This window comes from Antedon bifida, chromosome 9 (assembly GCF_963402885.1).
Source record: "Antedon bifida chromosome 9, ecAntBifi1.1, whole genome shotgun sequence".
NCBI classification, from domain to species: Eukaryota; Metazoa; Echinodermata; class Crinoidea; order Comatulida; family Antedonidae; genus Antedon; species Antedon bifida.
In genome coordinates, this window is record NC_136234.1 from 12,592,971 (window position 1) to 12,652,596 (window position 59,626).

The window sequence follows — 59,626 nt, forward strand, 5'->3', positions numbered from 1 at the left end:
CGCGTGCGCGCGTAACTTCTTGTCAAACATGCCATTTTTAATCCGTAGAAAGTTTGCCCCTGATATGACTTAAATTTTGTCAAAGTGTCAATACTAAATGACTTTTGGTTTTTAATCTATGATCAATCATTGAAATTCATAAAATTGCGCATAAGTCACGTTGCGCAACTATGACGTCATTCAAAAATAGGAGGTGCACAACTTCACGTAAATGCCCATATGTTGTCAAAGTTATGAAATGTTATGTTTACACATTTTAGAGGAACACGACTCACAAAAAGGAAGGAAGGAAAGAAGAATAATACAGAAAACTAGATTTGAACTCGTCACTTTGACGAGTTCGGGTTATCCGCGCAAACGCAACATGCACATACTTTAAACTATATGAACCTCGACAATTGTTATGCCATCCTATGACATGAAATAAATATGTTTACAGTGCTGAATTGTACCTATTTTGTAGCATACATCATATTACAGTATTTACAGAATACACTGTATATGTTATATACAGTGTAGCATAGACGGAATTACGAGACCCATCTTTTAAATCCAATTATTAACACGATGACATCATCAAATTAACATATAAAATAACAATTTTAGAAGATAATTATCTAATTAATTACATTAATACAAATTTGAAAAAATTTTGGGCACGTAAAAGTGAGATGCGCTCTCGTTTAAACGCAATGAACTTTTACGCAAGAGATGAAAATATGACTTTTTGAATTCAACTGGCCTTATGACGTCGTCATGACATCTGATTGGTAAAATATTCACATGAATTCGTATCTACAATCCAATAGCTTTCAGAAAACGTTTTAATCATGATTATCACTTTTTATTCTGACGAGCTATAACAGATTGAAATTTACTGTAAAGATGAAATTAAGTGACCCACGTTATTTACATTTTTAGACATGATGACGTTATAAAAATTAAAATATTTTTAACTCATACAAAAGATAGTTGATTGACCTAGACAGTATTAAAATATCGGAGGAAATGGAATACGTATAAGCGAGATGCGCTCTATTTAATGTGATGAGCAATAACAAAAGAGTAAAAAATCCTATATTTTACATTCGTGTGGCCATACGATGACGTCATAACATCCGAGGGGTAAAGATTCTGCATGAATTCATATCTACAACATATCTGCTTACATATTAAATTAAAAAAATTGGGGGTCATGGATGATCCTGAAGAGCTATAATAGATTCAAAATAGACATAATTTTGACAATATTTTGTCACTTTTTCAACTAAAATGCGCGCAAATGGTCTAAATCAACGTGTTCGTATGACGTCATTTTAATTTGAAATGATGTCAATCTTTTTTAAAATGACTAGGTAAGGCTGTAAAATCATAATTCAAGAGAAAAACACATGATTTTCATGCTCCGTGCGCACCTTACGCGTAATTTTTTTCGCGTGCGTGGGAATTTTTGACATGCTCAAAATGTCATGATCAGCGTAGAAAGTTGATTAGAAATTAATTTTGCGCATTTTTAATTTTTAAATGCGCGTGCGCGCGTAACTTTTTGTGAAACATGTCACTTTTAATCCATAGAAAGTTTGCCCTTAATTTAACTTAAATTTTCACCAAGTGTCAATATAAAATGACTTTTGGTTTATAATCTATGACCAATCATTGAAATTCATAAAATCGCGCGTAACTTACGCTGCGCGACTCTAAAGTCATATAACGAAGTTTCTTGCACATCTACAGCTACAGGTCAATCTTATGACAAAGTTATACAATCTTATGTTAACAAGGATGAGAGATATGCGACGCACAAAAATCCGGGAAAGAAAGAAGAATAAAGATGAAGAAAAAAGATATTTACAATAACAAGGGTTATCCGCAACTTACTAGTTGCGGATAACCAACTAGATTTGAACTCGTCACTTTGACGAGTTCGGGTTATCCGCGCAAACGCAACATGCACATACTTTAAACTATGAACCTCGACAATTATTATGCCATCCTATGACATGAAATAAATATGTTGAAAGTGCTGAAGTGTACCTAATATGTAGCATACAGCATATTACAGTATTTACAGAATACACTGTATATGTTATATACAGTGTAGCATAGACGAAATTACGAGACCCATCTTTTAAATCCAATTATTAACACGATGACGTCATCAAATTGACATATAAAATAACAATTTTAGAAGATAATTATCTAATTAATTACATTGATACAAATTTGAAAAATGTTGGGCACGTAAAAGTGAGATGCGCTCTCGTTTAAACGCAATGAACTTTTACGCAAGAGATGTAAATGTGACTTTTTGAATTCAACTGGCCATATGATGACGTCACAACATCTAATTGGCAAAATATTCACATGAATTTGTATCTACAATCCAATAGCTTCCAGAAAATGTTTTAATCATGATTATCACTTTTTATTCTGACGAGCTATAACAGATTGAAATTTACTGTAAAGATGACTTTAGGTGACCCACGTTATTTACATTTTTAGACATGATGACGTCATAAAAATTAAAATATTTTTAACTCATGCGAAAGATAGTTGATTGACCTAGACAGTATTAAAATATCTGAGGAAATGGAATACGTATAAGCGAGATGCGCTCTGTTGAATGTGATGAGCAATAACTAAAGAGACAAAAATCCTATATTTTACATGCGTGTGGTCATACGATGACGTCATAACATCCGAGAGGTGAAAATTCTGCATGAAATCATTTCTACAATTTATCTTCTTGCATAATAAGTTAAAAAAATTGGGGGTCACCTTCGATCCTGAAGAGCTATAATAGATTCAAAATAGGCATTATTTTGACAATATTTTGTAACTTTTTAAACAAAAACGCGCGCAAATGGTCTAAATCAACATGTTCGTATGACGTCATTTTAATTTGAAATGATGTAAATCTTTTTTAAAATGACTAAGAAAGGCTGTAAAATCATAATTCAAGAAAAAAACACATGATTTTCTTGCTCCGTGCGCACCTTACGCGTAAATTTTTTCGCGCGCGTGGGAATTTTTGACATGCTCAAAATGTCATGATCAGCGTAGAAAGTTGATTAGAAATTAATTTTGCGCATTTTGAAATTTTAAATGCGCGTGCGCGCGTAACTTCTTGTGAAACATGCCATTTTTAATCCATAGAAAGTTTGCCCTTGATATGACTTAAATTTTCACCAAGTGTCAATACAAAATGACTTTTGGTTTATAATCTATGATCAATCATTGAAATTCATAAAATCGCGCGTAACTTACGCTGTGCGACTCTAACGTCATATAACGAAGTTTCTTGCACATCTACAGCTACAGGTCAATCTTTTGACAAAGTTATACAAAGTTACGTTCACAAGCAATAGAGATATGCTGGTCACAAAAATCCGGGAAAGAAAGAAGAATAACAAAGAAGATGAAAAAGATATTTACAATCACAAGGGTTATCCGCAACTTTACAAGTTGCGGATAACCAAAAAATATTGATCTCATACAATTACAAGGAGTTATCCGCTTGGTATACCAAGCGGATAACTAATAACAATATTAAAATCAATGAAATAGTTAAAATATATATGTCCTAAGCTAATAAATAAATAAAACATTACAAATCTAGCAATAAAAAGGTAAATTTATATTTGATGACTTGCATTATAAATATTTTAAAATGTTTAAAACCTATGGGTATTAATAAACCCCGCAAACCTCCAAGTGATTGAATCAATCAGTGTACAAATCACTACTTGGTATGTCATTGATAGTCCAAGAAGTTCCACTGGGACATTTACTGGCGATCCTTTAACCAGATGATCTCTGTATTTACTACTCTCAGCTGGGTACTACATGTTAGCAAGGTGTTAATCACAGACGGTTCCTTTGTTGCTCAGTGTTTTTAGTCGCGTGCAACGCGACTCTACAGCTCATTATGTCGGTCGGTCGGTCGGTCGGTTGGTCGGTTGGTCGGTTGGTCGGTCGGTCGGTCGGTAAACACTAATTTGTATATGGCCTTGTATTGATATCAATTTCATCTAGCTAAGTCAATTTTTTACAGTATATTCCTTATGGCCAAGAATCGATGTATGTTTTCACGGTGCGCAATCAAAAATTACGCGGTCTACGCACGATTTAACGAAATCACGTTTGTAATCATCTTCACAAGCATGAATCACAATTAAATAACATTTGGTACTCATAAATTTCAGGTCATATTATTTTCATTCATTCATTCCAGGCAATAGTGCCTGCCTTTATTTTATCTGTAGGCCACGGGCCCATAGATTCACAATATATTACACTAAGGTTGACTCTCTCCTTTTTAACGATAGAAATAAATACTTTGATAGATTAACATAAGCATTTACATCAGTAACTTATATAACTTTGGATAAGAGGGATTACGCCAATAATAAGGACTCAGTAAGGTTTCCCTTTCTGCTTTATAAGCCGGACATACAAGACAAAAGTGATACTCGTCTTCTATGTGTTGCCGGTCGCACATATGACATAGCTTCAATGAATTATCATTTACTCTAATATTGACATTTAAGTTGTGTGATGAGGTCCTTATCTACGAAATGCATCTTCTATGCCTAAATACTTTTACTTGTTCTATGTATTTTTCTAACTTTCATTCATTCATTCATTCATTCATTTTATTTACACAAAGCAAAATTCAAAGTATGTTGACAAAATATGAATCAAATTAATAGTTTTAATGCCTTGTATCTGGAGAAACTCAAATAAGCTCAAAGAGCTTTAAGACATGTTCCACCAGGAAAAATGTTGTTATAACAAAAATTTGGATCAATGTTCATAGACAGAGAGAGACAGGGGTTACAGACGGTACATACACTACGCAAGAGACAAAGTATGGACGAAGACAAGACAAACAAATAAATAAGGGTAAAAGAGGTGTTTCAAATAGGTCAAAATTTTGGGTGAAATATTAAGTTGGTTTGTATTTTGATATTAGGTATTTTTTGTATTTTGATTTAAATGTGATGAAACTATAATCAAATAAAGACTTGTTAAGGGAGTTCCATAGTAAGGGGCCTGTGTGGATGATTGAATTTCGGGTATTATATTTGTGAAGCTCGTTATTTTTTAGAAAAAACCTTTTTAAGGTATTAGGAAGTGTGTTATTGGAAAGTCGATACATGAAAAGGGCTATCTGTAATTTGTTTATGTCAAAGATATTTAGGGTGTTTAGATCATGGAAAAGCGGTTTAGTATGATAAGATAATTTGATTGGGTACATATACGGACTGCCTCCTTTTGGAGTTTGAATAGTCTGTCAAGTTTAGTTGTTTCAGTACTAAGCCATGGACAAAAAGTTTGATGCTTTGAATCTGTTGCTGCCCAGACAGTGTTGCAATAGAAGAGGTGAGGCAAGATGAGTGTATTGTACAAAGAAGTGATGATTTTAGGTGGTAATGTAGATTTCAGTTTATTTAGTACACCAATGGTTTTGGAGATATTATTGGAGATTTTAGCTATATGAAGCTTCCAGTTTAATTTGTTGTCTATTTGAAAACCAAGAAATGATGTGCTTTCAACTTGTTTGATAGGAGTGTGATCGATGTATATATTTGCATTCGGATTGTTATTAGTTTTTTTGTTAGTGGAGAAGTGAATGTAGTTTGTTTTACTGATGTTAAGGGATAACTTATTTAGTTTGAACCAGTTTGAAACATTGCTGATTTCATTGTTGAAGGTTCTTGTTAGAGTGGTGAAATCAGGATGGGAAAGGAAGATATTGGTATCATCAGCAAATTGAACATATGAAAATGAGTTTGAAGCATGGAGTAAGTCATTAACATAGGTTAAGAAGAGAAGGGGCCAAGAATGGATCCTTGAGGAACGCCGCATGTAACAGGAAGAAGTTCAGAAAAGTGGGAGTTATAGGAAGTAAATTGCGTTCTATTATTCAGGTAGTTCGTAAGAAGGGAAAGTGGTATGCCCCGGATGCCATAATATTTAAGTTTTGATAGGATAGGATTGTATGGTCAAATTTAATTGACTGTTTAATATTGAGATAAAAAAAGTCATGAATTTCGTATCTACAATCCAATAGCTTCCAGAAAACGTTTTAATCATGATTATCACTTTTTATTCTGACGAGCTATAACAGATTGAAATTTACTGTAAAGATGAAATAAGTGATCCAAAATTATTTTCGATGAAATTAGAGTACGTTTCAAGCAATTTTAAGCGTTTAAAAAATTGCCATGAGTGCGCAGATTTTTGCACGCGCACTGCGCGTTAAACCTTAATATGCACTCTTGTTGCGCGATTTCTGTTTTACAACCTTTCTTTAATAATATCATCAAGAATCTCCATGTAGGGCTTTCTCTTTCCATCCCTTGGTTTTCTCCTCTTGCCACCTTTTCTGATAATCTATAAGAGTTCCTTTTTCATCTAACACCTTCTCCTTTAAAGCAAATTGCAGCATCCACTGTAGTATTTTTACTCTACTCTACAGCTCACTATGTCGGTCGGATGGTTGGTCGGTCGGTTGGTCGGTAAACACTGACTAAAATTTGAGCACGCGACTGCAGCCATGTATATGGCCTTGTTCTATCACGGATCATTGGTTTTGACCAACAAATATGTGCACAAATTGTGCACATATCAGCGATTGTGCCACAATCGCTGAATTGTTGCTATTTGCATAACATTGAATGCTACCCTACCTTAAACTGAAACTAGTTTACACATTTTTCATTCAGTGTATCTATGTTATTGAGTCCAACGAGAAATAAATTAGACTGATTTAATAGTTAATTATTTTAACATCTTTTGATACACTATCAGTCACTGCTATCTTTCGTGGTCTGTTTGAGATTACACATATGCTTGGATATAGTGTAGGCTGGTATGTCGTTTATATGAATGTCGTGTATATTTTTTGTTAAAAGCAAACTTTGACTTTATTTCATATCTTGATAATATAAGGAATGAAAACAAATATGTTGCCATTTTTTCAAAAGACATTTAAAGGACCAAATTCAAGATGGCCGCCAGCATTCAAATAACCCTATTAAAAATCTAAATATTACCAATAATACAAATTATGAATGTGGAAGAAGTCCGTTTTGATGGTATTACTGTACCCATTATACAATCTTAACTATGTAAAGCGATAATCTGTCGGCCATCTTGGATTTCAAAATGGCCGCCACTAAAAATTAAATTCTTTAAATAATTTTTTTTAAATATGTGTGCATTAATTGTTGTTGGTACACAATGTTCTAAAATTGTCACTTCTCACAGGATTGTCTAAATATAAGGCTGTCTATGTTCTCTATATAACAGATATATAATACCCCACTATGACTCTTAAATTAACTAATCGTTCAAAGTTGGAGTTGCAAAAGTATGGAACAACTTACCAATTTATATCAATATTCAACAACAATTACGTCTAACTAGATGGTGGGCTAGGAGTGTAAACGATTGTTCTCGGAATGATAATGACTCGGGTAAAAAGGTTTTAGAAGGACGTTCTTTTTGTACGTTTTCTGTCGGTCACCATTATTGAAAATGCTTGACATTCGAAAAACTAAACCTACTCTGTATCACAGTGTCTTAGATGATTAATAGCATTTTAAAGTATAGTGTTTATTGTTTTGTAGGGCCCTTATAGGGCGGAGGCAGAGTTCATTTGAGGGAGATGCTTATTCGAGGGATTTTTTAGTTTTAATAATATCGTAACATTTATAATCAAATAAAATCTTCTAATATAATTATATGAAAAGTGGTAAAAAATAATAACAAATGCTTGAAATTGTAGTTAACAGTGTGATGAATTCTATTACAAATGGTATAATTGTGTAGTTGCAAGGTGAACCTGTGAACTCATCGTGAACCCGGAAATTACTTTGACCGCGTACAATTGAAATTGAGTTGAAAATCTACCGATGAAATTTTGTTTTAAAACTCCTAATAATATATTCCTAAGATAGATATCGTAATAGTGAAAACTGTTGTCAAATTTACATTTCGCGGTACATCTAAGATAGTTCAGGTAAGTATCCAAGGCAGAGATTTGTTCCAAAGTTTTTCCATTGTGCTCGCAATGTCAGAATTAACCATAATTTATATATAGATTCTAAATTACAGATCTCATTTCTTTTCATGAAACTGAAACTTGACAGGAGACAGGACCACAATATAAAACAAGTGCATCTATACCTTATTGTGAAATCCTGTACAAATATGATGTTAAATAATAAATGCGTTATTGCTATGTAATTCAATGTCCTTCAGGGCCATAGTCACCAGTATGGTTGGTAAGTTTTCAACCTGTCAACTTTTGGCAGAAGCTTGAAGGAAATAAAGATACAGCTCATTAGTAAGGTTATTCATAGGCAGCATTAACTCCTACTTCTCATCTTCTACAATCTCAACCGATTTCATTAGATATATACTCCTACAGATAGACCACCATTATACACTGGTTTGATGAGTGCACATGGTTGTGGTATAAAAACTCATGTGCTAGGGAAAGACAAAAATGCCTAGTGATGACTCTTGCCCGAGATGAGTGGAGGTGGACAGAGATGACATCAAGAAGCAATTATTATGTCGACCCGGTGAACTACATGACTTTTGGACTGTAGCATTGTGAAAATAGTGTTGAGGCCAGTGCTTTTGTTGAAACTGAACTTGTATTACCTATACAACCAGTGACACAAATATCTTAGATGGAAAACATCTTAGAGATGATATCCCGATTAATGAAGAATGCTGCAATTCGCACAAAGGTGTTTGTTGGCCATGGCATGATGAAATTGGACAGAAAATGTTTGAGGCATTAGTAAAAGTCTTGTAAAAGGCAAACTGTCTATATGGGATCCCAAGAAAAAGATGAATATTGGCAAAAAATATATATGACTGTGAATACAGGTGACAAACTTATCAAAGTAAAAGAGGACTCCTATAGAGATTATTTGGCGGTGAAATGAGGTATTGCAGTACTTTTGTCAATTTGTTTCTGAACAAGCTTGTTGGGATCGCAGATCAGTCTGTGGAAGTTTGATGGATACAGTAGTAGAAAACGAAGGAAAGACAGAAGCACACTAATTCTGCTTTCTCTCTACAACTTGCTTCTACAAATGCAGACAGAGAAATAGATTCTAAGTGAAGTATCATTTTGTTTGAAAGAGGCTGATCATAAAGATATTAACTTGAATACAGAGAGTCGACGAAATCTAAATGATGTGGTTAACCTATATTCCTATATATGTCTGAGACACAAGAAAACAATATCTGCACACATGGAAAGTACACATGCTTTTATCAAATATTTCTTCGCTCATGACCACCTGAACTACGACCGGTTACTTCCGCTGTATCAATTTCAACAGATTACTGAAACAAATTACAGATATTGGAGTTTATGGAAGGACATGTATGTGTGGGACTTGCTGGATTTACATCAATTGATCAGGGTCATTGAGCGTGGTATCATTGGAATAACACAAATTAATGATTTCATTAGAGCTGGCAAATCTAGTTGATGAGTTTGAAAGTCAACATTTAAAGAGAGATGATATCCCGATTAATGAAGAATGCTGTAATTCGCACAAAAGTGTTTGTTGGCCATGGCATGATGAAATTGGACAGAAAATGTTTGAGGCATTAGTAAAAGTCTTGTAGAAGGCAAACTGTCTATATGGGATCCTAAGAAGAAGATGAATATTGGCAAAAAATATATGACGGTGAATACAGGTGACAAACTTATCAAAATAAAAGAGACTCCTATAGAGATTATTTGGCGGTGAAATGAGGTATTTCAGTACTTTTGCCAATTTGTTTCTGAACAAGCTTGTTGGGATCGCAGATCAGTCTGTGGAAGTTTGATGTATACAGTAGTAGAAAACGAAAGAAGGTCAACTTACTGTATCTCATTCAAGATTAGAAATATGTCATTGAAGGACTTTGGCAGAGTTAGTTGTCATTTAACTGAGTTTATGAGATGTTTTAATATGATGAAAGTGTACTGTCAGTACTATAGACCTCCTGATGGTCAACATTTTGTGTTAATAATAATAATAATAATAATATTTCAATCTAATTTTAACTTACACACGTTTTAAGAAATTTAACCCATTTAAAAAAAATGGCGGCAATTTTGAAATTCAAAATGGCCGCCATTTTGTGTTAATCACCAATGTTGTTGTCATAGGACTATCATTTTATGTGATTTCAATCAACGTCATAACTTGCACATGTTTTAATAAGACATTTAATCCGTTTTTAAAAAGTGGCGGCCATTTTGAAATTCAAAATGTCAGAATACTAATGAATATAGATTTATAATAATTCTTATATATCAGAGAACCCATATGAACTTAAAATATTATTCATAAAGGGTGTTACTTTGTCCAATATGTTACATTTATTGGATATTTTACGTATTGGCGGCCATCTTGGATTTGACACCCTTAAGCTTTTTAAAAAAAATGGCAACATATTTTTTTCATTACTTTACATCCTAAAGACACTAAATCAGCTGGAATTTTGCTTTTAACAAAAAAATGACACGAAATTACATAGTGGCCTACATTAATAAGCTTGTTTACAAGTTAACCTTCTAATGTAGATGTCCTTCTTAAAGCAACCATTTTTATCAAACAAGTTTATAACTTCAGCATTTGATATTATTATGTTCTCCTCTTTATCCACTGCCACACCAAAAGGTCCTATGATTGTAAGTGTTCCTTTGATTTTTCTTGCTATTTTTTCATTTTCATCAAAAATTAATACTCTGTTATTGTACCAGGAACAAACAATGAGATTGCCATCTTTAGTCAAAGTTATATGACGTGGTTCTTTCATTTTAATTTCTTCTGAACCAAACTTCCCTAACAGATCACCATTACTGATATTGAACTTATAAACACAATTAGCTCCACAATCGGATACATACAAGACTTCATTTTCCTTGTTAACTGCCAAGCCAAATGGATATGTTAATGCTCCATGACCAAATTTTCGAATTTCTTGAAAATTGTCATCACATAATGTAACACAAGTTGTATCATCAGTAAATACCATTCTACCATCACTCATTTGATGCATTGTCTTTACATTTTGCCTCATCTCTTTTTTGGCTTTATATGAACCCGATTGCTCAAATGTTAACAACTCTTTGCTCTCACTTGATACTAATATACATCCATCCATGTCTACTGCAACATCAATGATTTTGTATTCATTTTTATGGTCTTTATACTGTCCAATGTTATCAATGGTATTCACAAGTCCAAGAGGTTCCACCTTAATATTCACTGGCGATCCTTTAACCTGATAACCTCCAGCACTGAACTTCATCTGCCAATCACCTTCACCAGTACAACTAAATGTTATCATTTGCTCTCCATTTCCATTGTGTTTGATCTTGGAGACATATTCTTTACCAGATTTAGAAATCAACACAGCTGTGATCACGCCCTCTTTGAAACTTGATACTTTAACTTCAAATGTACAACTCTTTATGACAGTAAATGGTTTGCCTGATTCTGCAATTGTGTAATTTGTATTAACAATTGAAACTTTACCGATGCCATCTTGCTTTATCAAATCATTTATATGTGTAGATGGAATAAAATTAGGTGCAACACATCTTTCATGAAGTAATTGATGAATACCACAAACCTTATCTTTAACATCAATGATATTTGTCTTATAGATTGCAAGAGTGTTAGCTTCATCTGGTTTGTTTAGTATCAATTTGACTGATTTAATTTTATCATTTACCTGATCTCTCTTTGCATCAAGATCTTCAAATTGACCAGTGGTGCCCTCCTCCATTTTTTTCTCCTTTTCTTCAAGTTCCAAAATTAATCTCTTACTTTTTTCTTGAACTGCTTGGAGAAGTTTATTCACCTGAACCTCAATAGCTTTTCTGCATAACTCTGCTTGATCTTTAAAGTGAGATGAACGTTCAGTAATCAAATAAAAGGTTTCATCCAAATCCTTTTTTACTTCTTCAGCTAATTTAAGTACTTCAGTTGCCTCTTGGTTAAAATTATCAATAGCATACTTCATTTTAATCATTTCATGTTTTTGCTGACAATCCAGAAAATGTTCACATTCCGTGCAAGCAGCTTTCTTGCAAGTTGAACAGAAGAAGTCTAATTCTAGATTATGAGTAGAACACATCTGTACCACCATGTTATAAGCCATCTAGAAAATCAAAATGACTACTGTTTATGCCTTGATTATCAAACCACACATTAAATTTGTGTACTTAACTACACTGATATCTAATTACACCAAAACAATTTTATCAGTTGTTACCAGAATTGCAATGTGCATGCACTAGTATTATGGCCAAATGTATTCCAATAAAAATGCATCTGAACTTTTGGAAACTAAATTTTGTGCATCACATTTTAATAAATATAATAAAAATGTGAAGGTTCATGTCTTCCAATACAAGTAGGAAGTCCTTTTGTTTGAACAAATCTTTCTCTCTAACTCCCCCTCCCCTCAAGATGGATGCTAGCCTAGTTATGAAAATCGTTTACTTACTTTTTTTGAATACTTTACACTCCAAATGTTGACAGAGATCTAAATGTTTATAGACACAACCTTGGCTATAACATTACAAATTGAGATAACTGCTAAAGTAAAAGGAAGTACAATAATTCTTGGTTTTAAACAATATCCTTTTTGTTCATTGTGACTAAACCATATTTGAATTGGTTAAATTGTATGTGAATAGAAAAATCAGTAACATAATTGTAAGGTATATATACTAGCATATGAGAGGCATTGGTTTGAGACCTGTCTGTGCATATTGATTCCTTTAGCAAAATACTGTTAATCTAATTGCCTTATCTATTTAAATGGGATGAAAACCATTTGTAACAATGAATTTTGTACACTATTTCAATATCTTTATTATCCATAAAAAATACAAAGTCTGAGATAACTTTGTCTCAGAAAATGAAGTTTAAAAAATATAAAAATATGAATATATATTAGAAATAAAAATTTATATTAAAAAAAATAATATATTTTAATAATACTACTTACGTCGTTCCTTGTTAAAAGTCAGTTATAATTTAATTTTAATTTGACAAGTAACATGTTTCCGTGGTTTCAATTGCCTTCAGTAGACAAAACCTCATGGAATAAAGTTTGTTTTATATGTTTTTAAGCTTTTTCGACTTTACATTTCACCTAGATGAATATTTCCATGTTGTTTTCTGGTTTTATGATACTTTGCGGAACTTAAACAAATAATTGTTTTGGGGTAAACGTATAAAGCTTTTATTATGTTAAAGTTCTTTCATTGTTTGGTTACTGTTTTACACGTTGTGAACTATAATGTATGACACGCCATATTTGCCCAAATATTTTTATTTTAAAAAAATATCTAGATTAATATCTATTAACCACACTTCCATTAATTCGCAGCTTACAACAACATCACATAAAAGTAATCCAATGCTTTTTCCTATTAAATCTGACAACATAATTATCTATTGACCATTATTACTAACATTATGACCAAAACATATCAAAGGCCAATTCAAATATTTTCATGCTTTCGGTGATTTTATTTAATCTAAATATCAATGGATATTATTTACAAAGACATACATAATTAATGCATAGGCAGTCTGCAGTCTGCCCGTGTCGCAAACATTTTATCACTGGATGTCTACGGCAGAAATCATGAATAATGCATGAGATTAAGTACTTACTACTTTCCTAATTACAACTGAACCTAACCCTCTAAATAATCTCTCTCAACTATCTATCTTTGATCAAGATGTTGATGTTCTTCGAACCCAGACAACCTAAAGTCCAGACATTCAATATGTTTGAAAAAGCACATTTCATCCTGGAAATGAAAATGATACTTATGACAATGTTATAATTTAAAAAATAGACACATTTTGTAAATCATTATGTAAAACGCTATTGAAAAAACGATCATATTTATTGATTGATGACTCTATGCCATAAGTAATTTTTGTGTTATGTTCTTTATAAGTTTAATCTTACAGTACATAATTAGTTTTTTGATTTATTTTTATTATTTTTTAGTTACTTTTATATATTTATTGTCGTTTTAAAGTTTTGTTTTGATCTCTTCGACACGTGTGCCACCATCATAAAGATATCGTTATTCAAATAAAGATTATTATATTATATTATTATACCATAATTAATCTCCTGAATTATTCATGATTTCTGCCTGAGTTTTTGTTTGTTTATTGCATATCATCATCGCAGCTGAAGCTTAATTACAAGACATTTACATTAAAATAAATAAAATCCGAGGATAAATGTACAAAAAAAAATTGCCAAAAATTAAACCACAAAGAAACATAATACATTTAGGTAAATAAAGTACAAATACAAAGTTAGACAAGTTTAAAAATGTTTATAGTAGCACCTGGGTCCACACACAATTTTGGAAATGTAGTGGAGCTGTAGCTTGGTGGTTAACATGCTTGCCTTCCAATTTCAAGGTCCAGGGTTCAATCCTGACCTAGTGCCAGAGTTGTAACTCATGACTCTTTCAACTCCACTCCCTAACCCTCAAATGAGACTTGGTTTATAAGCAAGATAAATTAAAAATTGTTTTGACGGTTTCTGAATCATTTGTTTGATATAAAGAATTTTATATACATTGTTAACTACAAACCAGACGAACAATAACAATCAAATTATAGAATAGTTTATCCATCCTGTAATTGGCAAGTTACTTGTTGGATGTGTATGAAATAAAACATTTAAAAAATAAGATAGGAAATAGGTTAGCACTTCATACTTTTATACCCTTATCCCTGACCCCTCCAAACCACAATTTCAAAATCTTAGATGAAATGAAAATCAATAAATTTCAGACTCGTGGCTTAACGGTATCTGTGTCTGCGCATAAAGTCAAAGGTCAGAGTACAAATATCTTCTTTGAATCTATCAGTAATTTTGACCAATAATTTTGACTTTTGTGAGTCTAAACGACCGTAGCCTTACTTGATTGTCATATTTTACGCTATTTGTCTTTGGTAGACATTGCGTTCTCTAATCGTTTCCATGCTTTTGGTGTATATACTTTATTTTTAGTTGCTGATGGTTCCTATCCAGTTTGACTTTACGCGTAGACACAGATACCGTTAACCACGAGTCTGAACATTTGGTTAGTTTTTGGAAAGCCAACTGCTCTTTTAACTTTCCATGGAAATGTTTTTTTAAATAATTAAATAATAATAATAATGGTCTAATATAGCACCTAATACAATGTTTCTATGTGCTTTACACACAAAAATTATACATAAAATATCCTAAAATAACCAAAAAAGGAAGAAAAGCAGAGAAACCATTTACACCGCTCCATTGTCGATCACTTAAAGCCTTACAAGGACTCCAAAATATCTGTTGCATAGTTAAAAAACATATACAGTATCTCTGTGAAAACATGGTGAATTAAAATATACTTTCCACATCTAACTGACCCATTTTAATAGACGTTTGCCGTCTCCTTTTCACACGTATTCGATCAAGGCATTGAACAAAGATGCTTGCACAGACATGGGTGCTGCCAGCAAAGTAAAAAGACACATCATAGTTGTTGGTATAATCATACAGCCAACCTTTGAAAAATAATACAATTGATTAATAACATTACAATAATTCAATTACATCCAATTATATTACAGTAATTTATATTCACATGAATTTTTAAGAAAATCTATATATGGCCTATGATGTGTAGATTTAATTCAAGTGAAAATGTTTTTATTCTAAAATAAAAGATTGAATGAATGAATGAATTAGCAATTTCATCACAAAATTTAGATCTATTATAGATTATATTATAACAGATATTACAACACACCAAAATAGATGCTTGTCATTTGATTGCGGATCACATTGTAGACGTACTATTAATTGATGATAGTATGTTTTAGCTTTGTACAGTATACATACTGTACATGCATGAATGTATTGTATAATTTGTTAACAGCCACGGTTAGTTTATTTAAAAAGCTCTTTCACACTGGACATTTCTTTGGTCAAAATAATGAGAGGCTGGTCAGTTTTCTAGAGTACAACTCTAACAACTTCTTCTCTGTTAACTTGAGCTAACAGTAGTTTACAGCGTAATTCACTCAGGAAGAATGACCAAGTAACTTCAATGAGTTGGGTATCGAATGCAACCGTGCAGATCGGTTAAATTTAGCCACGAAGTAGTCACAACACTATCTATAGTTGATTTTACAACTCTTGGTTAGTTTGACGGTGTCTTTTCATTGGTAAAACTAATCAAATGCGTATGACTGGAAAATTTAAATAGTCTGAACGGTTTTATACGCTATTGTTTAAAATTTAATTTTCTCAGTTAACATAGCTATACAGTTAGGTTTATAAAGTCCAGTGTGAATAAAGATCTTGTCAGGAAATAATACTCACCACTAAATATGCCAGCTATGGTAGCTGCTATACCTAATAAGGGAAAAGTGATACCAAGTGTGGCTGATAACATCTGATTGCCGACACATTCTCTTTCAAATGGAATAATGAGAGGGTTGTAGATTCCGCTTGCTAATCCAAATAGTATTGCAACAACTAAGAGCCATGAAAAAGAGTTTGATACAGGACATAGAAGAGCGATAATGCCTCCTGAAAACAATGCAAAAGTCATTAAAGTATTTACGGAGAAGAACTTATCCACAAAAAATCCATGACAAATCCTTGAGAATAGACTTGCCATTCCTAATGTGGACATCAACAAAGCTGTTTTCTTTTCTGTTATTCCTGAAACTGTGGCCATATAAGGAAAGTGGACAACCACTGGCAAACTTCCAAAGGCCATGAATACTTTCACCATGACAACCAGGATGCAGCAACTGTCAGTAAAAACGTACCAGAAGGTAGACTTCTTGATGTATTCTTTCAATAATGAACAATAATTTGTTTTTTTATACTCAAAATTCTGTTTTTTCTGTTCCACGCTCATTAAAGATAAACTTATATCTTCTGCTTCATTCTTGATTTCACTGTCATATTTTCTATTGTCGACTTTTTCATTAATTTCCTCATCTTTTTCAATTTCATTTTTATCTTTTAACTTAAGGGGGCGCATTAATCGGGCCACAACAGACATATTCAATGAAATCCCTCCTAGTATGAGAAACGTTCCTCGCCAAGTGTAGTTATCGATTAAGACACGCAATAGCAGCGGTAAAACCACCATTCCGACTCCAGCACCAGAGAAAACAAGTCCATTTGCGACTGCATAACGTTTTTTGAAATAGTAAGTTGGCATGACAACAGTTGGCTGGAAGGCAAGTCCATATCCAATACCTGAAATTGTAAAAAAAAAATCCGTTCATCATTTTCAAGTTTAACTTCAATTTATGTACAGCGCATTGAGAGTCTGCTTATGCTATGCTATATAAAGGTGGTTCCCACTAGAACGCAACGTAATGCAGCGATGTATCAACGCAAAGTGTTGTATTGCGTAATCACAAGTGGAAAGCGACGACATAACAGTGCTGCAAACATCGCTACGAGAAATCAAATCAGTTTGATTTCACGCAACAACGAAAGGCAAAAGAACACTATAAAATATAGTAAAGCGCATACTTAAAGCTATGCGGGGTGAACCAGGTCAAAGTCTATGGCACGCTAACGTTGACGTGCAACAAGCAGGTTTGATTTCACACATGTGGGGGCAAACACAATTATTGGAAGGGCATTTGCTTATGTTGCATAGGTTGCGTTACGTTGCGTCGCTAGTGGCAACCAAGCTTTAGACGGAACTACTGAATTCTGGTAAATTGACAACCTCAAAAATGCATAGAAGGATGGCATATCAAGACTACTGAATTAAGTTATAAAGTTGAGAACTCAGCATAAATAGGAATTAATATTCAATTCAGACGATGGCTATCCCATGACTCACCTGTAAGTAAACTGAACGAAAGATACAAATGGTAAATTTGTGTTGAAAAAGATGTTAATATACATCCAGCTGACGCAATTAATCCACCGACAAACATTACAATACGCTCTCCATATCGTCTGCTTAAATATGATGCCAAAAAATCTAAAATTAAAATAAACTCTTATAACTTCATTTCATTAAATTGTAATATGTGTGTCAGTATATTATATAGAAATTACAGTCACTGTGATTTAGAAAGCTTTTGATTTGCAACAACTGACGACATAGGAAAAAGTTATGTCAATTTATGTGTCATTGTTCATTGCACGGACCTAGAAGCCACCAAAATTGGAAAAGCGAGAAAGCATGTTCCCCACATGTACAATGAATTAAAATTAATTATGTTGTTGGTTATAGCAATACTCCATAAAATGAACTAGCTTATGAACAGTTATACTAGATTTCTAATTCCTTATTTACCCATCACTTGACTAGATTGACTGTATATATACACAGATATAAACTTTAATTATCTTTTTTATGGCTAGTATAGAATAATAATAAAAGTAATTAGTAATTGAAATAAAACTGTAACTTACTTGTCATCAACACTATGGTGGGAAATAGAGAGATAGCACCTGCGACTACGGACGTACTCTGCCCTAGGTCATTCTTCCAGTTTGCCAGATAAATACCTGAACCATTCATGAGCCCAACTATCAGTATCATATTAAAGAAGGCGCCCATGACTACAATCCACCCCCATCCTCCATCAAGATTCTTAGAGGATGAGCCATCTTTTTCTTGACCTTCGACCTTCATTCCTATGCTGTGTATATGATACAATAAACCAAGACAAGGTATAGTTATTTTGCCGTTTATTTATCTGAAAATATTTGTTTCAAAACTATCACAGGAAAAGAGAAACAGAAAAGTAATACTTTAAATGAAATGCTCATTATTTTATAGCCAAGGATTAAGCAATAATCATATCGTGAGAATATCTAATTATTAATTAATTCAAAATTAATTAATTAATTAATCAAATAATTTGTTCAAAAAACAATACAATAATTGGAATAATTATGTATGCAAATAACTTATTAATAATTTAATACTTGGTTTAACATTTAGACTTGTCTGTCTGTAATTCATAATTATTTTGCTGTTTTGCATATTTAGAATAATATATGCACATTTCAACAATGGTTATCAAAATTCATTATTGTACCTGCATATAAAAAGGATAATTTTATTGTAAATAACAAAGAGTACAGACAAATATGGATTATTAAAATGCTGTTAATAATTATACAGGTACAATACAAACAATAAGGGGAAACCTTTGAGACCCAACGAAATGTCCCCTTATTAGAGGTGTCTCCTGAATAGGGGATTGTTGTACTGTTAAAACATACATTTATATATTCATTCTTGTTCTTTTCATAGGAAAGTGACCCCTGAATAGAGGTGTCCCAAATAAGTGGCTTCTACTGTATTAGCCTAATGGAACACAGGTTTGACTTAAATGAACAGACTTTCTACTAAATGAACTAGACTTTTCTGTCTTCAACATCTTTCCATTACCTGATAATATGGACTTCAACTCTGAGTTTCTTCTTTTTTCCATCTCACCGTACTGTAACCATTACTGTACTTGATTTTCTTGATTGTAGAAAAGTAAGCTTACAACATTTCAGGTCAGGTTATTTGTATTTCAAGTCTATGAACACAGACAATTAAATATTATTGCTAGTTATTTATTAATGTTAGGAAGTTATGTCTTGCTCATAGTTCATAGGTCAAAGTTCATTCTCTTTCTCTTTTATAACCTTCATAAAGTATTGAGCAATATGTCAACAATTAATTTCCTCTTGCAGGAGAAACTAATTATTCAGTTTTACTTCTCACCAAAAGTAAAAAAAGAAACAAGAATTATAATGGACAAAGATCAGGAAGAAAACGTACCCAGGTTTGTGGGAAAATGACTAATAATTTCAATATCAGTTGGAGAGTTCAAAAGTTAATAATTTAATTTTCATTCTTTGTTTAAAAGTTGGCAAAAAGGAAATTGTATTTGTACTGCTCCATCAACCATAGTGATATTTTTCTGACATAAACTGCAATAAGAAAAATAAATAATTAAGAATTAAAAGTTGGACAAAGAAAAAGGAATGTTTAATAATTATAAATATAGCAGAGTTTAAATCTCTTCTGATGGTGAAAAAAACAATATAGACTAAAGCTCTGTCTACACTATCAAACAAGTTTGATAAAAAAAAGTGTGAAAGTGTGCCCAAATGTGGTAGTGACATCATGTCCATGTGCACATCATATTTTTGTTTTTGTCACATAAAGTTTGATAGTGTAGACAAAGCTTTAGACTTTATGCTGAGTAGTCTTCTGGGCTACTTTGGTTTTGGATGAGACCTTTCCACAAAAACAATATAGAAAAAGATAAAAAATTTAACTTTTATTTTTAAACTAAAGACATAATCTTACAGGGCTTTTTTTTTTACTAAGGCCTGCAAAAATGTATTAATTTGTACATTTAACCCAATTGTCATACCTTTTGCATTGCAATTTGCGAAAGATGCGTGTAGTTTGGAAATTTGAACAGCTATTCAGTTTGTAGTACTGCATTAAGCTCTGTCTACACTATCAAAATAGTTTGACAAAAAAAGTGTGATGTGCCCAAATGGTAGTGATATGCCCAAATATGGTGGTGATATGACATCATCATTTCCATATCATCATTTCCATATATGGGCAGAGAGCTTTAAAAATACATGCTCATCAGCATTATTATTTCAAGGTGCCTTTTGCTGTTCTTTATAAACGCCCTTCAATTCAATCAGGAAGGCTGAATCGCTCGCCACATTCAAACAACTCCTCAAATCCCACCTTTTTAATTTACACTTTCTTCATTAATCTTTTGCTTTAAAAAAAAATGGTTTCTGTTGATTGTTCAGCGCTTAGAAGCGCCCTACATTTTGAGCTTTGTAAGATAATAGAATGAGAAAAGACTATGGGACAGTAATTTCATGTTGTTTTGTGGGTTTTTTTGCTGCTGGTGGTATCTACACTATCTAAGGTAGGCTATACTTGGGGTAAATGGGGTCTCTAGTCGAACTTTAGAGGGGTCTGCCAGGGCCAAGGCCAGGGCACATAACATTCTCATGCAGCATGCTACCATTGAACAAAACGATCGTACTTTTTATCATTGTTGAATGTTTTGATATTAGCCTAATTGTTAAAACGACCTTCACAACCAAAATATTTTTTTGTAATAACATTTATTTTAAATGGAACGCTATAAAAATAATCCTCTGCTTCATCAGAGCATGAATACCTAATAACCAGACAAGAACGTATCTTTATTACGTTTTACTATCAATCCATTTTCATATCACGCAATCCATTTTTCAACAATATAGTAGTATAACAATAACATTTTGATTGAATAGTGAGGGATTAGTTACAGTTTGACTTTGAATAAACCATTGGTAATTTACTGAAAATCCAAAATAAACTTGTGTTATAATACAAACAGTATTATTCAATCAAAGAAACGCTCTACTACACATGAGAAATAGATGTCGGTCGATAAACTTCTGACGACGACTAAAACAACGACAATCAGCTAAATGTTAGTGATTTTATTTCATCTCTGGCTTGTTACATTTTTCATGACACATTACCGGACTTCCCCCTTCTCTCGCAATGAACTACAGTACAGATCTTCCCTATCTAGGCTTGTGTATGTAGCATACTACGCTATTCACAAATTACCCACGCATAGCAGTGTTACTAGAGCCATCACAGATTACCTCTAATGGATCAATCATTCACACATGAATTCAAAAATTCATCGACAAACGAAATATAGCCTATATTCATTCCTTTTAAATATTAGGCATATTGCCAAGGCTAATAATCGATTTGTCCATAATTATTGCGGTTTGCCGGGGGTTTTTCATAATCTAAGGCCAATTTTTAGGCCAAATCATAATTGTGAGTATAGTTTTGTATTTCCGATGCGTGTAGTACCCTATTTATCTTCATTTCCGTACGTTCGTAAATATTAGGCCGAATTTCCGTAGTAGGCCTAATTTATAGACGTTCCGAAGTTACCGTGTTATACCGGTAGCAGAGCAAAGTTTGCTTCTTTCTGCAAATGTCCTATCATTATTTTCTTTGTTTTATTTGGAGTGTGGTTTAAAACAACACTTTTGTAAAGTTTATAGTGGATAAATAAAAATGAATTTTTGGAAATTGTGGTTTTAACATCTGAATTCCAAATTATACAATTTAACCTTTTGCTCAATATATTTATAGCAACAGCTTCATATTTTTTGTATAACTTTTTAAAATTATTAATTGATAATTAATTTACATTAATTGAGTACAGTTATTAGAATGCATTACCGTACCAAAAGTACCTTCATCGGGGACTTCCATGTGACGTTCGCATTGAACGAAAACAAATTTATCATGAATTTTACGTGCGAGAGTACCATTTGCGGCCGTCTAGGGGTGTCATTTAACAATTTGCTTGCTCAAATACTCAGTGTCTACAGCCCTGGAGTCTTTGAGCAACCCTCTTAAAATAGTCCTGCGACTGCCCCTGATAGCTCTATCTATATTTATTTACAGCAATTTGTTGAGGAAACTAAATATATCAATGTAAATAGGTGGTATTGATACAGTTGAGTAGGCCTACATATCGGCTGGTGGTCTAGAAAAAAATAATCGAATGCTATAGGCCTAATGTAAACTACAGTACATGATACCATAGATATTATAGTGTAATATATTAAATTCACTATAATCCTCTATGATGATGATACACTATACTTCATAGTCACACATAAATATTGTAGGTAACCGCAGCGTTCCATTTTTTGATGTACGTCGGAAGGCTATATACTTTAAGCATGCTGACTGCCAGTGATAAACAATAGGTACGCGTTTGTCTAGACGGTATGAGTTATTCACAACGAGTTTACAAATTTTTCAATTTACAAATAACCTTTTGTATTGTGGGGCACGCATTTGGAGGATTTTCAGAGATGAGGGTGATGAGGTATTGGGGATGTCGGGGATGGGGGTTCGCAGTCGGTTGGGGGGGGGGGGGGGGGGGTTCACTGTAAAGGGGGGTTCGCCCGAACCATAACCCCCCCCCTGACTACGGGCCTGAAGGCAGTGTACAGATAGTCTGTAATAGGTCATTTGGTATTGCTTACAATGTGCTAAATCATATAACATTGGTTGCTGGTAGTATCTACAATATCTAAGCTGGGCTAGTTGGGGGAAGGGGGGTCTCTAGTCTAACTTTAGGGTGTCTAGTACTTGCGGTGCAGCAGACAATTAGTCTGTTGTTATCCATTTAGTATTGTATGAACACAACTTGTTCATTTGGCATTAATTTTGAGTGGTACCTCACTCATCTATGCTAGCCCCATTTTAGGCCCTCCCTCGGGGGGTCTGGCGGGCCTATTGCAGCAGACAAAAAGTCTGTCGTTTGTGATACTGGTATAAGGATGCCAATGGGCATCCCATGGTGGTAAAATTAGGTGGTATCTCTCTCATCTAACCGGTGCCGGTACCCGGCAGACTCCCATTTTCATTGACTTCAAGTGACCCCCAACACACTTAAATAGTCAGATATTGGTACCTAGCTCATCTAACCAAATGTCTCTGGGCTGCCTGTCTACTAGTCTACTAGGTACTGAGACTGGTGGCATGTAATTGTAAGCACTCACTCACATATTGGCTTATAATCTTACTTAGCTTAGTCAAAGAAGTAACATGTCAAGTGTGATATTAAAATTAATCTCTCCACTCAAATATTCATTAACAGATTATTAATTAATAAATAATAATAAATAAACGGGATCCAAATAAACTAACCATTTTTAAGTACAAAAACAGAAACCTACCATTTTAATACCGATATGGATGGATGATGATGATGGCCGTTTGTTTCATCATGTTACATGTTTTGATATTGTAATACTAAAAGTTAGGCCAGGCTGTAACGCCAAATGAAGTGACATTGCCAAATGAGGTGCGCGTGGTCTGTATCGCACAAGGCTAGGTTACTTAATTTGGCAGCACGTTTCTGGCGAGCTAATCGTGTTATTAAATATTGATATTATTTATTTCCAAATAAACACAAACTGAAAATTAATAACCTGAGTATTTCTAACCTAATAATCTTTATTCATTGTATGAAATTAAACCATTATAACTGAAACATACGACGAAAATTTACGATTTTAGTGTAAAAAAACGAAAGGTACTGCCATCGGAAAATATAGAAAACTCGACATGCATGATGGGAAGCCTACCGACCCCTTTCTAAGCAGCTGGAAAAGAAGACTACTCGTTTTAGCGCCAAAGGGAAGTGTCTGAAGTCACGTCTGCATGTTATGCGGACATGGTCTGGGACAATTTGCCTTTAGCGCTAAAACGTTGATTGTTTGAGTTATGGGACGCCATTTCTGCATTATTTCCTAGTAATATTTTGATTTGACGTTCCTTTCGTCGGTACATTATTCCCGTTACTATTTTGTTCGTTTTTATGAATTTCTATGTTTATGTTTTCAAATTAAAATGATTATTCGTTGAATATGAATGTATCCCGTTATTCTATTGATTATATTGTATATATTTTTTTGTTTAACATTGCTTAACTATACAGTTTCCTAACCTTTTAGTTTCATTTTTAATCAATTCCGTTTTTTTAAAATGTATAATGTTATTTATGTTTTTTATTTATAAGTTCTTTAAGAATATGAGTTACATGATCACATTTATTTCACTTATTATACCTACAGTATAACACTATATTTACTTTGATGTCTGAAAAATTAAAACATAAATTCGGAATAATGGCGAACCTAAGTCGCAAATTGTTAGTTAGATATTTGTTATAATTTCATCATCTCATTTGTTACACGTGTGTGTGTGTGTGACCTATAATAAATAAATAAGGGATGGCAGGCTACAGGTAGGCCTACTTCGAGGGGAAATTCATCAAATTGTTTCATCAAAACAATAACTCATAAGGTCGGAAACATTTAGAACATAAATAGATAATGAAACCAAATTTTGAGATATTGCGTTGTTCTCTTTTGTTATCAATCTTTTCATGTCACGTACCGTAATAGAAGGTAACAGTTGAACATGCATATCACAATAAATAAATAATGGTAATTAACTAATTAATTCACCAATCCTAATGGCATTTTCATCAAGTTTTAACAATCTTTGATGTCGGAAACATTCCCAATAATAGAGACTAATTTTGCAATATGTTAGATATTTTATTCAGCTGGTACTTTTTACCTTGATATCGGGAACATTTGAACATAAATTCGCAATAATGGATCATAATTGTGCAATGAAGTCGTGTCATCTTGTTCATATGATGGGAAAAAACTTTGGATGAGATATGGGGTGAGCGAAATTCTAAGCAAGCTAAATACATGATACTTATTTTGAGGTTGGAAAAAAGCACGTGAATTCGCAAATAATTGAACCTAATTTTGCAATGAAGTCGTCATCTCATTTGTTCATATCGATGTGAGAAAATGTTTGGACGGGAATGTGGTGAGCGAAATTCTAAGCAAGCTAAATACATGAGTTATTTTAAGGTTGGGAACACAACGTGAATTCGCAAACAATTGAACGTAATTTTGCAATAAAGTCGTTTGTTCAGATCATATTACAATGTGGGAAAAAAGTTTGGATGGGAATGGGGCGTTGAGCGAAATTCTAAGCAAGTATTACTTCGAAGTCGGGGGAACAACCTTAAATTCGCAATAATGCAATGGAACCTAATTTTGCAATGAAGTCTGGTCACCTTGTTTGATACGATGTTGGAAACACGTTTGGAGGGGTGGACGAAATTCTAGGAAGCTAAATACAGTTAGTTATAACACTAATTATTTTGAGGTCGGGAATATTAGAATTTATACTTAAATGGAACCTAATTTTGCAATGGAGATTGCATGCGTTATTTTCATCTCGGTTGTTCGTTCCATCAATTATACGTCGTACATAATGTGGAACATGCATGCACTGTTATACTTTGTGGGGTGATGAGAGTGGGATGCTACTGTAATCAAGTTAATATATTATTTATTGACATACAGTAATTTAATTAGCTATATCGATGGAATAGTAGATTAGGCCGATATTTACACATTTGCAGCCTTCACTATTTATAGAATAAATCAGCATTAAATAAGCCAGTGGGTAAATTGTTATGGAATTCATTTAAAAGCAATATGCTATATAACATTGAATCACGGTGAAACATATAACAATAAAGAAACAAGTATAGAAAAATGGGTAGATTTAAGAAATACTATTATGCTAATATAATTTCTAATTTGCTACGATTATCAGAAAAGGAATTCACTGTGATACGAGTTACAGGTGGTACTGATCTGATTTTATTTCGTTTCATCTTGTATATAAATTACATTGTATAATCCGGGTTGTAAAATGAAAACAAACAAATGAAAATCTCACAAATTCTTTATGTGTAAAATATTTTAAAACGAGATATAGATGATAATGATGATCATTGTCAAGTGTATAGAAAAATATGAACATTAATGAAATAGGAGGTAATACGGAATTGATAAATGTAAAAATGTTACTGATGAATTGTAACGACATTGGGAATTAACAAATGTGTTAAATAATATGTTTGCGCCACAAAAGAGAGAAAAAAAGCTATCGATGGAATGGTGGGTACGAAATCCATGATAATTTAGCTATTTAGCTGAAATAAATTCGACGGGAACCTGATTTCACAAGAGGACCTCTTATATGAGTTTGTGAGGACTCCGTTTATAGAGGACATCTTAATATCTGTTCTAAAAACTCCTTAATATCAGTTCCAGAATTAACCTTAATATCAGTTCTTTTCTAATGAAGAATCTGGGCAATTTACAATCAAGCAACAACACCACATAATTCTACGTGAATTCTACTGTACGTGAACTAGCCTTAATACCGTCTGATTACGGTATATAGGCCTACAGTATTAATATTAGCTTCAGAATAAATGACGACGCATTCTACAGATATTAAAAAAAATGAAAATATTAAATTGGCTTCGTCGAAATGTTGTACCTTGATAGACAGACCCCCAAGCACAGGTAAATCCTCAGATTCTGCTTGATCACAGACAATCTGCACTGCAGCACAACTAAAAAGCAGTAAAGGGGGGTCAAGCTTAAAGGGGGTCAAGCTTAAAGTATCATACTTATTTGACCTCCTTTCACACTTCTTTGTTGTACAAGTTTCTCTATATATTTTGTTTAAATTAGTTTGATTACCTTAATGTTTCACATAACTTGTATTATTTTTGAAGTGTGAAAAATTGAATAAAAGAAAAAGAAAGAAGAAAGTAAAAAGATTTTGGCACACAAGGCGTATCATATAATTTGCGGACCATGACCGAAGCACTTCCGCTTCGATCTATTCGACGAAAATCAAAAAAGGATAACTATTTTCTGCTTTATATTTAATTTAATGTAATGGTGATCTAATAACAGGCGTAACAACACATAATACATATTGTAGTTTAATACTGGCTTAAATATGATTGTTTTATATAAACTGTATTTTAAAAAATGACAATAGAACTTCATTTTGCAATAGTACCTAATTTGGCGCCTTAGACGCCAAATTAAGTGCGGTACCTCATTTGGCAGCGGTACCTCATTTGGCGTGACACAGGCACGTATTCATCCAAGCAGATCTGTTTACGTAAAATCAAGTTGAGGGGGTAATTTCATTTTCTATTTTTGTCTTTTTGACACACTGCTTTCCAACATCTGTGCTGCCAACAGAGCAGTATAAAAAAGGCAGGAAGTCCCTGAGTGAGCCTAGCATTATAGCTGGGGATAAAAAGTTACAAAATGTTTCTATTTGTGACTGGTATAGGCCTAGTAGAACTGTAGTTTTATTGGTTATTAATACTTGGTTTTTTTTACTAACAGATTTTGTAATTGTGGATAGAAAAACAGCGAATTTTCGAAGGAAGGTGGTGTAGCCTACTGTATGTAGTTAGTTGAGTACAGTACTGTGTGTAGTATAGCCTAGGCTAGGCCTAGTAGATAGAGTAGGCTTGGCAAACAAACCAGAGAGAGGGGCCTAACTTAAGTGAGTACTGTAGCCTAAGTAGTAGTAGGTAGGTACTACTGCTGAACTCATACTGCACAGATGAAACGGCGTACTGCAGGAGATCATTTGTCGGCTGTCGTCCCTGTAGGCTCTGGTCGGCGAACTGAAAACAGACCTGACGTGAGGCCTACCATTGAGAACGAAACTACAAATCATTGGAGAACGTGTGAGATATGTTCGATTCAATGGAAATCGCCTTCAGAATTTGCCCTCCATTTGCGCGAGAAACATTGTACGAAAGAGGGAGGGTCATTTGTTTGTCGCTACGGTACACATGGAATATGTCCCAGTCTCCCGTTAGAAGGTGTCAGCGATAAAGACTACGAATTTCATGTTGCTAGGGATCACATAGCAGATGATGGTAAGCAAACTTTTATTTATTTTTTTTTCATTTTCTTAATGATTTTATTTTTGTTTTAGGTATTCTCGGCATAAGATTTTTGGATTCATTTTTTTGTTATACATTATATTATAACTTTTTCATCTTTCAGTACTTTTCATTGTTTACACATTTTTTGTAAAATTTATTATGTTCATTTTAACATGTATTCTGATAATATGTAATTTTGTTTATTTTCCATACTTTCCTTTTGTACTTTGCATATTTTATATAGTATAAATAATTGCATATCGGCCTACAGTAAGTGCAGATCTGAAAAAAAATTATTTGGTTCACTTTGTGAAAAATTTGACTAAAAAAACTAATATTTACTGATAAAACCAAAAAAAATAGTCAACCGAAAACTCATTGTCTGAAAGTCAATGGGTTTTTGTTGAATTTTAAACTTGATTAAAGCTACCTACATTGCCTATTCAAAGTTGTTTGATGTATGTAAACAGTAATCATAAAATATACTGTATCCCAATAAATTGTCTGGATAAAGTGCTTAACTTGCAAAGAGCTTAATGTGAATAGAATTGAAACCATAGAGTATTTTATTATCTCTTTATGAACTTTGTTTTGAATTCACAATTTATTTTGTATTGTCACAAAGCCTCAATAATGTATGTAAAGTAAAACATATTAACATAACTATTGTACCAAGGTTTTTCATTTATTCTTAAGCTCTGTCTACACTATCAAACTTTATGTGAACAAAAATTGATGTGCCCAATATGGACATGATGATGTTTATCACTACCATATTTGTGCATATCACCACCATATTTGGGCATATTACATTTTTTGTCAAACTAGTTTGATAGTGTAGATAGAGCTTTAGACCTATTATTTGAGGATTATACAATGTACATTGGGACCATGTCAACATTATTCTACTGCATTTACTGCAGTAACTACAGTACGTTTAAATACTGTAAGATTTTTATGCAATTATTTAACAAGCTTTTTGGGGTAATTATACACATTTTTTATTGCAGCGAAAGCCTCATAAACTTCAACATTGAAAACATATAACTTTCATTTCGTTTATTTTCTACTCATTTAATATGAGAGTGCATAACATATGAACATTAAAACTAAAATGATATGTTATGGCAATAACCTGCAGTAACTGCAGTAGAACAATGCTGTCATGATCCATAAAATAAATACCACTGCAATATTAAAGTCTTTAAAATCTCTTTAAATCTTCTCTAGGATATACAAACAAAATCAATCCTTTACTGGCCAAGCAGACACGATTGACCAATCAGGCCCCATCGATAGTCAGTGACCAACACAAGTGGACTGTGTATTCATCGAGTGTTAATCTACCAGCAGTTTTGAACGATCCTAGAAAATCACGACGTGAACACGATTTCTTTACAAAGACCTGGGGAGAAGGTTTTATTGAGAACACTGTTATTCCACCTTCCCCTCATCTGCAGATAATAACCAAAGCAAACTTTGAAAAGTATTTGAACAAAACAGCAAGTGTAAGTATTGTAGGCCTAATAAAATTTGTATTGACATTTTATTGTTGTTGTTTTATATTCCTTAATTGTTTTATAGTAGGACATCTACTGTAAATAGCTGCTAAGGCAGTTTATCAGGCCATTATATATGACACGCTGGTATGTATAATTTGGCCCAGCATAAAAGAAGTTCATTTTTGTTTTAAGAAATAAATTTTGTTTTCTCTGTCTTAAAAAAAAATGTTCATGCACATCCAACACTGAGTAGCTCACCAATAAACTATTTTATCATTTTTCCTGCTTATAAACTAAGTCTCATTTGAGGCTTAGGGAGTAGAGTTGAAAGAGTTGTTACTGTACAACATTGGAATGGCACTAGGTCAGGATTGAACCTTGGACCTTGGGATTGGAAGGCAAGCATGCCACCAAGCTTTCAAAAACATATCTTGTTGTAATGTTAATCTGAAAGAGCTGACTCTAGACTTAGCTTAGCTAGCTTGCCATACACTTTATTACTTAAAATGTAGCTAGCTTGCCATACACTTTATTACTTAAAATGTTTAGTTGATTTGGTGGTCTAGTGTTTGCGCATGCGATTAAAATCTGGTGATCATTTTTGTGCTGACCTAGAAATATATATAATATTTCACCTGTCTATCATTTAGAAGGTGATTTTAATTTTGGGCACAATATCAAAACTCCAATATTTTGTAAAGTATGAATTTTTTAGAAGCAAATTATTATTATGACAGTATTTAATATTTCAACATTAATTATGTCATCATCATTGGTTTTTGATCATTCTTCTTTTTTTGTTTCCATAGAAATTAAAATGCCACAAGGTTCAATCTTCTCAGAAACAAGCACCTAGATTGCCTGCTGTGACTGGTAGGTTTGCAAGTTTATATTTTGTACCAAATTAAATATTAGAACCAGGTTGTGGAGGATGACATGGAACTGCAAATTTGTAGCTGTTATAATTTAAATTACATTTACAGCATTTGTACAATATATTTACAACTACATTTGATTTATTTTCTAACTGATAACTGTGAGTCAATTTTTTACTATGGATTTGGAAATAAAGTTTATTGTAGTGTACGTGTGACAGGTTGCTACGATTATTATAAGGTAGTACTGTACAAACATCCATTATATTAAACTACTCTTCGCTACTCAATGCTAATGTATTTGTATAGCACATTCCACAAACAATGTCCTCTCAATGCACTGCTGACGTCATGTCGGTGCTGCCAAGTGTGTGAGAACTATACACTGGGGCAACCCCCTACTCGTCTTGAAAGATGTACTAGGTTCTTTAAAGTGAACCAAGCATTTGTGTACACTGGACCTATGGTTTATAGTCCTTATCTGAGAAGACTCGTTCTACCACCAGAACCATGGAGAGAGTGACCTTCAAACCCTTGAAAAAAAATGCTCTTGTTTCACCAACATTTATAATGAGCTAAATATTTATAAAAAGGTCAGAGGTCAGTCTTTTGGTTTAAAAAATATCCATGAATTTCTCATTTTTCATTTGATTTCATATTTTTTAGATAAAAGTCAAGCAGAGTTACAGCAAATTCCAAAGGTAATTGTACTTTTTTTAGTGCTTTTTTCTGTGAATTTTGAGTTAAGCACAAATTATACTTTACGGTTGTATCAAATGTGAACAAAAAAAGGAAGTTTATTTGGTTCATCTGGAATTATTTGAGATGGGCATATGCTATACTTGTCAAGAGAACATCTGTTTATAATTGTACCATTTCCACAGAAACAGTCAACATTTATTTATGTACTCTCTAAATTTCTGTTTGACTATTTATTCAAATAAACACCTGCTTTGAATAAATGCCTTCCTTGAATAAACGCCCATTGATTGACATAATCTACAATTTACCAAGAGTTTTAATACAATTTTGACTGTATTTTATCACTTTATTAATTGTGTTGTATTTTTCCATATCTATGGAGTATTTATTTGATTATATTTACATATTACACCCAAGAAAATAAACGCCTCCCTCAAATAAACACCTCCCTCGAACAAACTCCCCTGCTTCCGGGGCGTTTATACGACATTGAATTTTATTTTATGGAAGTTAAATGATGTCTTTTGTTTTTTATTTGATTTGGCAATACTTAAATAAACAAATAATTTTAAATCTTAATTAAAAGTTTTAAAATAAATTCTTTTTTTGTAGATGTTTTTTAGAGGTGATTTTGCACTTGAGAATCCAGAAACATTTCAAGCTGTTTTACCATGGTCACAGTTTAAAAGTCGAGGAGTTGGCCAATCTTCAAAACTCCTTCAAGAAAAAGTAAGGATAAACAGTTTCTTTTGTCCTTTTATTTATAATTTGATAGTAAAGCTGATTGGATTAAAATATGGATATTTGATATTATTTACTAAAGGTCAATAGTTTTGTCGTTCAAATCAGGTTGTAAAAGAGTTATGAACACCAAATGACATGGTTCGAGTCCTACCTGATAAATACTTGTTCTCAAAATGTACTTAGCATAAAGTATGTCAGAGTAAAGGACAATACTAGCATGTTTAAATTATACAATTAATAAATTTAAATAGAAAAATAAGATTAACATATTTATTCAATTTTCTAAACCATTGCATTCTTATATTTTTATGCATCTGACAGTGAGAAACATGGCAAAATACAGGATGGATAAACTATAATTTAATAATGTATCGTGCTTAAAACTCAGTCTCATTTGAGTAGAATAGAAAGAGTTATGAGTTACAACCCTAGCACTAGGTCAGGATCGAACCTGCCCCTTAGGATTGGAAGGCAAGCAGATTAGCCACCAATACCTCTCCCTACTTCAACCAATACATACAGTACATTTTACAGTACAGTATACCTTACTACATTTTTTATCATCTTAGTTGAGTCATTACTTGGATTCAGTTGAGGTTGAACTTGCTCGTCAAATCTCACAAAGGTCAACGGCGTTCTTCACGGCTATGGCGTCACATGACAAATTACAGGACAACCTTATTTCCACCTGCTCAGCTATTAAAGACTTACGGTAATGATGGTTATCAAAACATCAAATATGTTAGGGTCCCTAATGTTCAGCTTCGGCTGGATGGACCACCTGCATTAAATATTGTTGAAATAAATAATTGATTGGTTTGGGGAGGGGAGGCTTGGTGTTATGGGTGTGCTCTGGCCACTTTATAGAAGTTTTGTATAAAGAATTACAGTACGTGTCTATAGCTAAAGAATAAAGATGTTACCATTATAACATTTAATGACTCTTTTTTAAATTGATGTTTAATAACCTAGTCCTAATGGATTGTTCCACCTGGGCTGACAAAAAGATAACCTCTACAAGAAAGGGGAAACAAACAGGTGTGAACAAACAACCTCCTTGACAGATGTAATAAATATTTTTATGTTATTTAATGATGACAAACTTTGACAAACATGTTGTTTGATATCTATAGGGAACGGATAACAGCAGTAGATGATGTGCTAGCTAAAAGATCGTTAGAAACATTAGGTTACAAAATCTCAAGAGTGAACCATGCAAAAGTCTTTAATAAGGTAAGTCTGCTTAACAATTAAGCTTTGTCTACACTATCAAACTTTATGTGACAAAAAAGTGTGATGTGCCCAAATATGGTAGTGATATGCCAAAATATGGTAGTGATATGACATCATCATGTCCATATATGGGCACATCATATTTTTTTCTCACATAAAGTTTGATAGTGTAGACTGAGCATTATATAAGGAAGGTCACATAGTTTGTTTTGAGACACCGGTGTTTTACATAGATATATTATAAGCACTAAATGGCCAACTATGCAACAGCATAGGGACCACTTTCTCTGAAAAAAATGACCATTTTATCAGATCAAAATTGTCATTTAGTTAATAGTATAGTATATAAAAATATTTTTTAAAAATCAACATGTATGTATTGTCTTAAATTGACTATACTGTAGTTAATCAAAATAAGATGATTGATTTCTTTATAAAATTGTTAGCAAATTAGAGGCTGCATAAGAATTATATGTTCTCGCGGTTGAATTATAAGAAACAATTCGAAACAAAATAACTGTATATCACTTTTTAATATTTATTTTGGGGTCAGCATAGTTAGGAAAGAAATAATGAGATGTATACAGGTCATACGTTGTCATGACACCATTTGACTGAAAATAAGATGAATAATTTCTTGGCAAAATTGTTAGCAAGTGAGAGGCCACATAAGAATGATATGTTCCCGCATTTGAATCATAAGAAACAAAAAAATAAATGTACTTACTTTCTAATATTTATTTTGGGGTCAGCATACTTGGGAAAGAAATAATGAGATGTACCTGTATACAGGTCGTACGTTGTCATGTGTTTTTCGACCTTGTCATGTTTTGTCGTGACACCATCTGACCGAAAATGGTTAACATCCAATCAGTTGTAAAGTCTAAATGAAACCATCAAATATTCTTTCTTGTCATTCTAGTTAAAACTGATGGCAACTGTTCATCAAACCCAGCCTACCATCCAGCTGTTGTTGTCAACTTCAGAGTTTGTTGGCGCGCTTGACCTAATCTCAACAACACAAGAGGTTCTGACACAGGAACTGTCTGGCATACAAAGTTTCAGGTAATATTACTATATTATTATGGATGCCATGAAAAAGTAAAGACCCCATTGTTACTAATTACTATTACCTTTTGTATATATTAACCTACTACTACTACTCTACTACTACTGACTAATTTGTGTAATTTATTGCAATGTCTGTGGTATGTCACTCTCAAAAAACAAAACAACAAAACAAAATATTGTGTACACTTAAACTTTATGTCAATGGCTACCAGATGTCTCTATGTAGATGGTTACCAGTACCAATAGACAGTTAACGAAAGGCCAACTCAGACACTGTCACAAGGCGCAACCCGATGACGTAAAAACTACGCCCGACGCTATCTCAAGACGACTCGAAGAGTCAATTCCAGGATAGGTTTTTTGTCAGGCCTTGTCGTATGACACTGACTGCGTTTGCCTTTAGCAGCCATGAAGGACAGGAAAACACAAAATGGCCAGCATATTAAAAAATGTTGTTTAAATAAATTTAAACAACATTTTTGAATACATAAAGTATTATGAAAAACAAGCAAATTAGAATATTTGTATGTTTTATTACAGAATAAACTCTATGTAACTCATCATCATGACAATAAAATTAATAATTTCTTGGTAAAAGTCTTAAATATCAAATAATAATAATATGTTGTTGTCTGAAAACGCTGCAATGTAGGCAAAGTTATGCGTATTGTACCTTTAAATAATCATATGTCATTGGCCGATATGATGCAGCCGTTTCGATGCTGGAACACTTTGTGAGCTGTGATTATGTTGAATTGACTATTTAGAAATAGATATGTAATATATATATTATTATTTTCCTTGCTGCTATTATATTCATTTTACAACTCCCTTTCTTTAGGCATCTTGGCTCTCAGCTTATTGAGTTGGAAAAACTGATTGATAAAATGATGCATGAAGAGTTTGTTCGTTTTGCAAGTTCAGATTTGAACAGGCCAATCGACGACGACACAGGGCCAGACGAGGTGTGTTTCAGTTTTACTTCTATTTATTTTCTAAATCTATAGATACTTGCTTTAAAATTGTATTACTTCTGAGTATTCTCAGTATGAGTAAGGCAAAAAACTTCTGGCAACAGTACATACAGTATGCACAATAGTAATATGCACAGATTTTATAACAAATAATAACAAACATAACTTTAATTTTCATCTATTTACAGGAAAAGCTGTCCAGTATAATTCTCGGACTTCTTCGGCAACATAAATTTAGCTTTTTAGAAGACTACAAAAATGAAAGTACAACGTCTATAAAAACAATGGTTAAACAAGTAAGATTTGGGAAATTCCTTTTTTTTTTGGATCCTAGAAATCATGTTGTTAATTTCAACATTCATTGACTGATGTAATAGTTGATTTTAATGTTAATATATTTATATACAGTAGTGCATTCCATTAACAATGTCATCATCTATAGACTATAGTAGTTATAAATTTGATGTTACACTTTTCAATTACATGCTTCTCGGCTAAGGGTCAAGCGAGTGAGTTGCCATAAGGCTATTGATCACGATTCCACTGTCTTAATCACTTGGTCATTCATTTTGTCTTCTAGACGGTGGTTGCTGCTGTCTCTGAAGCTGACAGTATCGATGTAGAGGGCAATTTGGGCAGGTAAATAGTTATTTCTTTGCAGTGCAATTGCTAAATTTCAAGACACGCACAACAATATTAGATGCTTATGTCGAAGATTATGTAATGATCTAGCCCCATGACATTTCGTTGAAAAGATATTTCCAACCACTTCTGCAGCATGCTGTACTCCAACTTTTACCAGGGAGTAGCTAATAAACAGTTACGTAATCGACTCCTCATAGAATATTGACACTTTTTTCCGAATAATTTCCACGGAAACTATGTGTTAAGCTCTCTCTACACAAATGTGATGTGCACATATATGGACATAATGATGTTATATCACTATCATATTTGGGCACATCAGACTTTTTTTGTCAAACTAGTTTGATAGTGTAGATAGTGCATGAGAGTAGATGTTTTTTGGAGGGTACTGTACAATACCTTCATTATTGTTCTATTTTAGTAGGTATATATTTGATTTCTTTATTTACATGACGGTGATTGTATAAATGTCTTTTAGTCTAGCAGACCAGATGAGGCTGTTAAACTTTACCGAATGGCTTCAGATGTTCAAGATTGTTTTCATTAATTTAGCAAAGCTTCTTCATCGAGTTAAGGTAGGAAATCCTATTTTTACTATTTATCCCATTTTTCTTTAAAGCTCTGTCTACACTATCAAACTTTATTTGACAAAAAAATGTGTTGTGCCCATATATGGACATGATGATTTCATAGCACTACCATATTTGTGCATATCACTTCCATATTTGGGCACATCAAACTTTTTTTGTCAAGCTAGTGTGATAGAGTAGACAGAGCTTAACTCTTAAGTAAATAGGCTCTGTATTGACTAGACGTGCGTTAATTTCCAAGTCTAAAAAATGAATGCTTACATCCTGTGGCATTAGTGCTTCCTTTTCCAATAGTACATTGTCAATCTATATTAACTGCTGAAGGAATGTATGAAAACATACCTCACAATACATTGACTTTGCCTTTTATTCTATCTTTTCAAGTGCAATATATTTATAAAAGTTCCCCGACAAAAACTTAGAAATGTCTCAATACACAATATGCCTGATATTACAGATCTGTTTTGCTCTGCATACTACATCTGTTTTTCTCTCTTCAAGTGAGCTATTCTATTAATAGTCCCTTGATAAACCTAATGTTTTATTTCTTCTCAGATGACATGGATAATAATGTATAGACTGATTGACGTTGCCGTAGGAAAGAGCACATCATCTGCAGGTGACCTGGTGGAAGAAGAAGAATCAGAAAACAATGCAGAAAACTCACAAAGTGATACACAGCTAGATCCTCAGAAAGAGATAGCGTAAATATCGTATTTATTCAAATAAACACCCAAGGGAGATCATTTTTTTGTTCAAATAAACTCCCGCCACCTGCATATACAAAAAATACTGTATATATATATATATATATATATATATATATATAAATCCAAAGGCAAATTACTGAAAAAAATGACAATGCTGTGGGTATCAGTGGCTGGATCTCAATGGAGATACAAATAAAAAAGCGAAAAGCTAAATCAAAACGATAAAGTAAACAGCCAGAAAAGTTAGCAGAGCTTTCGGGCAACACTAGCCCTTCATCAGTGCAAGTGTATATATATATATATATATACTTGCACTGATGAAGGGCTAGTGTTGCCCGAAAGCTCTGCTAACTTTTCTGGCTGTTTTACTTATCGTTTTGATTTAGCTTTTCGCTTTTTTTTTTTGTATCTCCATTGAGATCCAGCCACTGATAGCTTCCAAGCATTTTGATAACATTTTTACATATTTACTGCACTTTTTGATACTAATTGTTTTATATTTTTTCATATCTTTCATATATGTTACCACATTACACCCAAAAAATAAATGCCTACCTCGAATAAAAACCACCTCCCTTGAATAAACATCCCTAAAAGCCCTACCAAACAATAAAATGCCCTGGTGCGTTTATTTGAATAATTACGGTAGTTTTCAATTTGTGTTTCATCTCATACAAACAAAACTGGTGTTTGCTTTGTAGATTGTTTGGTGTCTTAAAGTAACAAGTCCACTCAGTCTAATGATTACTTTAGGGCTTCCACAAAGCTTAATGCCTACTTGTTTCCAGCCCCCAAGCCTATAGCCAAAGAGGTCTGATTCAGAGTCAGCTGAAGTGATAGTAAATAGGCCTGAACAGCCTAGCTCATGACAATGTTTACCCCTTTTATATAAAAATCCAGTAGCCATATTCACCAATCGCATTTAACCCATAAGTGAAATATTTCCCTTATATATTAAGTGTTTCACTTAAATATTTAAATATTTCCCTTAAATTGTATTCATTTATATAGGAGATACTTTAATTGTAACCTATCATAACTCTATTAAATACTTGTATAAAATGTTATTATTTTGACTTGATAGATCTGATGCAGATATCTTGATTGCACCAGTGGAACATCAGCGGCTGAGTACTGGTTTGAAAGAGATGCTGGTAATGTTGTGCAACTATGCTCACGACCGAAGTCTTAAGCTTCTTATTGCAAGGGGAAAGGTAGAGTTATTGTAGTTATTGATAACATTATAATAAAATGAATATAAAGAGTAAAGAACCAAATTTCCCTACTATGACGTAACTGTACTGAATGCTTAATATATTAGAGTTTACATATTATTATTGTTAATAATAATAATAATAATAATAATTCAACATTTATTAATTTCTATCAATTTGTCTTAATATGCTGAAAATTGAGTACAAGTACGTCAGATTAGGGCTAAGCATTGACTTACTTATCTCCATAATGCAAAGCTAATTTATAGTGATTAGTGGTAATATAGTTGTACTATATAAGTGTGTCGCACAGTTAAATGGAATAGTGGTGATTTTAAAGGTTTGTATTATAAGTTATGTTCAGATGGCCTTGCATGTAACAGGTAAAGATACATCAAACCTGAAATTATATGCACACATTACTTCCGATGAGCGTCCACACAATGCTTAATACAAGTTGCATTTTACTTACTAGCTTTGAAGTAATTGCATATAGTTTACACATGTATCATTATATTCTTTAATTATATTCATTATATTCTTTATGTACGCTGAAGTAACAACTAGTAAATTGTCTGTAGTAAGGTTGTGAGTTAAGTAAATCAATACACAGAGTGTCTTCATAGGCTTACAACAAGCTACTTACTCGTCTGTTCCTATAGCTATAGTGGTAAAAAATATTGTTTTTGTTAAAATAGTGATAATGCTGTGGGTGTTACAAAATAGTGATAAACTAAATGCTGTGCATGTCACAATATAGTGATCAATGCTGTGGTTTTCACAAAGTAATATGTATGGTGGTTTTTCACAAAATGATAACTACTATTTGTAAGCCAGCTAAAACTATGTCACTACTGTCTGTGTGATGTGTAATTGAATCAATTATGATTGCTATTTAAACAGCTGCTGCATTTGTGTTGCTTTATCTTGCTATCTTCATTCAATGAAACATATTTGTAAATGACCTATCTAATAGTACACGGTAGTTAATCAAAATTATATTTTGTCTAGTCATTGTCCATATCATTATTATGATTTTCAGCAGTGTGTTTAGAGTGAAGAAACTAAAACCTAATGTTGACATTTAGATTGAAAAGTGGATCACTAGTATCATCACAGCACACCAACCCCCCAACACACACACTCCCCTATCCTCCCACAACACACACACTCCCGTACCCAACCCCCCCCCCCCCCCCCACCCTGTTCCTATTCAATCTATTTTAAAATTGAGATATTATTACTAATTTGTTTTAATTATTAACAACTTTAGCCAATCGAAATGTTATATAAAAAAAAAGTTTATAATAAATTTTGTTTTCTTTTTTTAGGATGGTTTTCTAGAGAAATTAAGCTCCAGTGAATTTGTGTCTTTATCTCGATCAATAGAGTCCTTTGTGACGCAGTGTGAAACCGTTTGTGGAAAAAGAAGTAGCTCTTTAAGAGGAGGGCTACAAAACCAGGTAAATAACTTGCCATAAACACTCTAAGATGTTTTTGTTTTTTTGTTTATTCAGAGGTGGGGGTGATTAATAGAGGTGTTAATTTAAATGGGGCGAAGAGAAAATTTAAACCATCCTGTAAAAATACTCAAAGAAAAAATTTCGAAATAGTAGAGTTTTAAACTCTTTTTCTTGATATACAGATGCTCCACCATTTTGATCACTGAGCCTGTACTTTTTCTGGCTTAAGAAAATAAAATCAAACCCTAATGTTTCATTTTCACAACACTCCACCCAGCTATTCACCAATCAATATGCGCGTAACATGAAAACAAACATTAAAGTTTGATTTTATTTTCCGGATCTGGACTGGAGCAAGTGTGAAAGATGCTTTACTCTTATCACTTGTTGTGTACAGTATGGAGAGTGTAACGGCAATCTAAAGCCCGGCGCACACTAGAGCTTCCGGCTGAGCCAACTGGCACGAGTAACACTTGCCTCACAGTGTGCGCCGGGGATTTCGTGAGGAATCGGCCACGCGTGCCGCTGAGGAAAATATCTATCGTGTTTAATATTTTTTGGCACGCGTGCCATTTTCCTCAAGTGTGCGCTGAACGTGAGCTTCCTGCTCACTAAAAAATTCCACTGCGCATGCCATGTTCTGATTTATTATGATATTTCAGCGCATGCCGTATAGCGTAGTAAGTAATTATCCAATCAGAAAATCGCGTACTGGAGGCGTTTAGTGTGCGTCCGATAGAACGCGATCACAGTTTGCGGCAATTTTTTTAGTGAGCCAAGTGTTACTCGTGCCAGTTGGCTCAGCCGAAAGCTCTAGTGTGCACCGGGCTTAAAGGTGTAATTCCAAATAAATAAATAAATTCTACATCTGACTGAAAAATAATCCTAATCTATTACAAGGTTTTCCAGAAATATCTGTTTCCATTAAATTTCCTTGTATTTATTTTTAACCCAGGCAAACAAGTTTGTAAATAGATTTCATGAGGAAAGAAAAACCAAAATGAGGTTAGTATATAGACAGATGTCCAATTGTTTTTTGTTTGTTTGTTTTTTTTTCAGCAGGAAATTTCTTCTTGTTAACATTTTAAATAATCTGACTTCAATTTTACAGTTTACTATTGGATAATGAGAGATGGAAACAGGCAGAGGTTCCAGCTAGTTTCCAAGATTTACTTAGTGCAATGGCTAAAGGTAATAAACACATATTTAATACATCAGAAGTACCTTTGAGGGGTAGTGGTACCAATACAGTATTAATTCTCCCTGGGGTATATGACTCCCAAATTGGATAAGCTCACTTCCAATGTTGCAACATGATTTAAGGGTCTTTCACACCTGTTCCGGCACGGTTCCGGTCCGGCGCCGGCAAATCCAAGCGAACGTCATGTCAAAATTATTCTACTGCATTTACTGCAATAAAATATGATTTGATTTTGTTGAAGTTTATGAGGCTTTCACTAAAATATATAATGTGTATGATTACCTAAATAAAACTTGCTAAACAAATAATTGCATAAACAGGTTAAACCAAATGTAGTTACTGCAGTAAATGCAGTAGAATAATTTTGACATGGTCCTTTACTTTTATGTTTAAACCACTAGTACAGCTAGCAAGTGGCAAAAACTGAAATGATATTTACATTAAATTACAAAAATTGTGTATTGTAAAATGTGTACTGGATTCTATTCAATAGCAATATATTGGTATTTCAGTTTTCATATTAAAACAGATGTTTTAGCAGACTGAAGAACAGCCAATGATATTGATTTGTCTGTATTTAGTCAATATGCAATTACTACCATAGACTTAATAGTGCATTTGAACTAAATGTTATATAATATGTGTATAATATGTATGACCCTATGTTGTAAGAACCTATTTTTGTGTTTTACAGGGGAAATATCACTTGCCTTATTAGCAAGAATGGACCAAGGTTTGTTGCAAAAATATGCTTAATTATTAATATGTCCTCTAATTAAAGACCACTTATGATTTTTTTTGTATTTTATACACAGGAAAGCGGTATTGAAGGGTGTTTTAATTTGATGTATGTCACAATTGTCATTTATAGAATTATAGAAAAGGGGCCCAAAAAAAGGGTTGGAATTTAGATAACTGCACTTTTTTTTCTACACTTTGATTGTTTGATGTGACAAAGATTGATGATAAATTGCACTTTGTATTGTTTATTTTGACATAATGTCATAAAATGTTTAAAATGAAAACTTGATATTCCTATTTCTTTGCTATATTGATTTATCAGTTTAAATATACAGTAAATCTTGTTTTTTTAGGCAATGAAGAATGTAAAGCTGCTGAATATGTGGAGATAGATGGAAATAAATATGCTGTAGTAGGGTAGGTATCGTGAAATGAACTGCTACCATGGAGGAAATTTACTTCATGGTGCTACTTATGCCCATGCTTACCATAACAGTGTATCAATTACAATTTTTCAATTCAATTTTTATTAGTAAAAAAAACATTTTAATTATTTTGCTTTAAGGCACTCTTAGTTATATTTTTAGCAAAATTTACGTTTATTTATAATTATATTGTATGTATTTTGGTATGGACGCTGCCATTGAAAGTATTCCGCAATATTCAAATACCCACTGGCCATAGTGCGCTATATCGGGGATGCTCACTGGCCATCAAAATGAACGCATACTGGCCAAACCTACCCAACCCTTTTAGTTTAATTTCATAATTCACTAAAAGCTGTTGTACTTTAACATCACTTGAAATTTACAATACAAATACTGTAGCAACAGAAAGTTATCACATGGTATTATCATGTTTTACTCTTTTAAAAAATATATTTCAGTTTTGTGTAAAACCTTATAATTGATAACAGCTGACGTAATTTTACCTTATAGAACGGTGCTAATGTTACTAAAGATGGTTGCTGAATATTGCCAGTGTGTTGAGGATATTCCGTCAGTAACGCTTGATATATTAACAAGACTAATTGAAATATTACAGGTACCATTCAACATTGAAACAAACTCAAATCGTATGTTATTGCAGTAAATAGAATTGTAGTTACTGTAGTAACTGCAGTATAATCATTTTGACATGATTACTTACTACTTTGGAAGTGGATAATTGAAGAAAGTTAGAAACAATTTTAATAAGCCTTAAAATTTGTCAATAATATAATACAATTAATTTAATATCCTATTATTGAGTGTGTACTAATATTGTGATTTTTCCATGACATTTTGTTGTTTCTTTTCAACAGAATTTTAACTCTCGTTCCTGTCAGCTTGTTTTGGGAGCAGGAGCCTTACAATTAGTAGGACTTAAAACAATAACTACCAAAAATTTAGGTAGAGTTCTTTTTAAAAATGTATTTATTACTTATTAACTACATACTACTTGCATAAATGCCTCCTAAATTAAATAAAAAATACAACACAATTAGTATCAAGTGATAGAATACAGTAAAAAATGTATTAAAATAGATGATTGGAAGCTAAGAATTTTACTACAAATAGAAATGTGCTATACACACATATATTTTTTGTATGCATGTGGCGGGGAATTTATTTGAGGAAAAAACAAATCTCCAAGCTTGGTGGTTAAAATGCTTGCCAATCCCGAGGTCCCTGGTTCAAATCCTTTCTGACAGCAAATACAACACCATTTTATATAAGTTAAAGCATGGGTTTTACATTTTGTAATTCGCGGGTCATGCTGGATTATCTGAAAATAAAAATGTGGGGAGGGGGAAGAACTATAAAGAAAATTTACTTATACAGTACTTAAATTTTAGAAAACTAAAATGAAATCTTCATTATGTTCTAGGCTTAGCCTCTAGATGTCTTCAATTAATCAGTTTTTACATTCCAATTGTGAAGCAATTCTTTGCTGAGCGCCTGCTACCTCGCCAGATGACGGTGCTTCGTTCTTTTGACAAAATTCTCAAGGTTAGTAATGTAAAACGTAGTAGAAATAGAAACAAAATTACAAATAGGAATTCTTAATCAGCACCATCAAACGGGTTATAACTTTCAGTTAATGACAAATAATTATGTAGTTGTGCTTAAAAACTACTACTAATTAGAAAATATACAGCGGTGTTGAAAATTCACTCATGCATGCAATCAACTAAAAAATTGAATCACGAAAAATGGCTGACTCAAGATTTGATTAATATTTAATCAATCATGCTTGATTAAAAGCGAATTATTATCTTTATTCTTTTTACTGGGGAGCCTGTTCAGTAGTAAACTACTGTTTATACTGGGGAGCCTGTTCAGTAGTAAACTACTGTTCTCCCACAGTTATCTTCACTTCATAATCTAAACATGAAATACTATACACATTCTGTAGACGTTTTCTATTTTGTCATTCAATTTAGGACTATAATGATCATGTACAGGAAATCTCCAATAAACTAATTGCAATTATGGATGATACATTTAATCATTGTCTTTCAAAGGTAAGTGGCCTTTGTCTTTGGAATATTTATTATTTTTAATGTTTAAACACTAAAGTTTATGTAGTTTCTGCTTTATGGAGTATAAATAAAATGTATGGAGAATATACACTGCAGTACAGTAAAATCATGTTTGTAAGTATTGTATACATTCACTTAAGTCAATCTGCATTTGAGAATTCTCCTTACTGTAAATACAACACTTAAGTGTGATGTTTTTCTTAAATACTAAATATTTCACTTAATTCAATCAATATTTAAGAAGTAATAATTACTGTAAATATTCACCAATCACACTTAAACTGAATACAGTCACTGTTGCTGTCAACAACCACACTTAAGTGATATTCCCCTACATACTAAGTATTTCACTTAAGTCAATAAATATATATAAAGAATAAGTGGTTTTCAATTAGATATTGAAGAAGAATTTTAAGGGTGGCCTAAGTATGTATGATATGTTAGCTTATTTATGCTCTTGTCTGTGTTTCAGTGGGAAGTCAAAGCACCTGTTCCGTCACTTACTTTTCGTGAAATCTGTAAGAGAATTCGCAAGATACATGAAGCCGTTGTCGATATTCTACCACCAGAACAAATTAAAGATTTGTTTATACAAATGAACAATTCATTTAAAACACACCTTAATAAGCAGCTAATTATTTTGAATGTAACCAATGATGGTGGGCCTAAACATGGGTGAGTAATTCGAAAGTTTTCCCAAATACATTTGCCGCTTTTTGGTACATTGTGTAATACATTATCACATATGTATCACATGTGATGCCTAGATTGTAGGGTATAAGCCTTACCTTAACCATAACATAATACATGCCTTGTTGAAGGAACACTCATGACTCTCCAACAAAGGTGTTTGTTTCACGGAAAAGAGTCCTTTTAATAGCGCGGTGTCTCAGAGACTGGTATCGACAGTTTGTATCTCATCACAAGGAGATGGATTTAAATTAATAGATGTTTTACTGAAAATATAATTTCCCATTTTTAAATAATTGTTTAATTTTCTTTCCAGCCTAGTGACCTCTGAGCTAGTATTCTATACCGAGTGTGTGCAATTGACCAGTGGCCTTGATAAACTTGACAATATGAATGATATATGGGTCAGAAGGTAACAGTAACCTGCAGAGAGTGCCCTCTTATGCTTTTTTGCATTACATGGGTACCACTTTCGTATGTAATGAATCTTCATGATATTGCTAATGTACTGTGTATAAGGCGGTAAGTTATTCTTCCTCGGTCACATTTGCCTCATTTGAATACACGGTCACACTAGACTGAACAACCATGCCATCATAATCAATTGACGTGACTATCCCAACCGAAATGTTTGGTCGAGTGGTAAAGGGTTTACTCTATGACACTGGAACCCTGGGTTTGAGGTCTATCAATAGCATGTTTTTTTTTAATAGTTGAGAGAGATTAGAGGGTTAGGTTAAGTATATTTAGGAAGGTAATCTCGTCTTCTGTCTAGGCAAATGTGACCGAGGAAGAAGAGATTACCGTATAAGGCAGCCTATGTCCATTTTTTCCTCTATGTAATAATTGTCGATAGAGGGCCATTTTAGTGACCAATTAAGTTAGTTCTTATGCCATTTAGTGCCTCGGTAAATTATTTTGTCAAAAAGTTTTATTGACAATGATTACTGAACAAATGAAATTTAATCTATTCAAGATAGGTCACAAAAAACAATATTTTTAGTGTGTGAAGTCTACCAAAAGATTTCAAATGTACCATCTCTAGATTTATGTCTAGTGTGCTAGCTGAGACAGCAACCAAAAAAAAAGATTTTACACACTTGGGGTTTGTTGGGTGGGTAGGGCTGGGTTTTGAAATAACAAAAAAAAGAGTGTATTCACTTTTTATAAGAGTGTATTCACTCTATATAAGAGTGTATTCACTCCAAGTAAGAGTGTATTTACTCCATGTATTAGTGAATTCACTTTACATAAGAGCTTATTCACTCCATTCACTGTATTCAATATAAAAATGTATTTACTCTATAATAGTGAATTCACTCAACATAAGAGTGTATTCATTCTTCATAAGAGTGTATTCACTCTATACATCATTTATGTTATCTTATACAATCATGTTTGACAATCTTAATATCAAATGAATTGGAATGGTTTTATGAGAAGGGATTTAGACTTTTCATACTTTTTTAATTGGTGGTTTTTATATTAAAAATAATAATATATTTAATTATTTAATGTGCCAAGTTTGTATCTCAGTCATGTATTATATACAGTGAACATGGGGTTGATTTTGTTTATTGTATTATATAATATAATTATGTAGTTTCAATTAATTGTTGAAGAAAATGTAAATATATTAAATGTTCTACATTTATTTTATTATCTATAATTTATGACTATTTAAATGTTTAATAAAGTGGTTTTGTTTTTACATTAATTGTGAAAATAGTCACATGACAAGTTTTATTTATTGTTATTTGAGTTTCAATAGCAATGTGATATATATTTCAGTTGTTGAGTGTATGTTCAATTTATAAATCGATTTATATCTAAAGATAAATAATGATGATCATCCTAGGCCACCAATAGACCAATGAAATTTCAGAAAAGTGCTACAATTTTGTATTGAACCAAAGTTGTGCTGTGGTTAGCATGTTTCATCATGTGTTATGCTATATAATTTTAATACATGAACTTAATTTTGATTAAAATTTATAATTTTCCTATAGAGTCCTACAATAGAGCCCCTAGAATGTGTTCCCTTAACAGCAGTTTCATTAACGCAAAGGCCTAATGCGCCCTGGTTTAGGGACCCTAAGTGGCCATCCAACTCTAGATTTTCTGGACCAGCCCTTCCTCTAGGTTTAGTCAGTGAGCACTCATAGCTGTTACACCACTGCTTAATAGGGGTGTCCCAGAGGGGTTTTACTGTAGTCAAATTATAGACCGCCAAAACACCCAAATACTGTAGTAAGTACCTCAGATGATTTTATATGTGATATCATTTCTTTATTCATTACCTATTAATTTATAAATCTTGGGAAAAAAATATTCAAGAATTATATGAGGTACATTAAAATTGATTAATTTTTAATGAATATGTTTTGTGCCAGATGAAGATATTCGCATATATTTTAAAAAGATATTTACTATAATACTGTATTTGAAATTGTATTATGTTGGTTAATAAACATTAAAATGGAAACTATTCAGTGTTTTGTTTTTCTGTTTCAGTCATTTGTAAATTGATATATTTCATGGATTAATTTGCATATTTTAGTAAATTTTACACCTGACTATTAAAGAAAATGTGTATGTTGTTGCTTATCAGTGGTGAATATAAGTTTGCGCCAAGCCTAACCAACAAGATTAAAAATTAACAAAATAATACCGAATACTTGTACCATTAACAGTCACAAATGTTATTCATTTCTCTAGTATAATTATTATTAAAACACAAATTTACTGGTACAACAATTATATTTCTATCTGCATTTTGAAATATGCAAATTATTAATTCATGCATGACCTCTCCTGTGAGATTTCCGGGTCAAATAAACATTGTGTACAAAAACAACCACCAAAAAGACACGACGTATCGTGATTTTATCAAGGTAAATACAGTGATTTTTCTTTATTATATAACTAGTTTGAAAATGAAAGGCCCATGCAACCTTAATATAGAATACAATTTTTACGCATATTATTTTGATAAGCCTCGGTCTTTAGCTAAAACAGTGTGGTTTGCAGTTGAAAAACACCTTGCCCTGGCTGGCTAGGCCAGGCCTGGTCCTCGTTTCCTCCTTCTTGTTAGCACCTATAACTAAGCCGTAGCCTAGGCCCTAATAAGCCTAGTGGCCTAGCCTAGGCATGTTACCAATGACCAGTGTGCAGAAAGCTGATACTGTGTCTTTGGATGTTATAACTGAACACAACATTCTCTCAAACTAAATAGTAAAGTATGGGTCTAGCTAGCTTGGCTTAGTAGTTATAAGGCCTAGTACTAGTTAGATGCAAGCTAGCTAGGCTTAACTAAAGCTTTTTAATTAGTTCTAATCGCGCATAAGCTTACTTTTACCATTTGCCGCTTACCGTTACCACTCGTCTAAATTAGCATTTAGGTCGGCTTTACTAATAACCATCATCTTTACTCACCATTGGGATTTGTGGAGATGAATGTCCCAACTTATTCTGAACTTTCACAGAACAGAATGTGGTGGCATAAATCCTAAAGAATTAAACGTCTGTGAAAACAATTTATTTGTGGTTTTCTTCTATTTTTAACTAGGAAGACTATGGTTGTTTTAAATGATGTCATCTTCTGTTGAGGTCTATAGCGAACTAACAAGTGCACGTTTAACTCTGAGTGATGAGAATTGCAATAGCTCGGCCTCAGGTGAAGATGAGGCAGAGAGATCAGTCGGAGGGGATGGTTTGTCTATAAACTATGACCATATAGGATCACCAGAAATAGGTTTCACACCTAAGACAGAAATGAACGACTTGTACCCTGTATGTGAAGAAGGCTTAGACAGTTCGCACGCGTCCGAGCCATTGAAGAAGCTTCGCTCTCACACAAAAGCATCGTCGAAGAGTGTGCCCATAGATTCTGAGAATAAGAGAAGGTTGTGCGTTGTTTGCGGAGACTATGCTTCGGGATATCATTATGGGATAGCATCATGCGAAGCATGTAAGGCGTTCTTTAAAAGGACAGTACAGGGTAAGAATCTATTTTATGTGCTTTCTAGTGCAGAATTCCTATTAAAGGGGACACGCAATAAAGTGTTCTCTTGATATTAATGTTGTTCCTGAAAAGGGGTTGTTAAAACATATTGCCCCTCATTCCTTTCACAGGAAATGCCATTGGTTGATTTTGTGTTATGATAAAACATTTGTATTATAATAAAGTGTACAATATTTAATTTTAATGGATATAAATACTGTACACCTTTTACAGGAAGAATTGAGTATGCTTGCCCATCTAATAATAACTGTGAAATCACAAAGAAGGGCCGAAAGACTTGCCAAGCATGTCGATACCAGAAGTGCATTGAGATGGGCATGTTGGTTGAGGGTAAGAGGCATTTCTTCACAAATAGTAGACTACAGTACTACATCAATTATTGAAAATTTAGTTTAATCAGAACAGTGGGCTTATCAATCTGTCTTCAACATTATAGTTCGCCCAGCATAAATAAAATATTTCAATTCAATCCAATGTTAGGTTATCAGTAATCAATTCATTTAGATAATGTTGTATGTATTGTATTATAAAAGAGGCATGTTTTTTTTTTGTCTCTAATTATGTATCAAACTTAAATCAACAATGCCACTGATATGTACAGTGATTAAATAGTACCATAGCGACTACAATTATTATCAATCTTTGTAAAGATAAGAATGGTTATGAGTAATATTTAATAAATATACTAATCTAAGATCGGGTCAGGTACACTTTGTAGAAGTCCTACTATTATTAAAGTACAAAAATGGGAAATAGAGCTATTTGCTACTGCTTCACAATACACATGTTGACATAACACATTCTGATACTGGTGTAAAAACACTCAGTCACTCCATTTAGCTGGTGGTAGAACAGTAGTAGTATAACACAACAAGAAGGCAGGTCGTTCACATTAATAAGAAACAAGAGGGGACCCAAAAGACTACCCTCAGGGACTCCACATCTCAATAGTGTCAGATCTTGTACCCTTAATATCGACAATCTGATTTCGTTCAGACAGCTTGGAACCGGCATATTATTAAATATTTTAAGTTTTTTGAACCAGTCAAAACCATTAGTTATTTGAACTCTAAGATGAACATTAAGATGAATGAGACAAGTATCGGTAGAAAACGATTCACGAAGCCCAGATTAGAACAAATTATAATACTAGTCAAAGGTCAATGAGCATACCAGAGTAATATAAATATGGTTATTGCAGACATGAAGGTGTTATCTGCTTATTACTGTATATACAGTAGATAAATATTGTTTTGTTATTTTGAAATATGGAATTCTGTGTAAATAATCTTATTGTTAACCAAATGTCACAGTAGTCAAATAAGTAGTATTGTTTTATGATTACATAAGACTGTCTAGAAACTTATGACTAATATTATAACATACATATTATATCTTTGCACAGTAGTACAGTAGTAGCAGATTTATGGTCTTTAACCACATCTTAGATTTCATGAGTTTGCCATAAACAATAGTTACAGGTCAAAGTTCAATGTCATAGCTACATTGTTTTGAAAGTTATCTTTCTACAGTATCAACAACAAATTGCATCATGTTTTTGACAATTTATTAAATTTTTCCATTGTATTATATGACTATTATATACTGTAAGAATAGTCGTATTTATTTCATTTTAGCAGTAACAGGTCTGAATTCCTTAATGGTCTGTGGTGTATTAGGCCAAACAATAGTTTTATCACCTTCGGGATTTGAAATATTTTATTTTATGAGGGCTTCACCATATCTACCACCATACATGCAACAAAAATATTAATGCTGAAGATGAGAATGATTGTAAAAAAATAAAAATTAATACACCTGAACGTTTTACAAATGCAATTGATAGAAAAATAAAAATGTTTTTTTCTTTTAGCTCTCCTTTATCTGTGTTAATGAAATAATTATGTACAGTAGTCTTGCTTGCTACAAAAAAACTATTACTATTTTAAAATAGAGGGCGCTGTAGAAGATTGATGCATGCAGTTTATTTTTAGGCCTATAATGAAGGAAAACAAATATTAGTGTAAACTTAGAATGTTTAAAAAAAAATTCTTTTCATGTCTTAAGGTGTTAGACCAAATAGAGTCCGAGGTGGACGGCAAAAATACAGACGGAAACCGGAAGAAACCGATTTTGGACCATCACCCTCAAGTAAACGGGCAAAAACCAAAAAGTGTAAGCTTTACAATTGTCATTTAAGTAAATTATTAATAAAAAACTATATATCCATATGTAAATTTGCCTTTTCTTTAGAGAAACCACTAAAATTTAGCTGGAAACTGCACACCCTTTAAAACTCATAAACTTTCATAAATTACCATAATATAATACAAAGTTGAAGAGTTAAATTATTATTGTTGATATAAAGTTTGCAGTACAACACATATATTTAGTTCTGAAATGAACTTCTCGACATTTCGATCAATATGCTTTACAATTACCATAATATTACAAAGTTAAACATATTTCAGTTATTTTTTATAATATGTAAATATTTTACTTTTTTCAGTAAATGAATTGACTCAGTTGTTGTTGCGGATAGATGCTCCAATAGTCAAATTAGATGTTGACCCTAACATAGATAGTAAGGATCCTACATATAGAGCTGTTAAAATTGTTGCCGATATTGCCGATAAAGATTTGAAATTTACAGTTAACTGGGCAAAAAAGATCCCAGGTAAGGCTCTAACGAGAAATGTATTAGTGGTGGTAACAACAGACATAGTGACAACAAAAATACATGTTAATAATAAGTATCCTGCCTGTAGAGAACGAACCCCGCTTTTTCCTGAGGTGCCCTTTTCAAACTAGAGGTCAGCAGTGAAAGCAGGACGATTTGAATTTTCTTGCGCAAGCACAGTGTGTAGCTTTGTACTTCAGGATGTTAATTCCACAACTGTGCATTCAATTGCGTTTTGCATTTGCGGAGTGTTTTAGAATATGTGATTTGAGTCTATTCATCCGTAGTATGCCAAGTAGTAACGATTGGGATCATTATTAATCTGCAGTGCTCCTTTTTACCCAATAAATAGGAGGAACATGAACCTCATAATCATTTATTATGCTCGGTTGTGGTTCATGGAATTCACAAGTACAAGCCATATTAATCCTGCAGCTTAGCTTATTTCAAGTTTTTTTATTAGGGAGCTTTTGATTTACGACGACCGACGACTCATGTTAACTCATGTTTGCATACGGAAATACTGGGACCTATGTCCTTGCTTCTCACCTCGGGTTTGATGGTTTCCAGGTCACAGATGGCGACCGATGACACATCAATTGACCTGACCTAGGTTGGTCTTTAGTCATTATTGTATGACACAGTTGAGGACCTACCTACTTTACTATAATTTACTATAATTAATGTAAGGCTTGTATATGAATTAATTTGAAAAAAAAAAAATTCTCTTCTGTTAAATTAAATGTGTGTTCCTCTTCTAAGGTTTTAGACAATTACCTATGACAGATCAAATGAGTTTGCTGCAGGGAGCGTGGATGGAGATCTTGATAATTGGTCTTTTATATCGCTCCATACATCTCACGAATCCTGACAGAATCTTATTCACAGAGAATTTCATCATGTCACGAGCGGATTCCAGATTAAACGGTTTTGATTCTTTAGCCGATCGTTGTTTGTATCTCGTGAGGAGAATGCGAGAAATGGATATTCAAAAAGAAGAATACGTCTTGTTAAAAGCAATAGCCCTCGTCAATGCAGGTAGTGTAGTACGCCCTCTATAAATTGACAAATATATATATATAAGTTGTGCCCAAATTTTGCATGGAATTTTTTGTAATTATGCATGTCATATTTAACACTGTGGGCTTTTGCATATTCATTTGAGAACAAATTTGAGTTTATTGTTGAATTAAAATTTTGGTTTATACTGCGGAAGAGATAATACATTTCTTGTGCATGTACAGTGTGTGTGGCATAACCAGGCCAGATTAGTCAAAAATAGCGACAACAAGAGTAATTGATAAAATCCGATTCAGTTTTAAATAAAATGTTTACATATTCAGTAACTCAATAAAGATTTTAAAAATTGTATTCTGCATACAATTTGTTAATAATAGTATTTAATATTCATTATAAATGGCCATAAATAAGGTCCAGCCAAAGTCATGCGCTGACTTTGCTCAAAAGAAAATGGCTGCCGTAATTTCTTAATCTCTATGTTTTACACAACAAGGTAGACATAAGACATAAACTTACTGTAGTATTTGTATTAATTAATTTATTAATTATTTAACTGTTTTCTCCAAAAATGAATAAAAAGATGATTAATAATTTTTTAATAATATAATTAATACATTTTTTTCTCTTTCCAGATGCAACTGATGTCGTTTGTACATCCGGTCTTGAACAATTAGAACTAAGAATTTATGACGCACTACATGAATTTATTCAAACGAACTATCCCGCCACTTGTGCACGGCGTGAAATGAAACTCATAACAATGCTTCCAGGATTTCGACAACTCTCAAACGATTCTATCAAACATTTCAGTAAGAACTTTGTGGAACGCAACGTACCAATGCGTGAACTATTCAGAGAAATGATGGAGGCTAAGCATGATTGCATTTAAAAGATGTGTTGTCCCCTAATTATGAAAAGAATATTTATAAAAATTACATTTGAAAATTAACTTGAAGTATCATAAGAAATGATAATTTCAGATTAGATTATTATGCTGGAGAAAGCAATAACTAAAAAGATACCCAGTCAATGTATGTGTTTTTTTTCATATTATCTATTACGAAATTGGAAGCAGTTTTAAAATACAGTAGAACTTATACTAAGTGGATATTTTTGGTAAATGTCCTCTTGATAGGGTTGTCCCTTAATTAGGTTTAAATACACAGGAAAGTGTCCCCTTAACAGGATGTCCCCTGAGTAGTGGTGTCCAAAAAGAGAGGTATACTAATTTCTATATTCAATTTGAACATTTTATGAAATTCAAAGTTTAATTTTTTATTAAATTTTTATTGGAAAGAATACATTTTTTAAAAGTTCTTAAAAGCTGGGTTACGATTTTATTGAATTTTACTTGGATATGCGTTTGCTTAGAGTACTATTTTGATGAATTTGAATTTGTGATTTGCATATCAGGTGTCAAGTCAAGAAATCAAGGAATATATGTTTAAGAGAGCTGTTATTTTAGTAAGTTATCGTTTTGGAATTAAGATGAAAGAATTGATGAAGAATTATTTGGTACCTTTGAGGTATTGTGGCGACCATTTTGCTGCATTTGGAAAATTGGAATGTGATACAGAACTTACTACATATTACTTGTCAGCATTATTTTTATACAAAAGGTATTGTAAGCAATAATTTTGAAGAATTTACTAGATTCTCTGCTACTAATATCAAGAAGGATATAATTCCGAGGAGCAAACATAGTTGGGGAGATCGGACTTTCAGTGTTGCTGGACCTAGGCTCTGGAACCACCTACCTTTGAACATTAAACACACATCATCATTGAGTCACTTTAAGTCACTACTCAAAACTCACCTTTTCTGATTTTTTCTACAGCGCCATGAGCAATGAATGTTGGAATGGCGCTATATAAATCGAACGATTGATTGATTGAATACACGTGATGTGTAATTTACCAATCAAATTGTAAGAATACAATCAGGTGTATTAAAATGAGGTTTATATATATCGTCTAGAGGCTGAACAGAAAGAACTTACTGAACTATGAAAAGGCGCCAGTGGTTTACTGTTGAGGAATCTGCCTCGAGAGTATGTTTGGCAACTCTCTTTTCATTTTCGTATATTTTTACATCTCTACACTTTTATTTATTTCACTATTGTTGCGGTTTAGGTTGTCAATTTTTCTTAAAATCTAAAACTTTTCCATTTGATGTATCCCAACTTTGTTTTTAATCAACTAAAAGAATAAGTTACAAAATGCATATCATAATCTTTATTAGTACCATATCATCATTATTAATATTCTTATCTTTATCAATGTCATTCTTACCATTATCGTTATGAATATTCTTTTTATCAATACTTACTTGTATCACAAATCTTTGGTTTTACCAATGCAATTTTCATCAATATCATCTTTATCAGTATCAATCATATCATTCTTATCGTCTGCTGTATCAGTAGCATTACCTTTATGAATGCATCCTATCTTTGGCATTGACATTCATATTATAAATTTCATCTTATCATCGTTATCATTATCTTTATCAATATCATTCTTATAGTCATCAATTGAACGAATTTGAAAATTGTTTTTACCGAACATTTTTTTTAAAGTAAATTCAAATATTGCGTTAAATATGTATATATTTTCAGAATATTATGTATATATTAAGTTTTATTGATTTCATATTACGTATTCCGCATTTTAAATGTTAGATTATATAATGAATAAATATATAGATTATCACCAACGCAATAATGAATTGATAGCACAATTGTAGTAAAGAACAAAGGTTATTGAGTTTTAAAATCAAAGAATGTAACAATTCGTCATTCCATTTCGACTGTACATATCTGTGTAACCAAGGAACAGTGACATTTCACTTCTCTGGTGTAACTATGGATGTATACGGTATTAGGGATGCAACTATGTCAATGAATAGAATCACTTACAGAATACATATTTTTATATTCATAAAATCTTTATATTATTCTAATTATAAGAAATGTTTGATTTATATATTAATATTAAAATGAGCTTGAAAGTTTTTGAGTTTTCAGTGTTTCGTGTTGTAATTCCATAACTTGCAGTGGTAAAATCTTCATTACTCCTGAATCCTCGAAACCAATTTATCGTAAATTTGTACATTTGTTTAACAAACTCCGAAAATCCAAATGAAGGAATATTTGTTCTCCAAAGAACATATAAGAACATAAAATCAGTAAGAAAATAGATGTTTGAAATACAGTAGCTAATAGACCCAGTTGAAATTAATTACATTTTTGTAATTTAAGCCTATATTTTTAATCTATACTGGTAAACATTTGTTTGCAAAGTTATCCAAAGTTTACTAGTGTAGACCAATTAACAACTTCAACAAACAGCAGAAAATAAGTTTGCAGAAGTCTACACAAACTCCGAGCTTGCAAAAAAAAATGTAGCAACGTTTGATAGTGTGAAGCTTCATTACTCGTTTCTACCCAATTGAAGTGATATAATAGACCTACATATTGCATATTCTTGTAGTGCATTGCATTAACTGCACAGGGGGCGAATTTGATTGGGGAGATTTTGAAAGTATCTATAGCATCCTTGTTCAACTCCTTGTAGACCTATTATCATTCTCTCCCTTAATTTTGACCTCATTTCTCATCGTGAAACAATATCTTGGAGAACAATCCTGTAATCTTGACGTCCAATTCTATCACAGCATAGGCCAAATTCTTGCAAGTAATACCTGCCTTTGAGCAGGTGGACTTGAACCGACAAAGATAAAGAAATACTTCCCGGCTCAGTGTCTGGCTTATGGAAATATATATTATATTTTATTTCTAGTGTGAGTTCATTACAAGGTTTACTTCCATTTTAGTAATACAACTAACCAAATATATTCCTCAGGGAGGCCAACATGAATGTAAACTCTGGAGATTTGATCAACAAACAGTTAGGCTAGCCTTATAATCGGTCCCGGGCTTCACCATTCAATATTATCCTACATCCTAACTTTTTTATTTTGGATGTCGTAAATCGTAATTGTTTATCAGGCAATTAATTACCAATTAGTATAGGCCTAACTGAAAATCTAACACGACTTTATAACTTCAATATTGTATGCATTAATTACACATTATCAGCCAATTTAAACCGGATAATTGTTGTTGGTGAGTCAGTCTGCTGAGCAATTTAATGAAGTGCACTTTCGTCCTTTTAATATTTTATTAGATAGCCTAATTTTGTGAACTTTTGTGTGTATTTCATGATGCGTTGAATTGTGATGGGTGGGAGGATCATGCTGAACTTTGCCAAGGATCGTTTGCAAAACTTTTGACCATATTCCATATCCAAATCGGAATACATATTACGCAAATAAGATTGTGATGATTTTCCCTCTTTTTTAATCCAAATTTTCATCCAAATGCGTACTTATGGTTAAACAAAATCAATGTTTATAGGATAACTTTCTTGACAAAATACTAGGGGAGTTCGTACAGGTTAGGTTTTAATTACTTACTATAAGAACTCAATGTTTTTGTGATAACTTTCTTACTAAAAGATAAGAGAATAATACATTTTTGTCGTTCTTCATTATAAATCTTTTGCCTGCCATTAATCCTCCCATCCTAATTAATTCATTAACAGCCAAGGTCTGATTAGATTAGTTTAAATTTAGAAAAGAGATACGTTCAAAGTCGTTTTTCATTGTCAGTTGTTTGTGTCCAATCATGGTCAAAGAAAAAGAACAGGCCTAGATTTGTTTATTGGTGTAAGAATAAGTTGCTTAGTTTTAGTGACTAATTAGACGTACTTCCATCCTGTTAATGATAGGAGCCTGTTTGTTCTTGGTATGAAAAAAGCTCAATGTTTGTTTTGTCACAATCTAGTAAATGATTCAGCAATTTTGCCAAAGATTGCAAATTGATTGGTTTGCTTCAGAGAATTTAATGTTCTTTGATTTAACGTATAATTAATGTTTCTCTTCCTGATAATGTTTACTTCCATTTGCTAGTCTTGTTATGTCATGATTGATTGATTGATTGAAATATATATTTATACTGGGTAACCTCTTCAGTCAGTCATGTTATAAGCCTTTTCTCATTTTATAGTTGTAGTTAACTTAACCGGTTACTTCGCTTAACTTAACCGCAGCGAGAGGTTAAAAACAGAGTGACGATGTAAAGATGTTTAAAACATTTAAAAGTGACTAAAAATGACTCACTGTACGAGCTGTGCCCGGGGATGAGAGGTGGGTAGCTTATTATCGGTTACTAACTTAATTGGTAGCTCATAGCTTAAATTAACTTAACGGTAACTATATACGGTACCTTAACTTAACCTGTAATTTAGCTTAACTTACTTATATTAACCGATAACTAAACTTTAAATATACATCGTGTAGGTTGCGATATTTCTTTTGAATTGAAATAAAAAGAAATTAATTCGGACTTCGTTCATTAGCTAAAAGCATTAAAACAGGAACTGCCATTGACTCGCATTTTGTGCAAGATATATTATGACGGTATTTATTTTTTTAATTTAATTGTAAGAAAAAGAAAATAATTTGAGCATGAATGCTCATGACACAGAAATAGAAGCAAATAGAAACTGTTAATACATTTTGTTGGCAATGACATATTATTGTTTTTCGTAATAATTGAGATAAACACGTGCTTCATATCTTGTGTTGGAAGTGTTCCAGATCGAAAAGTGTAAGTTATCAAAAGTAAGGAATTTGTTGGAATTATAGGATCAGAATCCAACATCTTTCAACTAATGTTATTAACCTTTGTAGTAATTGATTGAAGTACTTGGTGAAACTAAATATTGTCACTGTTTTTGGCATTGCTATGTTTCATAAGGGTTTTAGGCCTAAACGTAATCACTATCATTGATCTGGCATTTCGTTTATCATTAAAAACATGTGGTCGTTGTGAGTTGCAACTGTAGGATAAGCTATGTGGATTATTAAAAACCAGTTCTTTCCGAATATGTTACGTCAGTACTGTAGAATGGTTATTCTTAAGTCTAGAGTTATTGCTGTAGTTCTCACCAATGTACAAATATAAAAAAAATATATACTTAGGCCTATAACAATTAAGTGATGATAATCCAAAATAATTTCCAATTTAAGTAAGCAATTAAAATATAAGCATGTGTCCTCTCCTGATTCTGAAGACCTATCTCTATAAGTTAAAAGTAATTATGTTATAAATTGAGTGAAAGTGTTTTGTTCATTTTAAACCAAAATAGACCAACTGCATAGGCCTGCAGTACACTGATGAGTAAGCTTGAAAAGTGTCTTTAGTGAACCGATTCATTTTTTAATTGCATTTTCTTGCTAAAAGTATATGTATCATCCTTCCACGCAACATTAGGTCACCAGTTGTGTGCCGGGTGACTGGTCACAACTTCCCTATTTCCGCTACTATCTGCTTTTGGCGAATTTAGTAGGTTTGCAGAAGCATCACTGCTACCGTTAAGTCTCCACAATCAACTCCATATCCTCTATTAGTGTTCTTAAGACAAACTTTCTGCTTCGATATTTTAGCCCTACATCCCATA

General features: G+C 32.8%; 3 protein-coding genes across 6 annotated transcripts; 2 read left to right on the forward strand and 1 right to left on the reverse strand.

Annotated features, from left to right (window-relative positions):
• Nucleotides 1-12,976: 12,976 nt before the first annotated feature.
• On the reverse strand, nucleotides 12,977-23,901 carry LOC144851771 (monocarboxylate transporter 12-like). The gene is made up of 6 exons (XM_078709377.1): nucleotides 23,863-23,901; nucleotides 19,508-19,643; nucleotides 18,520-18,749; nucleotides 17,939-18,082; nucleotides 16,444-17,337; nucleotides 12,977-15,623 (listed from the first exon to the last, which is right to left on the reverse strand). Exons 3-6 carry the CDS (start codon nucleotides 18,740-18,742, stop codon nucleotides 15,457-15,459), a joined length of 1,428 nt encoding a protein of 475 aa, XP_078565503.1. The 5' UTR covers nucleotides 18,743-18,749; nucleotides 19,508-19,643; nucleotides 23,863-23,901; the 3' UTR covers nucleotides 12,977-15,456.
• Nucleotides 23,902-27,795: 3,894 nt separating this feature from the next.
• On the forward strand, nucleotides 27,796-46,478 carry LOC144851528 (vacuolar protein sorting-associated protein 54-like). 4 transcript variants are annotated; one of them, XM_078709041.1, is made up of 26 exons: nucleotides 27,796-27,856; nucleotides 28,169-28,490; nucleotides 29,730-30,007; nucleotides 30,811-30,874; nucleotides 31,543-31,577; nucleotides 32,191-32,307; nucleotides 32,892-33,034; nucleotides 33,456-33,555; nucleotides 34,478-34,620; nucleotides 35,468-35,591; nucleotides 35,789-35,896; nucleotides 36,181-36,239; nucleotides 36,724-36,820; nucleotides 37,391-37,539; nucleotides 38,630-38,759; nucleotides 40,091-40,222; nucleotides 41,178-41,227; nucleotides 41,334-41,413; nucleotides 42,118-42,156; nucleotides 42,518-42,581; nucleotides 43,103-43,208; nucleotides 43,468-43,555; nucleotides 44,034-44,155; nucleotides 44,590-44,670; nucleotides 45,161-45,363; nucleotides 45,695-46,478. In XM_078709041.1, exons 2-26 carry the CDS (start codon nucleotides 28,169-28,171, stop codon nucleotides 45,792-45,794), a joined length of 2,934 nt encoding a protein of 977 aa, XP_078565167.1. In that variant the 5' UTR covers nucleotides 27,796-27,856; the 3' UTR covers nucleotides 45,795-46,478. The 4 variants fall into 4 exon arrangements, 3 of the variants coding, with proteins under 3 accessions (XP_078565167.1, XP_078565165.1, XP_078565166.1); XM_078709039.1 differs by lacking the exon at nucleotides 27,796-27,856 and adding an exon at nucleotides 27,866-27,883; XM_078709040.1 differs by lacking the exon at nucleotides 27,796-27,856 and adding an exon at nucleotides 27,889-27,989.
• Nucleotides 46,479-48,034: 1,556 nt separating this feature from the next.
• LOC144852155 (steroid hormone receptor ERR1-like) lies at nucleotides 48,035-56,107 on the forward strand. The gene is made up of 7 exons (XM_078709901.1): nucleotides 48,035-48,272; nucleotides 48,947-49,378; nucleotides 49,616-49,732; nucleotides 51,470-51,577; nucleotides 51,912-52,079; nucleotides 52,845-53,120; nucleotides 53,735-56,107. The coding sequence occupies exons 2-7, from the start codon at nucleotides 48,967-48,969 to the stop codon at nucleotides 53,989-53,991; spliced, it is 1,338 nt and encodes a 445-aa protein (XP_078566027.1). The 5' UTR covers nucleotides 48,035-48,272; nucleotides 48,947-48,966; the 3' UTR covers nucleotides 53,992-56,107.
• The last annotated feature ends 3,519 nt before the right edge of the window (nucleotides 56,108-59,626 follow it).

Coding starts and splice junctions, on each gene's coding strand:
- LOC144851771 (XM_078709377.1), bottom strand. CDS start 18,742: ATGAAGGTCGAAGGTCAAGAAAAAGATGGCTCATCCTCTAAGAATCTT. Junction 18,083..18,519: donor CACCATAGTGTTGATGACAA/GTAAGTTACAGT, acceptor TTTTAATTTTAG/ATTTTTTGGCATCATATTTA. Junction 17,338..17,938: donor TTCGTTCAGTTTACTTACAG/GTGAGTCATGGG, acceptor TTACAATTTCAG/GTATTGGATATGGACTTGCC.
- LOC144851528 (XM_078709041.1), top strand. CDS start 28,169: ATGAAACGGCGTACTGCAGGAGATCATTTGTCGGCTGTCGTCCCTGTA. Junction 28,491..29,729: donor GGATCACATAGCAGATGATG/GTAAGCAAACTT, acceptor AATCTTCTCTAG/GATATACAAACAAAATCAAT. Junction 35,592..35,788: donor ACGACACAGGGCCAGACGAG/GTGTGTTTCAGT, acceptor ATCTATTTACAG/GAAAAGCTGTCCAGTATAAT.
- LOC144852155 (XM_078709901.1), top strand. CDS start 48,967: ATGATGTCATCTTCTGTTGAGGTCTATAGCGAACTAACAAGTGCACGT. Junction 49,733..51,469: donor GATGGGCATGTTGGTTGAGG/GTAAGAGGCATT, acceptor TCATGTCTTAAG/GTGTTAGACCAAATAGAGTC. Junction 51,578..51,911: donor ACGGGCAAAAACCAAAAAGT/GTAAGCTTTACA, acceptor TACTTTTTTCAG/TAAATGAATTGACTCAGTTG.